Consider the following 72,089-nt stretch of genomic DNA (forward strand, 5'->3'; position numbering starts at 1 on the left):
ATGAAATCTCATGAAATTTCACACTCTTAAGTGCAGATAGATGTCCTCTTACAAAATTGGAGACATCTGTTCTGTGATCACATGAGAGACCCCAACATGAGTAGGCTAACTTCTGCTTATTAAAGTTAGTCACAGTTTCCTTTTCTCACTTATTTAGAGGATTATGATTGGGAAAATAAGTCCAGATTCTTCATTATAGATTTTCCCATTTTCTCAAAGGCTCCTCAGTTCAATGAAGTTTAAGGCACCTAAACAGTATATGAAAACATCCCATTGACGCTATGGACGGACTATTGGACTTGCATAAAGAAGTCCTGAATTTTAATTTGATATCAATTTCAAACATATATTAGCTTTGTGACCCTCAGCAAACTACTTTCTGCATCGTTTCTTCCTCTGTAAAACGAAGGAGTTGTAGTTAATGGCTTCTGAGGTCCCTTCTAGATCTAACTCCATGACCCTATAATTCCATTAATAAGAACCAGATTAGGAAAAAGTAAGAAATCAAAGATGACATGTAAAAGGAGTCCATTCTTAAAATTTATCATTTATATGGCAGATAGTTGTTGAAGTGGATAGAGTACTGGCCTTGGGATCAGGGTCTCCTATTCAAATCCAGTTGACAATTAATAGCTGCATAACTCTGGTCACTTAACTATGATTGCTTCTTAAAAAAAAATAAAAAAAAATATATATATATATATATATATATATATATAATATGTTAGGGGACATATTATAACAGGAAAGTCACCAATATAGTATTTGCAGATTGTGAAGAAAAGAAATGAAAAAAATGAGATAATATTTGTCATGTTTTATTTCAAATTAATGTTTTATTTATTTATTTAATATATTTTTAAAATCTCCTTTTGAAAGACCTCTTCATGAAAATTTATTAGAAGGCCCAATTAATTAAAGGGCCAAGTTGTTTCATTTTTTTTTTCTCTTCATCAATACAATAAACATTTATTGAGTACCTACTGTGTGCAGGGAATTTTATGTAGTAAAAAAAAAGAAAAAACAAAACAAAACAAAAAAACAAACAAATAAAAACAAAACAAAACAAAACAAAACAAAACAAAAAAAAACCTTGCCTTTAAAGAGACACATTTATGGAAGGGAAATAACAAAATAAATATATCCATGCTTGAGGACAAAGAGAACACTAAATAGTGAATGAGATAAGATTTCTCATTGGAGGTCACATATGATGTTGTTCTTAAGGGAAAGTGGCATTTTAAAAACAGAAGAAAAGGGAAATTATATTCTAGGACAAATGATCTTCTGTTGAAATTCAAAACCCTAGAGTTAAAATGCTGAATTTGAAGGAACATCAAATCATCCATCTTGAATAAAACATAGAATCTAATAAGGGAATAAATGAAAAATAAAACTGAGAAAACAGACTGGAGCCAATTTCAAGGCTTTTGAATATACCAAGTTTAGTATATGTTTGGTTCACAACAAATGGTTTTTTTTTAAATTAAATTTAATTGAATTTGACTTTTAAGAGAAAATAATAAAAGCTAACAAACAGAAACCAAGAACTTTTTGAAGAAAAAATGACTTTCCAGAGTTTTTCTGGTCACTAAATGCTTGTCCTAGTATTTACCTTTTAAATATGCACTTATTATTATTTTTAATATTGGATAGAATACTGGACTTTGGGATCAAAAATATAATGATTAAAGCATATCCTCAAAAACTAGCTAAAGAACTCTAAAAAATATGTAATTCTTTTGAATATCAATTTCTTTCCTGTAGTTTTCCTGAAAACTGGAATAATAATATCCATCTTCCCTATTCCATGATATTACCCTGAAGGTATATTGACAAAATATACCTAAAGTATTTTTCAAATTTTAAAGCATATTATAAATGTGAGCTTCTATTAATAGCAATTAAGAGTATTTAGAAAGATCTTTCAGTTATTAACATGAATCCCTTTCTTGTTCACTAAACTCTGCTTAGTAAAAGTATCAAATGGCTATTTGAAAAGTATTTACACCCACAAGATTAGAAACAAAATACTTTTCCCTTGTAAACCCCAAAATAGCCATAAAAATCACCTAACCCCAACCATTATATTTTCTGTGCTGTCCAGTTAATCAAGGCAATACTGTGTGTTATGAATGTTTATTGATATATATATGAAATGACACAATTTTTCAATTATTTTTCTGAACCCAAGCAGCTCACTAATTTGGTTGCTATCTAGTGACAAAATTATTATCCATGGTCTCTTTTTCTCCAGGCTTGGATTTCTCTAAAACATTTTGAAGATCTATACCACCTGCTTTCACAGCACCTTCCTTATTGTAGGTACTCTACAGGCTATTTTTGCAGAGTCCAGATCTTCTATATTTATTGGGAAAAGGCTTGGAAACTGTTCTGGAGCCATCTGGTGATTAGCTCTTTCAGGAAAATATCTAGTAAACTGCCAGAATAGAATCTCTTTCTGTGATTGCAGCTTTATTGCTTCAGGATGTGTTCTTACAGCCAGAGCCCCTTGGAGTAAATGCATTGAGTTCTCACATGAGACAACAAAGAATAACAAATTTTCAAAGTGAAGAGGCCCCTTAGGACTTTCTTATAATACTTATGGTAGAACAAAAATATGGCTCCAAAGTTTCTCCCATACAGCTATCCTAAGGCATTCTATTTACACTTTTGGATAGCTTTCATTGTCAGGAAGTTCTGTTCTGTTTGTAAAATCTGCCTATTTGCAACTTCTATACAATGTACCAAATTCTATTTTCTAGGTCCTAGAAGAGAAAAGGTAATTGCCCTTCCACAAAATTCTTCTTCAAATTCTTAAATACAGTTATTATGTATAAAGAAGAGAATTCTTCTCTTTAGCCCAAGCCAAAGATTTGGTCTCCTTTCACTAATAGTCATTACAGAATGATCACCAATCCTTTCACCATCCTTGATATCCTTCCACTTTTTCTTTGTATCTTATCAGTGTTCTTCCTAAGCAGAAGAGTCCTAGAATATAAACCAATTCTCTAGATGTGGCTAGTATACTATTCAATATAATTGGATTATTATATTGGATTATATATATCGTCTCAATAAATGATCCAAGACACTTCTATCTCTATATACCTCACTCTCTTTTGGAGTTATTTTTGGCCTGAACTAAAGGATAATCATTGTCAGTGACTTTGTACTCATCAGATTAGCAAAAGTTCATATATATTATTTATGTTTTTTTCTTAATTTGATTACAACGGAGCTAGATTTTTATTTATCTAGGAAAAAACACTATCTCCCTAGGAACTGGTAAAACTTACAACTCAGTTCAAATTCTATATTTTACAGGAGGACTTTCTTGGACTGCTTTCCTTAGTTAAGCTCCCCAGCTTATTATGTTGAGATTGGTGTAGGAGACTTGAAATAGTGATGCAAATTGATTTATGGTAGAAAGAATTGGGAGCTATTGAAGACATATCAGCAATATAGTATCATAGTCAGATAGGAGTAGTAAGACTTTTAATTTGGCAGCTGCATAGATAATAATTTGTAGAACAAGAGTTTGGAAACTAGAATGTCAACAAGTGTCTGGGGAGACATTATGAGAGTCTGACCAAGGGAAAGAATGTGTGAGAAAAACAAAGGGAAAGCTGTGAAATATATCAAGGAGTTAGAATCTACATAATTTAGAAAAACTATAGAGATTAATGATACAAGTTTTTCAATTAAAAACTTATGTATAGACAGTCTGACTATATTTGGAAGATATTTTTAAAGATTCTGTTTGCCATTTTAATATTTCAATCATTTTTATCCATTTGATCAATATGTATGTTTATATTATGTGAATATCCTGTGCTAAATACTATATGGGAAGACAGAAAAAGTGTAGACAAGCCTTCAAGGAGATTATGGCCTGCTAGAGGCATTTTAATGAATTCTACAGGGTCTTATGGCAAGATGGTAAAAATGTTCTTTTGCTTTTTTTGCATTTTATTCAGCTTGCTAAGGATTTAAAAATAAATATTCTAGGATCTCAGCCAATTGTTTTTTTCCATTTCTTCTTGCTTTGTCCCTCCTTAGAATGGATACAAACTTGGGTCAGCAAGCTGAAGTCCTGATACACACATACACATACACACACACACACACATGCATGTGTGTGCATATGTGCATATGTATATGTATAATATATATATATATATATATACATATATATATATATATATATATATATATAAAATATACTATAATATAGTAATTAAATTAATCTATTCTGCTTCTCCAGAGCAGAGTTTGTACTGCCCTTGAATTCACCCACTTGAGATAAATTTGATCCTTTGAGCCTAGCTAAAAGAAGTAATAAATATTCACTGCAAATTGCCGGGTTTGTTGTTCTTTTTTGGGGGAGAAATGGGAATTAAAAGATAATCAACCTGGAAATTATATATATATATATATATATATATATATATATATATATATATATATATATGGTGAATATCTTTAAATATATAATTATAAACATAAACATAATTTTTTATTTATTCAAATGCTATGGAGCAAGTGAAAAAATCTGGCTCCATTAATCATGATGGTATTAATTTCTATTTCTAGGACTACTAAGTCAACTATTCTCAACAGGCAAAATTATCCTCTCACAACCATGTTAATTTCCATTTAAACCAGGAAAATAAAAAGATGCCAGTCTAAAAGATGGCATCAAATTAGATGTTCACTTCATTTCAATTCACTTCACTAAATCGTTGTTGAATGCCTATTGTGTTGAAGATACTTTTCTGATCATCAGAAATACAAAAATAGAAACAAGACTATGCCTGCTCTCGGAAAGCTGTTGTGTCTACATCTAGAAAATTTGTTGGAACTTGGAATCCAGAGACCTAAATTTTAGGCCTTAATCATTTGCAAATCATTTAACTTCTTTGATGGTCACATGGACATTCTTATCTTGTACCTACTAACTCTATTACAGGATAGTGAGGAAAGTACTTTGAACTAAAGAAATGCATTTTGTTACTATGATATAGATGTGCTCTCCAAAGCCAATGACACAATGATATTAATATCTTCCCCCCTAACCAAGGTGATTGGTAATTGTACTACACATAAAATATAATAATAAAGAGGTCCCCCTGACATTGCTAGAGAGAGAGCTGTATTCAACACTAGAAGACTTGGGGGTTCAAGTCTGACTTACATCCATATATAGCTATGTGACCCTGAGATAAGTAACTGAAATTCTAACTGCTCTAGTTAACACTCTTAGATTATAAATTGCAAATAAGGTGCCAAACTAGATTGGCATAAGGAGTGGCCCCATACCATTGAAATCATACTCTTATTGAATACAATGGAGCAGAAAGCTCATTATTAGGAATTGGTAATACTGCATAATTTAAAGGGGAAAAAAGGAGGAAAGGGAGAAATGAAGAAAAAAATCCAGCTTGATATAAATTATAGTGAAAAGAGATAGAAAAACAATGCCCCAGTAACTTCTGACATTGTTAAACCTATTCATGTGATACTTTTAAGGAGTATTTCCTGATGGAAGATCAAATCTGGCTTCCCCTGTTCTGTGATTAAATATTAGCAAACTCTAAAATCAAATGCTAAAAATGGACAAACCAATATTTCCCACATCTCAAAGTCCTGAATTAGAGCTTTGCTAGACATGTACTTCTGTTTCCTTTCTAAGAGCAGATGGATTTTTTTTTTTAATATAGTCTTATAATTGGCTGTTTAAGGGTAATGAGGCCACACAGCCTGACATGCTGAGTTAGCAAAAGTTACAGCTGGTCTTTCACATTCAGACTTACTGGGGAGCTGGAAAAACTGTTTACCTCACATTTCATGTCTTTTATAACTAAGGATAAAAAGCAAATAATATTTTGACCATCCTTCAAATCTGTATCTAAAATGTACAACATTTTTAAAACAATGCAATAGGAAAAGGCATTAGCATTAAAATACTGCCAGTTCCTTACTGCTATTTGGTAATCCTTGGATATACCTCTCAACAAATTATTAAATTCCCATTTTTCTAAACTTTTTACACAGTCATCAAGCTTCGAATTTCAAATTTTCCCCTTCACTCTTAGATGACTTCTTCTAATCAGAGAAATTTCATATTATGCCATATGAGCTCTCTCAAATTTTCCACATCCTCATTCAGAAACTGGGCAATGATTTCTCCTTTCTCAGAGAAAAATGTGTTCTCCCTTTGCCCAAAACTCAATCCTAAATCTAAGCCTGGCTCCTTCAAAATTTTGTTTGAATATGCTTTAATAATCTGTCTCTTTGTTCTGAGTCTGTCTTTATCTCTCTTTTTCTCTTTCTTTTTTTACCTCTTCATTTTTTCCTTTTCTTTTTCCAAAACTCTCTCCCTTTCTCCTTCCCTCTCCTCTGAGTCCATTCTCCTTTATTCCCTCAAGGTACCCATCTCATCTCTATCAAAATCACATTGATAGCTTAAGATGCAGGAAGAGAAAATATATTCATAGAGCACAGGTGAAGTGTGCCAGCATATCCTACCCAACCCATTTCTAGTAATCCCAAATTATAAGTGGGATCACTCACACTTATGAGGAATTCCTAACTCAAAGGTCAGGTTTATGTCCCTAGAATGCAAACACAATAAACGTAAAATTTTAATAAGAGATAATTTGAACCTTTAAATTTTAATCATTTCACAATCAGGCATTTTTAGTGATGCCAAGGATACCTAGATACATATAAGAAATATGTAAACCATTTTATCAATTTACAATCTGTTACAATCAATTTACAATTAGTTTCACAAATCATAAAGAAAAATATAACATGTTAATTGAAAAAACAATATGCCTATGACAATTTCTTGGAGGAGAAATCACTCCTGGCTGGAGTAAATTAGACTTTATTAGTGAAAATATTTTAAACCATTTTTTTAAATGGATGGAAAAAAGGACACTATGAAGATAGATAAAGATAAGTGAAAGGACAATTAGCATAGGGAATGAGATAAGCAAAAGCAAAGTATAAGTAAAAAGTCTAGTTCTCAATATAACATTGAGTATTTGAAAAAAAGTAGTGTGGCAAAAGTTTAACGAATGTATGGAGAAAAACGATACCTCAGATAAAGAATTTTCTGTTTATTTCACTGACATTTGTGACATTGATGGATTTGGTTGATAGTTGATGAGATTAGAATGTACCTTAGAAAACTACTATATGGGGCAATATAGGGGTACCAGCCCAGAAGTGAGGAGAATCTGAGTTCAAATTTAGTCTCAGACATTTAACATTTCTTAGCTATATGACCATGGGCAAGTTACTTAACCCCAATTACCTCAAGGAAAAAAAAAAAAAAAAAAGGGAAGAAAATTACTATATACTTGGCACTGTGTGTGTGTGTGTGTGTGTGTGTGTGTGTTCTCAAGAAGAGAATATGGAAATAAAATTTATGTAGATAATATGTATAGATAGAAATTAAAGAAAGAATTAGCTACAGTGGTCCTGGAAAAATCTTTTGAAGATGGGCTTTGAGATGAGTTATGAAAAAAGCTAAAGAACCTAGAAGTTGGAAGTGAGAAGAGGAAATATTATATCCAGTGATAGCACACAAAAGCAGGAAATAGAGTACCATTTGAGAAGGACAGAAAGTAGGCAAGTGTATTATAGAGTATGTAGATGAAATGAAAGAACAGTAAGATTGAAGAGGCAGAAGGTGGTCAGTTTGTGAATTGCTCCATATGCCATACAAATAATTTTATATTAGAACTAAGATATTTTTTAGAAAGGGGCAAACAATATGTGGGATGGATTAAAAAATGAAGAGATAAATGAAAAAAATAGGAACTTCAGTTGGTAAGATATTGTAATAATTTAGGAAAGATGCAATGAATTAGGGTGATGGCAGTCTCAGAGGTAGAGAGCAGAGGGAGATACAGGAAATAATTAGGAACATACAAATTAATTAAATTGGGAGTGGAAAGAATAAAAACAAAATAATTCTAAGATTGCTATAATGGTTAAAAGGAAAAATAGTGGTACCATTAACAGGAATATTAAGATTATAATGATAAGCATATTTGGAGAAAGGATGTACTCAATTTTTGAGTTGATATTGTACTTGTGAGATACCCATATGAAACAGAAGGTAATGTAATTCTAGATCTCATAACTAAATGTAAATGGAGATTTGGGAACCATAAATAGTATAAATGAAAAGAGCCAAATATGTACTTACATGGGAAATCTCATGTTAATGGATTGATGAAAGAAATATAGGCAATTAAAAGAGTAAAATCGGGGTCAGAGAGGTAGAATTTAAGAGTGCTAAAGAACAAAAAAGGAGGAAAGAATATTCAGAAAACTTTGGTAAAGAGATGGTATGAAATAGGATTTGCCACAGTGAGAAAAGTCAATAAAGATAAGAATTGAGAAAAGAATTACAGATTTGACAATTAGAAACTCCTTTGGTGACCTTTATGAAAGTCATTTCAACAAAGACCTGTAAATAAAACTTCAACTGAAAATGAGAAGAGAGAATAAGATTTGGCCAAGTGGAGTCAAGGAGTATTCAGAATTCTTTCTCTAAATCTGTTATTAGAAAAGAAGAAAAAAATAGATAGGATTTTGAACTGAGGCAACAATCAAGAAAGATTACTTCTCTTTTCCAAACCCAGGAATAAGGGTTATATATAGTTGATATTCTCAAGCAGCTTAAAGGTTTTTTTTTTTTTTTTTTTTTTTTTCCTTAGTGAAATAAGAGATAAGCTTAAGCTCACTAAAGGATAATGTCTAGAACAAAGGTGTGCTTGAAAATAGTTGAGAATTTTGCGGATAGCTGCTCTGTAAATATATAGTGGAGTCAATTCCATGGTTGAAAATGGATTTTTTTTTTTGTTTGTTTTTCATCCAGCCAACAGTATTGCCTGTTTCTTTATTTTGGCAAGTCATTTTATTTTACATATGAGAAAACTGATGTCTAGGGAAGACATATGAATTGGCCATGAATATATGGGAATTAATGACATACTTTGGACAATAGCCAAGGGCTCCTGACATCTGGGTTTATGTTCCTCTTTCCATGAATATCTTTATATGTGTGGACCACAGAAATAAACTTGTTTTTCTGCTGCAGATCTATTTATAGTATTCTCTAGCTATTATCTCATTTTGCAAAATATTGTCAACACCAACAAGTGAAGAAAAAAAAGCGAAAATTCCCTCCCACTATCAAATCCCTTTCTCACATTCACCCACCATATCATGTGCTTGTAGAATGAAAGCTAGAGCTGAGCAGCAAACATGGCTTTTAATAAGGTATTTCTTCCTTAAATAGGGCAAAAGATTAATTCACTTGGCATCCCTTGGAATTAAAGTCAGAAATCCTCAGTCCAAGAAAGCAGAGAGGATATGGTAAAAATAACAGTAGCATTAGAAAGCAGTGTTCTTCCCCCTCTCCATGTCTCAAGAGGGCTTTATTCATCTTTTTTTTTTTTTTTTTTCCAGAGGTTAGAAATTGAACTTCTTTTTAACTCACTTTTTTAAAAAGTGACTCATCTCTGTTCCTGATACTGAAATTCGATTCTCTTTCTTCTCCAGCTCCCTGATTTATCTCACCAACAACTGCTTATCACATAGGTGCTTGTCCTTGGGGGAAGTAACTCTCACGATTATGATAAACTGCCCCAAATAAACCTAGAAATCTCTTCAAAAGCTTGGTAACTATAAGTCTCTATGCTCTGTGAGCATTCTTTTTCTTTCTTTCTTTCTTTTTAAAGTCACCTATGTATAGATCACTTCAGAACTTAGTTTCTGGTAGAAAATTTCTCTAAAATGATAGAATGTTCCATAGTTTAGCTTTTTAGAAAATTCAATTTTTACAAGAGATTTCATTCCTTAAAAAGTAATGGAAAGGGGATAAGAATAGACTCAACGGATGCCAGACAACATGAAAACATGCATGTCTGATTATAATGTTGCCTCATCCTTATTTTTTAAATAGATATAATTTTACAGTGTTTTTTAAAATCAGGATTAAAATTCTGAGATTTGAATCTTGAGTGATCATAAGAAAAAAAATCTTTGATTTTTAGTTTCTTCATTTGTAAAATGGGGATAACAATATTTGCACAACCTATGCCACAAGTTTCCCAAGGTTTGGGAAACTGTTTTGTAAAGCATAAATTACTTACTAAGTATTAGTTATGATTCATTCTAACCCTGTGACTTGGTGGGAGATGGCTTCTTTGGAAGTTCCCTCAAGTAAAAAAAAAAAAAAAAAACCTAGCAAGTCACTGACAACTTACAATTTTAGAAAATTCCCTATGGCATTTATAGGGAAAATAATTTGCCCACTTGTTGATGGTCTCAATGCAAAGTTGCATCAGAAGTTAGACTGAAAAAGTAAAGAAAATAGGTATCAAATCAAAATGATTACATCATATATAACGATACCAACTTTAGCTAATAGTGATGATAGTAGTAGAAGTAATTCTACATCTTGCAATATTATATTTTATTAGCTATGTTGACATTGTATCTCTTTATAAATTGGTAAGATGGTTACCAAATTGAAGGGACTATGTCATATCTAAACTTTGTCACTTATAAACTACCTAACAGAGAATTTTGCAAATAGGTGGCACTTAATGAATGATTGTTCATTTGTGTAATTATTATTAAAAATGTGTTTTACATATACAAAAGATCAATATAAAGAAAACACTCTGGTTTATAAATTTAAAAAAATCTGTTTTGTCTATATCATACTAAATAAACTGTTTTTCCTTATATTTTAAAATATATACACATACTAGAATGCTTTATAAATTCCAATACAAATAATAATTGTGAAAATATCAAATGTGAAAAAATAACACATATTATGATTTGTTCACATAAAACCAATTAGCCCCTATGTAATGGTTTTTAAGACAGAACACAAGAAAAAATCCCAGCAACAAAATGTGGCCTTATATTGTACATTAAAGAAAGTGAAAAAGAGGAATTAATGAGATTCTGCAGTTTCTAAATTTTGTAATATATTGCAAAGAATTTAGGGATGTTAAATGATTGGTGTGCATATTAACACCAATGTCACATTTATTTTTCCTTTACACGAAAAAAAAAAAAAAAAAATGGAAGTTTCCTGTAAGCTATTTCTCCAAGTAGCATTAGCAGCTTTTTTTTCTGATAATGGCAGAGATTCAGAACTTTTAATAATAATGATAATTAAGCAATAATATCATTGGCTCTCTCTTTCATGAGACAATAATCCAATTCCTGAATGGCTAAACTAGGAGGCCAAAGGCAGAGCAGTTTATCACAGTGAGAGAATTTGATTATCACAAAGGAAAACAGAGGGCCAATTATATTATTACTGTTATAATTCATGTTTCTGTGTTAATATCCCCTTCCTGCAATGTTTTTTTAAAATTCTTTCTTCTTCTAAGAAGGAAGGTAGCATATAATTTCTCTTTTGTGTATATTCTAAAGGCACTCTGAATAGGAGGTATAGTAAATTCCATAGTCTCTGTCAAGTGTAGGATCAAGATATGATCACTAGTTTTGCTTCTACGTTACTATATTAGCTTGGACAACCTGTCATCACTGTGATACTAACAGTCTTTACAGGTGTTATCATCATCATCATCTCAAAACTTCCCCTCTGTATTTAGAAAAAGAAATTGGACTTGCTATAAAACCAAGGAACCATGGCTATCATAAATAATGTTACTTAATATACTCTCGTTTTCATTTTCTTGATCTATAAAATGAAGCTTAGGTCAATGGTGTATAAGATCCTTTTCCCTCTCTCTATCATCCATGATTTATGATTGTATAGGTCAGGAAGGGGAGCCATAAAAAGATCCTTGGATTAACTGACCAGGAGATGAAAAGCTAATATATAGTATTTCATATATATATATATATATATATATATATATATATATATATATATATATATATATATATATATATATATATATATATGTATGATTTAGTAATATGTCCTCTGGAGACATGTTAGTGAAGGAAAAAAAAATATACATATATATATATATATATATATATATATATTTGTGACCCTAACAACCAGGCAGATAAAATCCATCACTATCTCTTCTTCGACACACACATCTCAAAGGGCTTTACTGTACAGATTTATGCTACCAAGCATTATCCAAAGCATGCTATTTTATATGCCCACATTTATTTAACTATTCACCAATAAATGAGTATCTACTTTCTTCCCAGTATTTTCTTATTGCAAAAACTGTTGCAATGAGTATATTGATATATGTGGAACCCCATTTTAGTTTCTGAAATTTAGAACTCATTGGGTAAAAGTGACTATCTCTATCTTTAAAAAAATAAGTTTATGTGGAATATTCTATATCAGCTAAATAAAATGATTTTTAATAATGTCAATTAACCAAAATTGTCATGCGATTTTTTTTAACCCCAAACTTTATGGTGACTTACTACTCCTTATTGAATAAAGTATGGGCTTCGTTGCCAAGTACTCATGATTTTCTACAAGCTGACAAGTCCTTCTCTTTTCATACTTAAGTGTTGCAATTACCTTCCATATAATCTATGTTTAGTCAAATCCTTTACCTAAATTTAGCATATCAACTCAAATGATATTTTTCCAGACCTAATCACACCAATTAAACATGTTTTTTCTCATCACTTCTTCTTTATTTTGTTTTGTTTTAATGGCTTGTTCCTGTGGGGTAGGGTAACTATATTAATGCCAAACTTAGTATGAATACCTAATTTTCTTATTTCACTGCAACTCAGAAATGGAGAGATTAATATATTCTTTAGCTTCAGCTTCCCCAGTAGTAAGGATGACAGGTATGTTGTGCCATGGCAATACTTACATTGCATTTTGATCATCAGTTCTCTCAAGCCCCAACAAATTATTATTTTACATTATATTTACCTTTTTGAGTGTACCCTATTACACCCTTTGAGTGTAACCTATTAAGTTTACCCATTACAATGGCAAAGAATATAAACTCAGAATTTTTCCTTGGTCTGGTACAGGAATTAACCCCTTGATAAATATTCTCTCAATTCATTTGGATTCAACTAAATTTGTGTCCACAAAAAGCCAAAGAGATGACTATTTTTCTTTGCCTGTATGAACCAAATCATTGAAACATTTTTTCCAGTTAAGTGAAACACCTGGTTTGATTTCTCTCTTACCATATTTCCTAAATTGACTGATTGTATTGAGTACTTATAGATACACTTGAAGAAAGTGATTATTTAACATCTTCATGTGTTAGGAGTTCCTGGAAAGTTGGACAGATAATTAGGATATACTTTTGGTCTAATAAACATGTGTATGTGTGTATGTATACATGTATGTGTGTGTATATGTATGTGTATGTATGTGTATTTACACATAGACACACATACACACACACACACACACACACACATATATATATATATATAATCCATTATGCCAAAGTATAATTTCAAATGGATATGTACTTGTTTGAAAGTACTAGTGGTATCAAAAGACCAAAGACACTTGGTGCCTGGAGGATGGCAAGAATATAATAATTTTAAATTGTAAAGAAAATTATGCCCAAATAATTATTAACATATATATAGCCTTTGACCCAGCTATATAACTATTAGGACTGTTTCTCAAGATGATTAAGAAAAATGGAAAAGAACCTGCATCTTCCAAAATATTTATAGTAGCTATTTTTTGTGGGGACAAAGAACTTGAAATTGTGTGGATATCCTTTAATTAGAAAATGATAATGGTTGTGACAATACTCACTGGAATAATGCCTTATTGTAACATTTTCTTGTCACAACAAAGAGGTTTGTATAGGTCAATGGAACTATGAGCTGTATGCGGACAATCTGATTGGTTAACCAAGATGGAGAGGTCATAATGGAGAATTCTAACAAAAGATGATCTACTGAAGAAGGAATGGAAACCCACTTTAATGTTTGCCAAAACAAACAAACAAACAAACAAACAAACAAACAAACAAAAAAAAAAAACACAAGAAAAATTCCCCAACAACAACAAAGATTACTGCAGATAGCAACTTTGACCATGAAATTAGATAAATGATTGGTTCTTGGAAAGAAAGATATGACAAATTGAACAGCATAGTAAAAAGCAGAGACATCATCTTGTCAACAAAGATATGTCAAAAAAGCTATGGTTTTTTCCAGTATCAGTTTATGGATATCATTTAGGTTATAATTTAGAAAGCTAAATGCTACAGAATTGACATTTGAATTGTAGTGCTGAAGAAGACTTTTGACATTCACCATTTTGTAGTCCTTTAAATGTTATAAATATTTTCTCATTTTTGCTCTTATTCCAATAATCTTGGGAGATATGTGCTGTTATTATCCTCATTTTAGAGATAAGAAAATTTAGACCGAGAAAAATTAAGTGATTTTGTCCATGGTTTTATATATATATATATATATATATATATATATATATATATATATATATATATACAGAGAGAGAGAGAGAGAGAGAGAGAGAGAGAGAGAGAGAGAGAGAGAGAGAGAGAGAGAGTTTTTCTGACGCTGGGTTTGCAAACTAACAACTTTTAATTCCAAACCAAAAGATCTATTCCTTTTAATATCTATCTTCCTGATGAGGAAACTCCATAACTTCTGAGTAAACAGAGTGTCCTAAATTAGAAATGGGTCAGTCTAATTGATCAATAAAATTACTCATCTACCTGCCATACTCAGAACTAAAGAACTTGGCAAAAGATGCTGACAAAGGAAAAATAGGACTACAAAGGACAGGAATTGGCTACCTATGTTTACTGCAGGGATTCTTCAGTATATTTGCTCTTCAAGTTTGAGCACCTCACCCCAAAGGAGAGTGAACCCTCTGAGTTGTAACATGATTTTTTTTACTAATTTCTTTGCTATATTTTCTCATTTTATCTCAGTTTATCATTTTCTTGACATTGAAATTATTTTAATTCATTAACAGATATAGGAAAATATACTAATGGGAACAATATTATTATCTCTAACTCTGATACTTCTAGAACCTTGAGCATGCAAGTAGTCAACAACTTCTGTTGAATCCAGTCTGCTAGTATGATGAAGTTTGAGAGGGAGGATTCCACCAAGGAAATTGTAGTGGTATTTTTCCTTGACCTAGGAAAGGCAATAACAGAATAGTAATTTTCTTTGTAAATACATCAATGAAAATTTGAAGAAGTATTCTAGTCAAGAAGTAATATTGGAAGAAAAAAGACTATAGAAAAGTGTACTTCTATTAATGGAGGTATGAGTGCATAGTCATGCAGAGGATAGGGATATGAGTCATGGGATCCATTTGGTGAGGTGTTAAAAATAAGGGTTAAGAGATTCCCTGACAGCAATGGGGTCTCCAGGACAGTGTTGCAGTCTTTGTGAAAAAATTTGCAATCCTTAAAGGCGAGGTTTGTGGCAAAAATGGGTTTATTACACTGAGAAAAAAATTCTTCAGTGAGCTAAATCCCAAAAGGAATTTTAGTAAAGGTAGGTTTTTCAGCAAAGATGAAATTACACTGAGAAGAAACAACTTCTCAGTGGGCCTGTTTAATTAGGAATTGGGGAAAGTTTAAGGTTAAGCCTTTTTCTGGCCTGGAACTAGGCAGCAATCTCCAGATTAGTTTGAGGTACTAATTTTCAAATCAATAAAGGGTAGTGATTTTGCCCCAGGCCAATGTTTCAAATTGAATTGTAGGAGGAGTTTACCATCTGCCAGTTTCCCCTATCAATAGGAGGGTAGGGCCCCTCCCAGTTGCCAAGAGGGGTTAAGATTTTAGGATTTCTCTAACTCAGTTCCATTTTCCCCCCTCCCCAGAGATTAAGGGGGATACAGTTTACATCACATAGAAAAGTGAGAATTAAAAAATGTTGCAGACTACTTTGGTATAGAGATAATGTACCAAAAGATTTTAAGTAATACTGCTTAGCTGTTTCTACCTTCTGATGACATAGAAGTAAGTTTTTGTGATTTGGAGCAAAGTTTTAAGTTAACCCTGAGATGCAGTTATAGATCTAATATTAATACTTTTAAGCTATATAACAAATTAGTTATATAACCAATTCTATGTCACTTTCCTTTTCTAATTTTCAATTTCTTCACCTTCAGAAAGGTCATACTAATGCTAAACAGTAATGTGTTTCAGGATTGTTATAAAGCAAGTGGATTATAATTCATAAAACACTATAGACATGTGAGTTATTGAAATGTTTTTAATGTCACTGCTTCAGCTAACTGGTTTTCCAAACTTGGTTGCAATTATTTTGGAATACTTTTTTAATATAAATCAGATTTTTTTTTTAAACACATGAAAACAACATTAACTATACTTATGGACAAAAGGCCATATCAAAGCAGAGTATGTATTTAAATAGAGAAAAAAACAAAAAACAAAAACTTTCCTGAAAGTCAGAAAAAACTCACATTCATTTTCTAATGTCAAAGTTGTTGTCACAACAGAACTTGAACATCCATTGTAAAATTTCAAGCCTGCCCCTGTGGGTATTTAGCTTTGTCTTTGAGATTCAACATAAACATTTCTTTGGTATCATGTGCTCTTTTCTGATAGCACCATTCTTCAGATCATCATTTATGATGGATCTAGTTTCTAAGAGATCATGATAAAGAGTTATATATGGGCCCTTGACTTTTAGAAACACATTTTTTTGAAAGCACCTGAAAACTGACTATTTTAGTAAAGCTATCTAAAGCACAGAAGCTATAGGACAGGTCTATTTATAGGGATATCTAAAAAAGTAGTCAGTAAGAATCAGAGAAGCAATATCTAAAGAAATAACTCAAAAACTCTTTGAGAAGATTTTGAAGGAAAAAAAAATCAGGTACTATAATGCACATTTATAGGGTTCAGGTCATTGAAAAGATAACTGAAGTTGAAGTCACAGGGGCCTTTACAAATCTTCTCTCTCACAATTAACTATGTGACACTAGACAAATTTTGTAACACTCAAGTTCCCAGTTTACTCATCAATAAAATGAAGAGGCTAGACTACTTGTTGCTAAATTTCCTTCTCATTTAGATCTATGACTGAGACTCTGAGAACAAAGGGAATAACACTCTCTCTCTCTCTCTCTCTCTCTCTCTCTCTCTCTCTCTCTCTCTCTCTCTCTCTCTTCTCTCTCTCTCTCTCTCTCTCTCTCTCTCTCTCTCTCTCTCTCTCTCTCTCATATATACACACATTCTCTCTGCATGAATGTATGTGTATGTATATGTATGTACAATTTCTATCTCTGTATCTTGTTCTCCCTTCTCTCCTTTATTTTCTTTCTCTTTCTTTCTTTCCTTACTTCTTTTTTACTTTCTGTATTCCTTCCTTCCTTCCTTCCTTCCTTCCTTCCTTCCTTCCTTCCTTCCTTCCTTCCTTCCTTCCTTCCTTCCTTCCTTCCTTCCTTCCTTCCTTCCTTCCTTCCTTCCTTCTTTCCTTCCTTCCTTCCTTCTTTCCTTTTTCTTTCTTTCTTTTTTCAAAGGAGGGACTGAGGTCAATAACAGAACTTTTCTGAGGAGTCATCTTTAATTTCAATAAATCCAGATATTTGTATTTTGTATGGCTTTTATTCTTGCACCACACAAGCTTGCTTATTAGCTGAGGTAAATATCTATTGTTTTGCTTTTTAAAAGGGGAAACTCTGTCAGTTAACTTCACTTTCATTTAAGCATTTTGATTACTGTTTAGTATGCAGCCAATGCTCTTTAGGATAAAAAGAGTTCATTTGATTGCAGATTTTTTCAACAAACCAAAAGAATAAAAATAAATATGTGAAAAAGAAAATGCAACAAAATTGAATTGCCAATTTGCAGCAGTGTCAAGTAAACTTTAATTTTTACATCTGCTAAATTCAGACATTGTGCTTCTTAATTTGGAGGGCTGCAATTTAAGAGGAAACATTATAGCACTTGTATTATCTAAGCTTTTTTCTTGTTAAAATCCAGCAGAACATTAGCAGTAAATGTTCCTATAATATGAATAGAATAACTTTTCCTGGAAAATGACAGTTCTTGTAGCAAAATATAAATATGTAATCTTTCTATCAGTAAAGAGAAAAGATAGCTCTTTGCTGTATTTTTTCCCTGTTGCCATTTCTAAATAGGATTCCTTCAAGCAGCACTATTGACTCTACTTGTGGGTGATTCAGGAAAGGTCTGATAAGATTTTTTTTTCACTTTCATGGAAAGCACAGCTTTCTTTTTTCCCCCTTTTTATTTAATATTCTTTTAAAAATATTTCAGTTTATTACATTCACTTTTGATTTTGATTTTCCTTATCCTCCCTCTCTCCCTCCTGAAGACAACATAAAATATAATAAAATTTATATTTGTACAATCATATTAAACTTATTAGCTGTGTTGTGAAATAAAAATCAGAACAAAAATTGAGAACCACAAGAAAAGAAAAAAATACAACTAAAGGGAAAATAATATGCTTCAATCTTCATTCAGATTCCAAACTTCTTTCTCTGGATGTGGGTAGCATTTTCCATCATGAGTCTTTTTGGAACTGTCTTAGATTATTATATTGTTGAGAAGACCTAAGTCTTTATTATCAAAGGTGATCATTGCGTAATGTTACTATGTACAGTGTTCTCCTGGTTCTGCTCACTTCTTTCAGCATCAGTTCATGTGAGTCTTTCCAGGTTTTTTAAAAGCAGAACTTTCTTAGATATGAATATGGTCCCTTATTCTAAAATGTTCTATTTCTGTTACCTTGGAAGAGTCACCTAATTATTTTCATCCCAACTTTCCTCATTGTAATATGAGATAGGTAAACTAGAAAACTAATGTCTAAAAATTCTCTGATTTAAAGGATATTTGACTCTTTTCTGCCCAAAACTGTTAAAGAATGAATCTTGAAACTCAAACTATTTGAAACTCATCAGACTTTGTCAGTATTCATTCATTCATGCATGCATCAATAAGCAAAAAACATAATCTATTCACTCTGGTTTATTAATTAAGAGTGGTGGAAAGAAAGGCGACTATAGAGTTAGGTAATCTGAATATGAAGCAGAGATGCTTGAAACTTTGGTTGAGTAATTTAACCTCTCAGAATATGGCCTTTATCATCTATTATGATAAGTTAGCACACTTACTTCCTAGACAGCCATGAAACTTTCCAAATATAAATCTCATGATCCTTCAAAATAAAATCATGTGTTAAAACTGGAAGGCCTATGAGAAGGCAAATTGCCCAGTCTCTTACTTTTACCTGTAACAAGCTTATTCTACATGCTAGATTACCTAAAATGTAGATGTCCATGTGGGAAATGACAGGAAACATTTATGGGAGAAGACAGCTTGTGTTCCCCTATAATGCAGGTGAAAATACTTTCTTTCCTTTGGCCATATATCTGGAAGAGTTGCACCATTAAAATTGTAAGAGTGGACCATTTTATCTGTCTAGCTGCATTCAATAGATCTTAACCTCCCATAGTAGGGGTTATAAACTAAGTTGGATGGAAAAAAAGGTTACTTCCCCTTCTATTTAAGGTCATGTGGTCTCAAGTAATAATTTGGGGACTTTAATCCTTTAATCTTGTCTGTTATTAAAGGTTTTTTTTTTTAATCATTTTTGCCCTTTTCTTTCCAGCTTCATGTTGTGAGGTCACCAGACCCTGAAAGTTCAAGCCATTGTAACCCTAAATCCTAAACCTGATATAACTGTCAGTCTAGCAACTTAGGAAAGAAGTTTAGAAAACCTATCAGGAATTTTAGAACTTGGGGTACCAGTCTGTATGAGAAATGAATTAAGCTATGTAAGACTAAGTGGTGAAAGAGATTTTTATGTCCCTGTGTTGGCATGTTTGGGATGGAAGAATTGTTCTTGCTATACCTTCAAAGTAAATATTTGGGACAGTTAATTTTACTCTTAATTAGTTAAATGACATTGGGGGGAAGCAAGAGGCCTTTAAAAGTGAGAGATCACAAATGTTGGGTGTTTAAACCATTGAGTGATTAAGATACCTCCAAGGTTATTTTGGGTACAACAGAACACTCTAGGGCCAGGATGAAGGGGCGGAAGGAATGAATTGTAACACTGGGCATTCAGGCCAGAGTGATAACTATTAAACACAAATATCTAAATTAAGGCCAAAGAAGTTAAGCAATGTCTCCAAAGTAATACAGATAACTTAAGTGGTAGATGTGAAACTTGAAGTCAGAAAAACTAATAATATTTTTCAATTTCAGGTGTTACCACCATGACTATTAATACCTATGTGAATAAGGGAAGTTACTGAAATGAGTGTATCTCAGCTTCTGTGTCAGTAAAATAAGAGAATTAAAATACACCTTCTGAAGTTACTTGGTCTACAAAGTACAAAGTAAAGATATATTATTGTCATATAATAATTGTATTAGCTGTTTTTTATGGTCTACCTTATGATATTTTTTTAACACTTAGTTTTTTGTTGTTGCTATTGTTGTCGTTCATCTTTGAAGGAGTAATGGAATTTTCTAGGTATCACTATAGATTTTCCCTTAATGATTAGTGCTTTTCTTTGCCAGATCTCTCCTCAAATCATCACATATCTTCTACATATGTGATAATATATTTTCTTTCCTCTTACTCTAACAGAATGTAAATTCCTTGAGGGCAGGATTTTTTTTTTTTTTTTCATTTAGTTTGCCTTTGTATCTTTATTGCATACTGAAGTGCCTTGAACATAGTGGTGGAACCTTAATAAGCATTTTTTTTTGTTGGATTGAATCATATTTCACTGAGAAGGTGTTATGATGTTTTCAAGCTCTTTGCGGTTAATACTATACTATTGGCAAATAAGAAATATTTGAAGACCCTCACAGCAAAAGATAATTCATTTTTTGTTCAGGTTTTATATAGGGTATGCTCCATGACACTAGTGAACAGATGCCTTCCTATTTGAGACCTTACTTAATGTCAATCTTAGGTGGATTATTGAAAAAAAAAAAAGTTATCTCCACAGTTACATCTGTTATTGAGTCATGAATGTTTTTTTAAAGAATCCATATGAGACACTTATCCTGAGGAGAGCTTTCAAAGCTTCATTTTACTTTATGAAACTTCAGTTGATTCAGGTGAAAGTTAAGTCCTCTCAATATAATAGGGAAGATGGACATTGAGAAAAGAAATCAAGAAAAATAAGCAATAAAACTGATTTTTGATGACTTAAACAATTAATTTATTTTAAATGTAGTAATTTAATCATAGTTTGATATAACTACTTTGTCCATGATACTGTGAAAATAGCCACAACATGAAAAAAAAAAAAAAAAAAAAAAGACTTGTCCTTAAAGTTCTTAACCTGAGATCTATAATATTTTGTTACAATTGGTGTTTTTACTTATATTTCTGTATAGTATGTTTTGTACACTTAAAGACATAGTTCTGAGAAGGTATCCATGGACAACACAAAATCACTAAATGGGTAATTTGGAGAAAAAAGGTTAAGAACTCAGGAATTAGCCTAAAATGCACATATTGGTGCAGATCTAGGATTCTATCAAAATAGGCACTTCCAGTATCTATGCAGATCTACAACTCTTATCTTAGTTCTAGTTCTAGATTATAGTGAAAACAAGTGAGAGCTTAAGATACTTATTGACAATAAGACTGAATTTTTATGCCTCAGAAATTGAAAAAAAGTTTTAAAGCAGAACTTTTTATTATTTTGCTGATTATCTAGATATAAAAATGATAGAGAAAATTTCAATAATACAGGTGAAATTTAAATGTCTGTTCTGCACTTTCAGTGAGTCATTTATTAAATATTTGCCAGCACACACTTTTTTACATAACAACAATCCATTCTGAATTACAAAATCCCAAAACATCTCTTAAACCTGCAAACTAGAATTTGGGAATTTTATTATCAGAAATTAAAAAGAAAATACTAGAATATATCTAGCAAAGTTAAAAAGTCAGTAGAATTATATAATGTTTGGTACTTGAAAGTCTTATGCAACTAATCAAAAAAGTATGATTAGTTATGAACAAAAAGTGAGGGCACTAGATAAGGATTATCTTTGATGGTTATTAATTTCACTTACATCTGTTATGTATGGGTAATTGGGTGGGTGTTTTGATGATAATAGAAAAATCAAGTAAGCAGGCTATAAATTAAATGTGTATTTTTAATGAGTAAAGGAAGATTGGATTTTAATGAAAAGTAAAAGTGAATAATAGTCAGGAAACAATTACATTTCTACTTATAATTCAACCCTGGCACTCTATTGGTAACATTCATAAAAATATGGAAAAACTTTGAATTATCTTGATGGAAATTTTAGTCACATTTAAAAGATGGAGGTTTCAATGCAATATATTGAAAAATAAGATAATACATGAAAATATCAAAATAAATTGTGTATTTTTCAATTAAAGTAAACATTTCATAAAATACTATTGATGCAATGTCTACCATAATATTTGTGTTGCACCTAGAGACATTTGTTAATCATACTGAACATATTAATCTACAAACTACCATGCTATAAAGTTTAGTGAAGCAAAGCAATCCTGAGACTATAACATTTTAGTCTTTCTTGTTTAGTGACCTAGCTAAGCAATGTTTATTCTTCTTCTGTAGGTCATTAGCCTTATTCCTAAATTTACAGAGATATAAAGATAGAGATAGAGATATAGAGATTTGTTATCTCTATCAGCAGCATTGAATACATGACAAAAAGAAAGTCACTAAACGCTAGTACTTGGAGAGTGACATTTTGCAGGTTGTTGGAAATGTGTTTCAGAAGAATGAATTCATGTTTTACTGTGTGTGTGATGTTTTATATCCTGAGAGAATATAAAACTTTGACTTAAGCAGTCATGCTTACATACATCCAAAAGCAAACCAATTTGCAAGGACGTCAGTAATGTGCTGTCATCTCAGTTGTTATCTGCTAAGTAGACTGGGGATAGAAAAATGAGGTTATTTTCTGAGAAATTCACACTTGTCCAGATACATAACACTGAATTATTTGCTGATAATAAGAAAAAAGCATGTCACCATGTTTAGAGGTGTCACTTCCTAGTACCATTTTACATAACTAATTGTCAGGGCTTTTCTTTTCTATAATCATTTTTAGACACGTTTTTGTCTCTGTGGTATAGACTTATGAATCAATTATGAATTTAGAGTTTGTATCTGTATTTTTCTAAAACAAAGTAATGGATATTATTTGTCTTCTTCCATTCTGGAAAGTCTCCTTGTGTGTACTTCTCTTATGCTCATATACTTTATTTTCAATTTTTTTCAAGGAATATATGTTTATTTTTACATTAATATCAAGTATGCAAATTTCCTGGGGACAGAAAACAAGGTATAGCAGCAATTTTTTTTAAAAAAAGAACTGAATTTGGAGTCTAGAACAATATGATATAATAAACACTTATTAAATGCCCACTATGTTTTAGTCATTGTGCTATACTAGGGATACCAAAAATAATTTAAAAAGCACTAATAGTGCAAAAAAGTAAAAAAAAAATATTCCCTGCTCTCAAGGAACTTATAATTCAAGGGGGAAAGATAATACACAAGAAAGTTGTAAGAGATTGGGGAACACCACACTATTTGATGATGATGGTAGATTTGAAAAAAAGAAGAGCAACAAGTAGCAAATGAAGAGATGGCTGGTATATTGAGACATCTATAAAGAGTAGCTAAGAGAGTTCTTTGCTCCATTCTACAGCCTTCTAGTCAGACTAAGGGAAGAAATTGAGTTTGCTGATAAGGTGAAAGAATCAAATCTAAAGCATTCTTCATGATGATAAATTTTCTGCCGTTGAGCTTGTCTTGGGAATAGGGGATATGATGATGGGAATAATAATGATGATGACTAAGATGATGATGGTGGTGGAGCCAAAACTGAATTGGTGGCAATAACAGATGTCATTATACTAGCTATTTTATAAATAACATAATAAAATCTACTCAACAATTTTGTGAGCTATCTGTTGTTATTATCCCAACTCTAAATGGGATGGGAAAGTTGAGGTAGACAGAGGTAATGTGATTTAGTCACATAATTGTTATGTGTCTAAAACTGGTCTTTCTAACTCTGACCCTAGAGCTATAATAATTGTAGAACATAGTATATAGCAATATATTTTCCTTAATGTTACCTCCACTGACAAAGCCATTTTATTTTTTGAGGTTAGACAATTTGATCATGGTAAGGAGTATGAAGGTGAGAATATTTTCCTCCCAAAGTTTCACTATATATCTGTTGAAAAGGCTAGGGCTCCAGTGGAAGCAGCTGTCAGGTTAAGTCTTCAAGAGGATTGTTTTATGGGTATAATATAGTTCCAATAGTTCTTGGAATCATAGTCTTCAGCCATCTAGGTCTGAGAGGTGGTGAAGATCATGGTAGTATCAATGCTTTTACTTTGTCTAACATATACTGCTTCTTTCTCCCTTACGTTGCTTTATAGGTTCAACTGGATTGGCTTGCCTCATCTATGGTTGGCAATTTAAGCATAGTTTGTATGGATAGCTAGTTAATTTTCTTCAGGATAATTTCAAAGTAAAACACATTGTCTTCTCCTAAAAGCTATCTACCATACTAACATTGTCACTTTTGTTGTGGGCTCCACTATCATAATGGTCATTCAGTTTCAAAACCTTGAATGATTCTTGACATTTTCTTCTCTATTTTATCCACTCCATATACAATTAGTTGTTGGGTATTCTTGATTATACTCCCATAATATCACTTAGATTATATGGACCTTAATTTGATCATTAGTAAAATGAAGTTAAATTACTAGATTTCCAATGAAATCTCCAGTTACTCCTTTTTTTTTTTTTTTTAATTCTAAGAAAATTCTAGGTTTACTGATAACAGATATTGTTAAACCAGCTTACTGTAGAGGTAATATCCATGATAGCCAGAAATATTTGAGCATCATCCTCAACTGTTATACTCAACTAGAAGGAAATGCTAGTTTATTGTTCACTTCAGTCACATTCAAATCTTCATGACCCCGTTTAGTGTTTTCTTGGCAGAGATACCGGAATAGTTTGTCATTTCCTTATTCAGCTCATTTTATAGATAAAGAAACTGAGGCAAATAGGGATGACTTGTCCAGAGAGACATAGGTGTTTTTTAAAAGCTAGATTTGAACTCAGGAGTCATCCTTCCAGACTCCAGCTCAGGTACTCTATACACTGTATCTCCTAGATCCATTTTGCTACCCAGATACTCTCCATGATAGGCAGAGATAATTGGGATTTATCCTTAAATGTCATATTCAGAAGGAAATGCCAGTAAGGATCTTAAAAGTAAAATATACAGGAATTTTGCTTAATAATGATAGAGAAACAGCTCTGAAGTCAGGAGAATCTGAGTTTAAATCTGGCTTCAGACACTTAACACTTCCTAGCTGTATGACCCTGAGCAAGTCACTTAACTCCAATTATTTCAGAAAAAAAAATGCAAAGGTAAAATCTTGGAGAGAAGCATGACCAGACAGTCATCTGCAATATCAGGAAGCAAGTTCTAAAGGACTTAATCTTGTTATTATGGCCTTAAATACACATAATGGGATCTTTCTGTCTAGATTCATGACTGGGTTGATAATTCATTACATGTAGGCCCAGGGTCCATGTTGCTTTATTTATGTCTTCATCTATTTCTTTAACAGAAAGCAATTCCCCTTTAATCATTTGAACTTTGTACCCTATGGTGCCATTAACCATGCCTATAACCTTTCACACCAAACCATCTCTTTCTGACCATGGCTTCCATAAATGTGTATTATCTTCTTCTCTTAAAGAGATTCTTTTAAAGACAAACACTGTCTTTGCTTTTATATTTGTATGCATAGTACTTAGATTAGCTCAATTCTTCACAAATAGTAAAGGTTAATAAATTATCATTCGTTAATTCATTAATTTAACATAAAGGATCAATAATAAATTTAATTCAGGAAAAAATTTACTTAAGACTTACTACATGCATCAGAGGTTGGCTTTATTTATTTATTTATTTATTTACTTACTTTTTTGTATTAGCTGAAATTTTGTATTTTAATGAAAGGAAAGCACTTATTCACAAAATAGAAAATCAACTAAATCACTACAGACAAAGCTATGCATTATATCTATTATCTGAGTATCAGTCTAAATAAGGCTCATCACTAGAGTATTGGTCATCAAGTAATTTTCTGGCTTTAGGGTACATGAGGGTAATCCACTAAGGCTGGTGGTCTGTTTCTGTGAATCAAGTACCCACCTATCCCACTGAAAGCTTAGATTGTTTGGCATTAAAGTGAAGTAAATGAGTACAAAACTGCCCTTGCCCATGAAGAGATCAATAGCAAAGCAGGGGAGATGGGGAGTTGAATACCAAGTGGAAGAATGTGGAGATGAGTTAAAAATCAGGTACTGCAGCAGATGGTGTGATGCCTTTCTTGTTAATTGTTTTTGGTTTTGTTTTTCATTCTTGGAGAAATAGCAACTTCTTGTTCTTAATAAGGGCAGCTGACTGAAACAGCACAGGCACTCAATAAATATTGGTTGAATTTGTTATTGAATTTGAATTGATGCTTTAGACTCCTTGAGTGGGTGCTGTGTATGACTGAAGTCTGCATTGGAAAATTAAATGTTGTTATGGAAAAACTTTCTACTTGGAAATCATATTGTGCAACTCAGGATGACTGCAAAAAAAAAACATTTTCAAAATCATATAAGATTCATAATTAGATATATAATCATGTTAATTTGTTAATTAAAATAAATGAGTCATCTTTAATGAGAAAATTGATGAATCCTTGTTTCAAAACTCATTAGGAAGAAGAGGATTTTGTCGTTGTTTTTGGTCATCTCTTTATTTCCTTAAATGGCAACCTACCTCCAGATTTTTCAGCATAAATCATGTAAAGAGATATTTGCAAAAGCCAGGAAAACAAGCACAGACTAAGATTATTCTTACTAACAATATTTGTAAAAAAATAACAAATTCAAATGTTTAAAAAATATTTAATTTTCCCTAGCTGAACTCTCATCTTTCCTTTGACCACTCAGTAATTTTGCAGACTCATACATTTGATAAATAAAGCATCAATTTATTCAACACTCTATCAATTCATGATTATGAGCATATTGAATGCTCTTTTCTCACATCTTGTCGCTCACTATCTACGTTTTTTTTTTTGGGGTTTTGCCATTTCCCAATTTCTGAGCTCAATGGATTATTCAAATTGGATAAGAAAATTCAAATTTAATATTAGCTTCTTTTCCCTCCTATGATGTTAAGGTGTATCTTTTAGGGGAAAAAAGGAGAAAATAAACATTTATTAAACACTAACTATGTGACAAGCACAGTGCTAAGTACTTTACAAATATTATTTCATTTGATCCTCACAACAACCTTGCAATATAGGTGTCACTATTATCCCCATGTTACACTTAAAGAAACCAAGGCAGACAGAGGTTAATTGACTTCCTAAAGTGACACTGTTAATGTGTGAGACTGAATTTGAATTCTGGTATTTCTTAGTCTAAACTCAGACCTCTGAGCCTTATACCACTAGCTACCTCTAAATAAAGGAAAAAGAAGAAAGAAGGAAAAGCTTTACATAAATATTTAATGTCATTCCATTACTATGATGAACTGACAATATGAGAACTTCCTCCACAGACACAGATCATAAACTCCTACAATTTAGTCTAAGAGAGTAGTTCAGTCTTATGACATTAAACAAGTTGCCCAATCTCACAGACATCTGTGAAAGACCTGACATGAACTTAAGTCTTCCTGCTTCAAATATTACTCACTTTCTACTACTCTACCCTTATAGCCAGTCTTCTTAAATTATACTTCTATCTTCTTTTCTATTACTTTATTACTGACTCAAAACAGGTCTATAGGCAATTTTTAATCTTTGCCTCATGGATTGCCATAAGCAAATGATTCATTATCTATACTGTCCACCCACTGAGGTATAAGCCTCTCTAACTTTGTTCAGTTTAGTTCTCAGATATTAGTATTATTATGTGAGATGGAATAATATTAAACATTTTCTGGCATAGTACAACCCTGCCCGACTATTCTCTCTTGTCATAAACTTCAGGGTTACTTCCACAGTATGTTGAGATATTATTATGAGACTTAATGGAGAATTTTTTTTACTGCATTTTTAAAAATAGGTACTCCATATGTGGTACACTTAGTGAGTAACTATTAAATAATGCTTTTTAAGTATTTATTTCTCTGGTAATGCCAGATGAAAGAGAGCTTACTATACACTTTCAAATAATCGTCTGATAGTTTTATGTGTACACGATTTCATTCTATTTCCCGTTCCTTAACTCAGGTTAATCTGATCAAGACATATAATTACAATGTCCTCCTATTTCTGGATTTTAAAAATATATCAGAATGTCAACTAAAAATTGACTGAACTTACTGCTTTTAGTAGATTAAGGATCAAGGATACTATGAATCACCTTAGATTTAAGAACATATATTCATTATAATTTAGTATATTTTTGACAAAACACAGTAAAGTGATATATTTGGATATGAAGGATTTTGTTGCAAATTCTTGATCTAAAATTTTCAGCTTTCATTTCTTCTTCTGTAAAACGGGGATGACAAAAGACTGATTTTTCAGGATGTGAAGATCAAATAGATGATATATGTAAAGTATTTTTATATATTTAAGTGTTATATAAATAATATTTAATATATGATATATACACTTAATAGTATATAAACATATTCTTATTAACATTATTATTTCAAAGTGGAATCCTAGGTAAAGCTCTGTTACTTATTATTTACATCAGAGATATCAAAAACAAGGTTTTCCAACAATATTTCCAAGTGCAATGAGATGCAAATTAAAATGTTTGGGGTAAAATATTCAACAAATAAATAAAAATACAATATAACATAGATGACACTGCATTTTAAAACTATGTCAGTACACAGTTCATGGGCAGATTAGTTGTCTCCAACTGTTTGATAAAACAAACTGTTGGAGTTTGACAGCACTCACAGACTACATGATGTTACAAATAAAACATTATGTATTCTAACCTCAGGTAATTTCATCTGTAAAATGAATGTGGTGGTCTCAAAGGTCTCTCCTATACTCTCCAACAACTTATGCCCTAGTTTTAGATTACTTTCACAATTTAAACTTATTCAAATCAAATTGTTTATCTTTTCCCAATTATGAAGCATTGAGACTGCTTTCCAAGATGAGCAAACTAAAGATTGGCATATTTAGAACCATTTTATAGGGCTTTCTGTGACTGATCTCAAATGTCTAGAATTTTGTTTTTTTGGTAAAGAAGAGGCCCTGCATTTGTTGAATTTGCATATGCAAAAAAGTTTATTATAGTAACAATATGTAGAAAGGGAAGAGTATAAATCAGATTTGATGATATCAATATCATTTAGAAGAAGCACTATTTGCTGTTTTGTCATTTTCATTTCAATGTTTGCTTTAAAGAGAATTATGAAATATGGTGATAGAGTAGGAGATGGGATTCCCTACAGCTTTTGTCTTGTTATTGCTATAACTTGATAGCCCTAGCTAGTACCAAATACAGCTGTTTATTTTCCAAAGGATCTTAGCCATTTGAAGAAGTTAACATGTGCAGCTTGACATCTGGTCGGGTTGATAATTTGTTCCAAATACAAATTGAGACATTGATTTAGATCTCTTAATAACTATTGTTCATGTCTTTACTTACTTGAATCACCTCTTTATAAGCAACTGCTAATGATACTAGAATTAAGAGACAAAACATTATTTTTAGTGAAGGTTTCCTTTTCTTCTTGACAAGAATATATGATTTTACTATGTCTTCCAAGATCCCAGGAGCTAATAAAATTCCTCCCTTAGGTCACTAGATGACAACAGTGGGCCTTCAGTCAGGAAAACCTGAGTTCAAATATGACCTCAAAAACTAGTTATATGACACCTATCAAACCACTTAACCTCTGCCTCAGTTTCCTCAACTATAGAATGAGGATACTAAAAGGACCTATCTCACTTGTTTTTTTGTAGGAATCAATGAGATAATATTTACAAAGCCCTTAGTACAGGGCCTGAAACATAGAGGATGATTAATAAGTGATTTGTTCCTTTCCATTTTCCTTCTTAAAAACTCTTGGAGAATTTTGTCTGGGCCTTTCTTTTGCCCTTTTGACATTCTACCTTGTTCTGAAATGTGAATTTTACTGAAAATATGGTCCCATTTTATTTTCGCTCTACAAAAACTGCTCAGATTCTAATGCTAATAAATGTTATTACTACAAAGAAATAAAATTAATTTTTCAACAGTTTTTTTGCCAGTAACTAGATAAATACCTCATAGAATAGTTTACAATTTAAAGGTAGGCACATATCCTGAATATATATAGTTACCTATATATTATATCCTCTCTAATAAACTCTAGAGTATATATTATTTCCTCTTTTTTTCTTCCTCTCATCCACTTGCAAGACAGGTTCTTCTTACATTTAATAGTCACTTAACTGGAATTGAATTCAGTAGAAAAACACATTTCTCAGGAATAAAAGCAAAGATTATGAATTTCTAAAATGGGGTAGTATTGCAATGGAATTTACCACATATATGAATACTAGTAGCAATTAATATTTTTATATTTTTATAAAGCTCTGTAAATTTCAAAAATTAAAATTTATTATACAATTTATGAGGTCAAAGCTAAAATGTTATTATCATATTTTGAAGAAAAATGGAAGTAAGAACAAGAGATATTAAGTGATTTTTTTTTTCAATTATACAACTAAAAAAGTATTTGAAATGAGATTTGAATGAGTTCTTCTAGGGAGAAAGTTCATTATAATACCAAGATAAGGCTAAAATTGGTTCATGATTTAGACATAAAGAGTGATATTATAAGCAAATTGGGACATCAAAGGTTACTGTATTCTCAGATCTGTGGAGAAGAAGGAAATTTATGGCCAAAAAAAATTATAATACATTATGAAATGCAAAATTGATATTTTGACAATATTAAATTAAAAAGGTTTTGTACATACAAAACCCACACAAACAAGATCACAAGGGAAGGAGAGCACTGAGAAAAAAAAAATTACATTCAAGGGTTCTAATAAAGTCCTCATTTCTAAAATATGTAGAGAATTGACTCAAATTCATAAGAATACAAGCCATTTTTCCTTTTTTTAATTGAAGTTTTTTATTTTTCAAATGGACATTTCTTCATTGTCCATTGCATGAACAATTCTTCAACATTAGCCCTTACAAAATCCTATGTTCCAATTTTCTCTTCTTCCCCCATGCCTTTCCCTAGATGGCAAGTAGTCATAATATGTTTAACTTAGTAGATATATATGTTAAATTCAATATATGCATACATATTTATACAATTATCGTGCTGCACAAAAAAAGAAATAAAATAAAATGCAAGCAAGCAACACCAACAAGAGTGAAAATGTTATGTTGTGAACCACGCTAAGTTCCCACAGTCCTCTGTCTGGCTGTAGATGGCTCTCTCCATCACTGAACAATTGTAATTGGTGTGAATCATCTCATTGTTGAAGAGAGCCATGCCCATTAGAATTGAGCATATTAATAGTCTTCTTAGGTGTATAATGATCTCCTAATTCTGATCATTTCACTTACCATCAGTTCATGTAAGTCTCTCCAGGCCTTTCTGAAATCATCTTGCTGGTCTTTCTTACAGAAAAATAATATTCTATAACATTCATATAGATAATTTATTCAGCCATTCTCCAATTGATGGGCATCCATTCAATTTCCAGTTCTTAGCCACTACACAAAGGGATGCAACAAATATTTTTACACATGTGGGTCCCTTTCATTCCTTTAAGATTGCTTTGGGATATAAACCCAGTAAAAACACTGCTTGGCCAAAGGGTTTGCACAGTTTTACAACTTTTTGAGCAGAGTTCCAAATTGCTCTCCAGAATGGCTGGATTCGTTCATAATTCCACCAACAATATATCAGTGTCCCAGTTTTCCCACATCCCCTCCAAAATTTGTCATTATTTTTTTTCCTGTCACCTTAGCCAATCTGGCAGGTGTGTAACAATATTTCAGAGTTGTCTTAATTTGCATTTTTCTGATCAATAGTGATTTGGAACACTCTTTCATATGATTGGAAATAGTTTCAATTTCTTCATCTGAAAATTGTCTGTTCATATCCTTTGACCATGTCATTTGGAGAATGCCTTGAATTCTTACAAATTTGAGTCAATTATCTGAACATTTTAGAAATGAGGCCTTTATTAGAACCTTTGTATGTAAAAATGTGGGAAAACTGAGGCAGTGTTAGAGGAGTTACAAACTAATTCAACCATTCTGGGGAACATTTTGGAACTATGTCCATAAGACTATGAAACTGTGCATATTCTTTGATCCAGCTATACCTCTGGTAAATCCATATCTTATATACAGAAAAAGGAAAAAGGGCCTATGGATACAAATATGCATAACTTCTCTTTTTGTGGCTCCTATGTTAAAAGGGATCCTCATCAATTGGGGAATGGTTAAACCAACTATGGTATATGATTGTAATAAAATATTATTGTGCTATAAGAAATGACAAGCAGGACAATTTCAGAAAATCCTGGAAAGACTTAAATGAACTAATACATAATAAAATGAATACAAAAGAATATTATACACAAAAACAGCAATATTAATTCATGAAGGATAGTGAATAATCTTTTCTTAACAATACAATGATTCAAGACAATCCAAAAGGATTAATGATGAAGCATACTATTCTCCTCCAGAGGGGGGGAAAAAAAAAAAAAAAAAAAAAAAAAAACAGATTTTGATTAAATACAGGTTGAAGCATGCTATTTTTCACTTTCTTTTATTTCCTTTTATTTTAGTCATCCAAATTGATTAATATATAAATATTTTACATCATTTTATAGTATATCTAGTATCTGATTGTTTACCATCACAGGGAGTGGGGCAGAGGGGCAAAGAAGGCAGAAGGATAGAATGTGATATTCAAAACTTTAAATTAAAAAAAATGTTTAATAAGAGACATCATAGTTTAATGGAGTTTTACAACTGCATTTAGAATACAAAATGATAATTAAGGAGGTTGCATAGCTGAGAAAGAAATTATGTGGGTGTGTTATATAGAATATTTTGGGAACAAGTAACATATTGGCAGGAAAATTAAGTATAGCATATTATACAGATGCTAACACTTTTTCTTTCCAGAAGCAGTGGTTTCCTATGGTAAAAAAAAAATGATTACTGATTTATCAGTGTAACAATGTCTACCTTTCTTAGCTAACTGATTCCTTCTAAGTTTTCTCTGCTAGATTTTCATTTAGGTTATTCTTGTTAACAACGGGTGTCCTACATGACCATCTTCAGCTCTCTTCTCTTCTTCTAGTCAGTTATGATGTCTATGCTGATGATTCCCACATTTGCTTATTTAATCTCTAATCATGGTGACCTAAATTTTCTGAAGACAAGACACCTTAAACCCTGCATTTCCACACTTGAACCTGTTTGCCAAATCCTCTCCTTTCCCTAGGCTCCCTATTGTTTTAGAGGATATCATAATCCAGTCATCCTGACTAGAATTTTAAGCATTTTTGTTAATTTTTCATTTTCTCTCTTGCTCCACACCCACTATCCCACCTATTTCTATAATTGTAAATTTTATATTGACAACAACAATCACATATTCTTTCCATATTTCCTCTGATATTGCTACCACTGTTATGTAACCCTCCATCACGTCACTCTTGAACTATTGCAATAATCTGTTGATTTGTCTACCTGCTACAAGGTAGAAACTCCTGTTCAATTCCCACTTAGCTATTAATGTGATCTTTCTGAAACAAAAGTTTGACTATGTCACCTTCACTCCCTCCCACCCCCCACACACAAACAAACACAGATTCAGTAAAATCCAGTGTCTCTCTATGACATCCAGGATCAAATATAAAATAATCTGGTATTTAAAGTCCTTCACAAGCTGCCCCACCTACCTCTACAGTCTTCTTACTTCTTACATGCTGTTTGTTCTGAAATTCAATGATAATATCTTCTTTGCTGTTCTTTGAATAAGGCAATCATTTGTCCTGTAGAAGGCATTTTGACTGGTTTGGCTCTTCTCCAAACTTATAATACTCTTCTTCCACATATTCGTCTACTAGTTTCCTTTATGTCACAATTAAAGTATGACCATTTTAAAGAGGTTTTTCTCCCTTAATTCTAGTTCTTTCTGTTGATTTTTTTCAATTAATCCTTAATATAACACGTGTCATATGTAATATTTTACATAAAATATAATAAGTCAACATAATCTCATCGTTTGCTTCTTTTGTTTAGCAGTAGAGTGAAAAAGTCTACTACACTACTTGGATTAGAAAATGAAAATCTTTAGAGGAGGATTTTTCTCTATTATCATATATAAATGTCTAGTGATAAGAACAATAGAAGGGTATAGAATCAGACTGATCATAAAGAATGGGTAATTACCTCATATCAGAAATTTCAAGTGATCAAGACAGTGAACAGGAAAATCACACTCCAGGCAAAGGAACACATTTGTTTAAGTATATAGAGACAGAACACCATGCACAATTTACATGAAATATAGAGAGCCAGAAGTAAAGTAACATGCAGTAAGCCAGGAAAGGAAGACTGGAGTCACATTATGAAAAGTTTTCATTTTAAGTCACTGAAACTAATTTTATTGAAAAATGAAAAGGAGAAAAGTGTATGCTGAAATTCACTGGGTAGCATTGTACAGAATAGGTAGAAGAGGTGAAAAGTGTGAGTAGGAAACAAATCAGGAACCTCTTTGATATGATAATATGCTGATAACTTCAACCTTGTGAATACTATAAAGTCTCTTAATAGAGATTTAAACTTGAGTCACCCTAATTCTTTACAAAGGGAGAAATAAATTAAGAATTCCTAATATTAAGAATATTATATGCAATCATATGGGTAATCCATAGATTCTATCTATGTATCTATCTACCTACCCATCTATCTATCTAAGAAATCAGAAAATTGTGTGTGTGTGTGTAACTTTATAGATGACTGAATACACAATGAACTGGGCTCAGAAGTTAATCTGAGGGACCTGGAGCCAAGATGTTGGAGTAAAGGCAGGAACTCACTCAACCTCTCCCCCAGAATTGTTCCAAATTCACTTAAATAATAACGAAACAAATTTTGGGACATCTGAACACCTAATTTTCTAAGCAAAGTCTACTTAAAAGGTCAGCAGGACAGGTCTTTGGCATGAAAGTTGGAGTCCAGCTTGCAGTCCCAGTGTAGGCCATACCAGCCTGTCCCCAGCCTAGACCTCAGCCCCTACCCATACCAACAAAGCAGAAACAGATATAGGGACCTCTGAATCAGTGGCAATACTGGTGGCTTCCAGAACTCTCAGCTCAGAGACAGCAAAGATGATCAGGATGGTCAGCAGAAAAGGTCTGAGGAGCAACTGTGTGCAGTGTGCAGTCCCAGCATAGGCAGCAACAGTACTGCCCAGGCCCAATGGTAGCAAAGCAGGACTGGGCCCCCAAGCCTCTGAATCCGCAGCAACACTGGAGATATCTGGACCTCTTAGCTCAGCGACTCCAAATGTGAATTATCAAAGACAGGGCAGCTGTATTGGCTCTCACAGTGAACATGGAAGCAAGAAAAGAGAGACACACTGGTATTAAAGGTCAAGATTTTTATTGTAGCTAAGCACTCTTTATTTAAGCTCTGAAACTGCAATACACTCAGGAAACAAAAAAACAGATAAATTAGTCAGTACATGAAGGGGCATTGTATGTTTGGTTCCAAGGAGAAATTTGGCATCCTCTAGCAATATTACTTCACCCACTAGCCCTCCTGTATCCAGGCTGCAGCCAATGCATCTGCTACTGGTCCTCCCTAGTCTTTGCTTTTCTGCTGGCTGGCATTTAGAGGTGGTCAAAGCCAGGTCAAGATGACTCTGAGTCCTGTAGTTAAGCAGGTATATGGGTCTGGAGAGGCACATCAAAAACAGCTTGGAAGGTTGGAAGAAAAGGTTTTGCAATAAAGTGACAGAAAGGGAAAACCAGCCAACTAGGAGTGGGCAGTAATATTGGTGACAGCTTCCAGAGTCCTTAGCTCACAGTAATTCTCTTTATTGGCAATGTGGAAGAAGTTGTTGTATTAGCACACTAGATCTTAAAACTACAGAGAGTCAGTGACACTCCTAAGTGTTCCAGAGCAGAAAAGAGAGTTTATGTCAGGTTCCCAGAAGAATCTCTAAAATTAGCTGCACAAAACTCTTTGAGCCTGAGACAATGTGCTTTCCACCCAGAAAACAGAGCCTTACTTTAATAAAGACTTAAAAGCTGAGTGATACACTAGGAAAATGAGCATACAACAGAAAAAGATTCTGATCATAGAAAGTGATCATGATGACAAGATAGATCAAAACACACTCAGAAAAAGAAAGCAAAGTCAAAGTTCCTACATGTAAAACCTCCAAGAATAAGAATTTGTCTCAGACCATAGAAGAGCTCCAAAGGAATTTTGAAAAGCAAGTAAGAGAGAAAAAATTAGGGAAATAATTGAGAGTGGTGAAAAGAAAATACACACACACACACACACACACACACACACACACAATTATAAGGAGAAAAATGCCTTGAAAAGCAAAATTGATTAAATGGGAAAGATGGTAGAAAAGCTCACTGAAGAAAATAATTCCTTAAAAATTATAATTGAACAAATGGAAGATAATGAATGTATGAGAAATTGAGATAAAGTAAAGCAAAAAAAAAAAAAAAAAAAAAAAGGTGAGATATATCATTGGAAAAACACTTGACTTGGAAAATAGATCCAGGAGAGATAATTTTAAAATTATTGGCCTACCTAAAAGTCATGATCAAAAACAGAGCTTGGACATCTTTTTTCAAAAAAAAAAAAAAAATATATATATATATATATATATATATCAAGGAAAATTATCTTGATATTCTACAACCAGAGAGTAAAATAGAAATGGAAAGAATCCACTTCCTGAAAGAGATCCCAAAATAAAACACCCAGGAATATTACAGCAAAATTGTGGAACTCCCACATTAAAAAAAAATATTCAAAGCATCCATAAAGAAATAATTCAAGTAAAGTGGAGCCACAATCAGGATAATGCAGGATTTAACAGCTTCTACATTAAAGGACCAGAAGGCTTGGAATATGATATTCCAGAGAGCAGTGGTTCTAGAATTAAAACCAAGCATCGCTTGACCTGCAAAACTGAAAATATTATTCTTCAGGGAGAAAGATGAACATTCAATGAAATAGAGAGCTTTCAAACATTTGTGATGAAAAAACTATTGTGATGAATGGAACATTTTATTTTCAAATACAGGACTAAGGAGAAACATAAGGAGGTAATCAGGAAACTGACATAATATGGAACTTAATAAGGTTTATTTGTTTATCTTTCTACAAAGGAGGATGATACTTGTAACTCATTAGGATGTTCTCATTGTTATGACAATTAATAGGAGCATATAAGAGAGCACAGGTTTGAATTGAGTATAAAAAGATTTTTTTTTTTTTTAATGAATTTAAGAACTGAGAGAAGAATGTACTGGGAGAAAGGAAAGGGAAAAATGGAATGGTATAAATTATCTGCCTTAAAAAGAGACAAAGAAATATCTCTTACAATGGAGGGGAATAAGGAGAAGAGAGAGTGAGTGAATGAACTTTATTTTCATTAAAAATGTATCCAAGAAAAAAATTATATGCACATTTAATATGGGTATAGAAATATCTGTTACGCTAAAGTTATGTAGGAGGAGAATGGGAGGAGGGAATGATCGGTAACATAACACTTTTTGATGAGGGACAGGGTGAAAGGAGAAAGAAAGAATAAAATAAATGGGGGAAGAATAAAATTAGCAATAATATTTGTAAAAAGTGATTTGAGGGGCAGCTAGGTGGTGGATAGAGCACCAGCCCTGAACTCAGAAGGACCTGAATTCAAATCTGATCTCAGACACTTAACACTTCCTAGCTGAGCAAGTCATTTAATTCCAATTGTCTCCAATGGGTGGGGGAGGAGTTTTGAAACTAATTTCTCTGATAAGAGAATGTTCTCATAATGCAAGTTACACATCACATAAAGAAACAATTTGGAATATTTTCCAAAAGTCTAAAAATCTGTGCATACCCTTTGATTTACCAGTGTCACGACAGGGTCTGCATCCCAAGGAGATCAAAAAAGAGAAAAAAAGAACCTACACATGAAAAAATATTTGTAGGAGCTCTTTTTGGGTAGTAAGCATTTGGAAATTGAAGAGATATTGATCAATTCAGGAATGGCAAAATAATTTGTGGCATTTCAATGTAATTGAAATAGTATTGTATAAGAAATGATGAGCAGACTGATTTTAGAAAAGCATGAACTTAATATCTCCTGATACTGAGAAAAGTGAACAGAATCAAAACACTGTACACAATAACAGCAAGATTGTGTGACAATAACCTATGATACTTAGCTCTTCTCAACAATGCAACAATCTAAGACAATTCTAAAAGACACAAGAAGGAAAATACTATCCACATCCATACCCAGAATTATGGAGTCTGAATGCAGATACTATTTTTGCTTTTCTTTTATCACACTTTTCCCCTTTTGTTTTAATTCTTTATTTACAACATGACTAATGTGGAAATATATTCAACATGATTGTACATGTATAACCTATATCAGCTTGTTTGCTCTCTTGGACAGAGGGAAGGGAGGAAAAAAGGCAGAAATTTATTTGAATCAAAAATCTTATAAAAATGAATGTTGATAACAATTTCTGTAAGTAATTGGAAAAATAAAATAAAATTAAGTGGGGAAAATCCATTGTTAAAAATAAAATCATGAGAAAATTATAAGAGCATGGAAGAATCCATTACTAAATAAGAAATAGAGAGGACCCCAAAAAGCAAAATAAATAATTTTGATTGCATGGAATTAAAGAAAACAAAGATTTTGCACAAACTAATAAAATTATAAAGACAGTAGAAAACTGGTTAAAATGTTACAGCAAGAGTCTCCCATAAAAGCTTCATTTCTCAAATTAAAAAAAAATAGTTAAATTTATAAAAATTAAGAGCAATGCTCTAGTTGACAATTAAATGATTTGGCAGTTTTCAGAAGGAATCAAAGGTACAAGTACACATTTAAATACTCTAAATCAATGATGATTAGAGAAATGTAAATTAAAATAATTTTGATATATTATCTTATATCTATCAATATGGTTGACATGACAAAAGATGAAAAGTATAAATTCTAGAAAGGATATAGGGAAAAATAAGAACTCTAATGCACAAGTTGGTGGTAAACTTGTCCAACCATTCTGGAAAATAATTTGTAACTATTTTTTAATCCCCAAAGTTTTATATTTCAAAGAGGTTAAAGAAAAAAGGAAAAGGACTTATATGTACAAAAATAGTTATTATGGCTGCTCTTTTTGTAGTGGCAAAGAATTAGTATTTAAGGAAGTGTTCATCAAATGGGGAATAATTGAAAAAAATTATTGGATATGATTGTTATGGAATAATATTGAACTATAAAGAAATTATGAGCAAAATGGTTTCAGGAGAAAAAAAATCAAGGAGAACATAAACTAATTCAAAATTAAGTGAGCAAAACTTAGAGAATATACATAGTAATAGCCTATTATAATGATGTTCAAACTAAGACTTAGATAATCTGACCAAGACAATGAATGAGCCAAGACACTTCCAAAAGACTCATGATAAGAAAATAAAATTGTTTTAAAATTAAAAAAAAAAAAAAAAAACAACTCATCATATTTTAAAAATGGAAGTAAATACTAGACTTTATGCTTTTAAGGTACTAAATCCACTTGCCTTGTCTAAAGCCAAACAAACAGTTATTTAGTCACACTATGAATACAGATTTTCTGGCTATAAAACACCTATCCCTGACATTGTTTTTGAATGTCTCTTGAAGAATCAGAAAATGATTGGGGATAACATAGATAGCACACTTATTTCTTCACCAGTATTAGAGAACTTAGTGAGATATATAAATTAATTTTTTAACTGTGTATGTTGCCTCTTTTTGCAACAACCACAAAGGATTATAATTTTTGCCAAATATTTGCATATTCTGATGCAATTTAGAAATTTTGATAATCTATTGTCAAATAAAGTCAAAATCATTTTGATTACAAAATAAACTTTCTCAGTGTAAACTTGGTATAGTCCAACTACTTTTCTCATTTTTTCTTTTACAATTATTTCATCAAGCATCCTATCAGAGCCTGTGATATTAGAGCCAAATAAAATGGACCTAATTTCCTTGACAGAGTGAGTAGCCCCTTAAAGGTAAGGTTAACCAGCTTAATGGATTTTTTGTCAAGTTCTCTTTAACTGTTTTTGTCATGATTTCCTGATAATTTTCTAGATTCTTTTTAAGAAAAAAAAATATTTCTGAGTTTACAGTCCAGACTATGGCTACTCTTTGTTCCCTTTGTTTTGTAAGATTGTTTACTGGATGAAGAAATTTCTATGCTATTAAACAAAAACTATCCATTTAATTTATGTTGAATAAACATCCTCTGGAAATGGGAAGTATCTGTTTTGATTTTTAAAAAATTGTCAGCAACTTGTTTAAATACCTCAAATTGTTGTTTCAGCTTAAGTTCTTATGTTCCTTGCATCTTTATTTTCTCTACTAAATTTAGTGTTGATCTTGTTCTTTGTTCTAAGAATTTGGTAGTTTTGCTGGTTTCTTAATAACTTCTATATGTAGTATCAATTAGTTGTTTCTTCACATGATACTGAATTTTAATAATTGAATATAGTCTAGATTATTCACAAAGATAATTTTTTCACTTGGATGTGATTGTCTGACATGATTTTATTATTCCAAGGATACCATTTTGTGTTGTACATTAATCTAGAATTAACATAATGTTAAGCTGGAAAAAAACAATAACTGTCAACCACTGAAAATAATTTAATAAAAATAATGATACCTTTTATATTGAACTTTAAGATTTATAATGTATTCTACTTGTTATCTCATTTAGTCCTCACAACAATCCTTAGAGGTCATAATTTTCATTTTATATTTGAAGAAACTAAGGCTAAGAGAAGTGATATAATTTGCCCAGCCTAACAGAAATAGTAAATATTTAAAGTAACATTTGAACCAAGGATTTCTGACTTCACATAGAATCATGATATAGAATCATTCAAAGGAAATTTTGATATGACTTTAAAAGATTTGTGATATATTTATATGTTGTATATTATATATTTAAATCTATTATAAACCCCAAATTTGCTTTTATATTTCTTTCCCACCATTATATTAAGGACTAGGTTTCCGATTCTTTGCACATGACAAATTTTCGTGTAATAATTTTTCAATCTATGTTTCTATAAGTGATCCCTTATTTCTCTTCAAAATTTTCAATGAGTAGTATATCATTAACACCAAAACCTGCTTAGATTCTTTAATTATGTATGTCAAATATATGAATGAATTATTATTTAATTTTCTAAAGCTATAAAGCTATATATATATAGAGAGAGAGAGAGAAACATGAATGTGTAATTTTCATAAATTATTTTATAAATTTTATAAATTATTACAAATAAATATTAAAAGTGAACTAGAATATTTCTGTCTATGCAGTCACTATCAGTTGACTCACCCATGCTCAATAGAATACTGTCATAAGGGAATCTTACAGAACAAACGTGTTCTTTGAAGGTATCAAACCAAGTTCTAAAGGGCAAAATATTTTCCTGGAAAGAGATAAATGATAAAACCTGTTCAATAATATCTTTACAGTGTCTCAATATATAAAATTCCATAGAAGATTGCATTTTAGGTTTTCTTCTGATTTTTTTTTGTTTGTTTCTATCTATTTTATTAGAAACTGGATACAAGTTCAGGTCTTCTAATTTTAAACTCATAATTCAAACTAATGTGCCATGGTACCTCCCCAGATTAACACAAATATTATCTATCTATCTATCTGTGTGTGTGTGTGTGTGTGTGTGTGTGTGTGTGTGTGTGTGTGTGTGTGTGTGTGTGTGTGTGATGTGTATTTGATAGAATTGAAACTAGCTCAAAATTGGGGAGGGGAACAATTTATTTTATGTAATTTCTACAATTTTTAAATTTTTATTTTAGTTTTTCTAGCTTTATATTTTTTCCAAAGACATGCAAAGACAATTTGCATTCCAAATTTTTCTACCATCCTCTTCCCAGCCCCTCCCATAGAAAGCAAGCAATACAATATATATGAAACATTCAATTCTTCTAAACATATTTTCATATTTGTCATACTGCATAAGAAAAATCATATCAAAAGGTAAAAAAAGAAAAAAAAATCTTGAAAAAAGCAACAAACACCACCAAAAGTGAAAATGTAGGCTTTGACTGACATTCAGTCTTTGTAGTTTTCTCACAAGGTATGAATGGCTCATTCCATCACAAGTCTCTTGGAATTGCCTTGAATCACCTCTCAATACAATTTTTTCAAGGAAAAATTTTTTTTTTCTGATGATCACTAATAAGGTTTCATGTTATTTAATATGAAGTAACATTTAAATAAATTTATCAAAGTGCTAAGTATTGTAAAGGATCATTGTTGTTGCTATTTAGTAATTTTTCAGTTACTTCTGACTCACATTTGTTTTTTCTTTGTTTGCTTGGCAAAGATATTAAAGTGACTTATGCTTTCTTTCTCTAGATCCTTTTTCAGATAAAAAAAAATTGAGGCAAACAAGATCAAGTGACTTACCCAGGTTCACATAGCTAGTAAGTGTCTGAGGCTGGGTTTGAACTTATAAGTATGTCTTCCTGTACTCTATACACGATTCCACCCAGACATCCTCTTGGAATTGAGGTGATACAGCCCAAAACATAGTGAGAAAGGAATACTCATTAAATGATGAAGTTTTCTTATTAAGATAGTTAGAAACATTTGACTTCCACAAATTTAATCTTTAAATAGAATTTGGGAAAAAAAAAAACAAATCTTATTGATGAAGCCCTCAAAAACTTACTATCTTTCTCACTAATACTATTTAAATTATTTTTATATGATGCTGAATGTGATGCATCAAGCTCCAAAATCTTGCAGAGCCCAAGAGATACCTATAATCATGCTTCAAGGATGAATTAATTTTTGTCACAGGAAAAAAATACCAACAAATAAATGAGGGAACCAAATTATGAATTGACCAAATATAGAGCTTATCTGTTGGCAGATATATTTTATATAGAATTGCAAATGAAATATAAGTTGGGTCCATAACTGAAAAGGAGGAGAGTGAAAAGGATACCCTTTGTAAAATTAGAAAGTTTTTTAAGTGATTCCAAACTTCTCCCTTTTTTCCCATTCCTTTTAAATACAATAATGAAACCCTACCAATGATGCAATAGATCAGGGAAGCATGGAATACATCAGACTGAAAAAAAATTAGAGATGCATATTGCATAAGAATAGTGTGGTGCATGCTTACAACACAACTAAGCTTCCATGCACAAACAAAAAATTATGAAAGAGAAGCAATGTGAAGGATATTTTGAAAGAAATGTATTTGAAAAAAAATGACAGATTTTTCATATAGTAAGAACAAAGACTCAAATAAAATCTACTTAGTCTGTTACATTCTCATAATTTTGGAAGAAGCAAGGGAATTCCCAGAATATGTTTGCAACTTGATATGGTGTAGAAAAAGTAAAAACTCATTCAGAATGGCTAGACAAGAATAGGTTCCAATATGCATCATTGAAAAATATCATAATAGGAGGTCAGAGCAAAGATGGTGGAAAGTAAACATGTCTCTAAATGAGCTATTCCAAGCTTCCCTCAAATTAACAATAGATTAAGCCTCTGAAATGGTTTCAAAGTGATAGAACCTACAAAAACTGGAATACAACAAATTTCCAGAATAAGACACTTTGGAAGAACTTCATAAAAGGTCTATTTCAATCAGGCAAAGATAAAGGCTGCTGAGCCCAGACCACAGAGCAGGGAGCTTAGGCCAGGGAGCCAGGGCATTGTAGCCTTTGAGCAGGAAATCTACTATGAGGCTCTTGGACTACTCTGTACAGCTTGCAAATTGGTGGTTCAGCATATTTGCTGAAATACACCCAAAAGCAAATTTAAAAAATCAAATTGTGAGCCACTGAGTCTGGGAAGAACTTTGGAGCTTGTCATGCCTACTTGGCACCAGAACTCACTCAGTAGCCCCAGTCCCAGGGAAAACAAAACAAAACAAAGCAAAACAAAACAAAAACAAAAACAAAACAAACAAACAAACAAAAAACTCTCACCTCTTTGCCTGAAAAGCAGACTTCATCCTTTAATAAAAAGGATAAAAAAAGCCAAAAAGAATTATAATTGTAGACAGCTTTTATGGAAAAAAGACAAGACCAAACCTCAAATCCTGAGGATCATTAAAGGCAAATCAACTCCAGATGAAGCCAGAAAGGATGACATGAGTTGGTGTCCAATTCACAAGGCTTTCTTGGAAGAATTCTAAAAGGTTCTTAAAAGAGATTTAAAAACAATGGGGAACATAAATGAGATCTTTGCAAAAGGGTACAGAAAAGGAAAATCAGAAATTATCTGAAGAAAGCTGCAAAAAAAAATAAATTCGATGAAATGTAAAAAGCATATAACTCCTTACAAAATAGATGTGAAAAAGAAACTAATTAATTGAAAAAGCAAAACCTGTGAAATGTAAAAAAGCAATAAAGAAAGCAATTCATCTAAAAGTTCAATTGGCCAAATGGGAAAAACAATTTTTAAAAGGTAACTGAAGAAAATAATTTTAAAAAATAGAATTGAAGAAATGGAAGTGAATGATTCAGTGAGACTTCAAGAATAAGTCAAACAAAACCAAAAAAAGAATGAAAAAATAGAAGAAAATTTACAATAGTTCATTGCAAAAACAACTGGAAAACAGATATTGGAGAGACAATCTAAGAACTATTGGACCATTGGCAAATCATGTTAAAAAAAAAAAAAAGCCTAGAAGACATCTTTCAAGTTATCATCAAAGAAAACTGCCCAAATGTGCTAGAATCACAGGATAAAGTAGCCATTGAAAGAATCACTGATTACATACTAAAAGACACACCAAAATAAAAAAATCCAAGGAACATCACAGTTAAATTTTAGCATTATCAAATCAAGGAGACAATTTTGCAAGCAGTCAGAAGGAAACAATTCAAATATCAAGGAGCCACAAGCAGGATTATCCAGGACCTAGTAACTCCCACTTTAAAGGATTGAAGGACATGTAATCTGATATTCTGGAAAGTAAAGGAACTTGGTTTGTAGCCAAATGAATTATCCAGTAAAACTGAGCATCATCTTTCCGGGGAAAAAATTGATATACAATGAAGCAAGTGATTTTCATTTATTTCTGATGAAAAGACCAGAACTGAATAGCCTGATCTTCAAATACAGAACTCAAAAGAAGTATAAAAAGATAAAAATGAAAAAAGATAAAAAAGAAAAAAAAGAAAAAATAACTTTCTTTTAAAAGTTAAAGAGCTCATATCCTTATATGGGAAGATAATATGTTTAATTCTTGAGATCTGTATCTCAGTTATGGGTATACTTAGAGAGAGCAGATATAATTTGATTTGATTGTGGTTATATAGAAAAAGAATCTAAAGAAGGAATCTAAAATCTGGAAGAGTTAAAATGTGGTAAATTACATCTCATGAAGAGGCAAAAAAAGACCTATGACAACTGAGAGAAAGAGAGAGGGGGATGAGCATTGGATGAATCTTACTCTCATCAGATGTGGCTCAAAGAGAGAATATCAGACACATTTAGCTTCACAGACAAGTTTGTCGCAGCCTACAGGGAAGTTAGAGGGGAAGGGGGAAAGGAAGGTGGGGAACTAATAGAAGGAAGAACAGAAGTAGAAGAGGAAAGGTACAAGAAAGGGGTAGGAACTGCAAAAGTGGAGGGCTTTTTGAGGGAGAGAGTGGTCAGTAACAGAATTCTGGAGAGGAGGGAAAGGGGAAAAAGGAAGAGAAAAGTATAACTGGGGGTAAATAAAATTGAGGGAAATACAGAGTTAGTAATTTTATCTGTGAATGTGAATGGGATGAACTCTCCCATAAAACTGAAGTGAATAGCAGACTGAATTAAAAGCCAGAATCCTACAATTTGTTGTTTACAAGAAGCACACTTAAAGCAGATGATGCATTTAGATAAATGTTAAAGGCTGGAGCAGAATCTAATCTGCTTCAACTGAGGTGAAAAAGAAAAATAAACAGCAGGGTTAGCAATCCTGATCTCAGGTCAAGTGAAAGAAAAATAGATCTAATTAAAAGAGATAAGGAAGGAAACCATAGCTTATTTAAAAGTACAATAGATAATGAATCAATATCAATACTAAATAACCATGCACCAAGTGGTAAAGCTTCAGGAGTCCTAGAGGAGAAGTTAAAAGAGCTATAAGAAGAATGAGACAGCAAAAACTATACTTATGGGGGAAGCTTAACCTTGCTCTCTCAGAACTAGATAAATCAAATCACACAATAAATAAGAAAGAAGTTAAGGAGGAAAATAGAATTTTAGAAAAACTATGGATCATAGACTTTTGGAGAAAATTGAATGGAGACAGAAAGAAAAATATATTTTCTTGAAAGAACATGGAACCTATATAAAAATTGACCATGTATTAGGGCATAAAAAACCTCAATATCAAATGCAGAAAGAAATAAATATTAAATGCGGTTTTTTTGGATCATGATACAATAAAATTACATAATCAAAGGCCAAAATTAATTGAAAATTAAATCATCTACTGCTAAGTAATGAGTGGGTAAAACAACAAATCATAGATACAATCAATAATTTCATCCAAGAGAATGACAATAATACCCAAATTTGTGAGATGTAGTAAAAGTGGTTATTAGGGAAATTTTATAACTTTACATACTTATTTGCATAAAATAGAGAATGGGAAGATCAGTGAATTTAGCTTGCAACTAAAAAAAAAGTTTAATTATATCTATAATCATGAGGAAAATCTGGATGATTGCAATTTATCACTAGAATATAGGTAATGTACTGATGTATAGTGACAAAGATAGAGTAAAATATTGAATGATTTGAATAATCAATTCATTTCAACAAGTCATTAATAGAGATAAAAAAACCACGTTTCAGGCATTATGGAGAGATAATAAAGAGACACTATTATCAAAATTTTTGAAATCTAATCATTGGAGGAACATATAGAAAATAAACACTAAAAAACAAGATGGTAAGCATAAAGGAAGGTTCAAAGTAATATGAAAAAAAATGAGAGAAGATAAATCACATTTTTTTTTAATTGGGAAAGAGATGGGAATAGGAAAGATTTCATTTAGGAGATGGGGCCTTGGTTTACCAGATTAATCACCATAAGAATAGCCAGGTGTTAAAGTTCAAATCCTTTATTATCACCTTCAAAATCCAATTTCCTTGTCTGGGGCCCTGGGCTAGCTTTCTTAAAGGCCTTCTGGAGTCTTGGTTTCAGTGAAGAAGCTAAGGAAGAGAACCTGCCACCAAGGTGGTGTGAGATGGGAACGAATGGATCTCTCTGAGTCCGAGGACTTGTGTTTCAGCCTCCAGCCACCACAAAGGTGGATAATGGAATGTTCTGTCTCTCAGTCCTCTTGTCTTCTCTGGCTTTGTCTCCAAGCCTCTCGGTCCCCCAGGAGAGCCACCAAGAGCCTGACCAAAGATGGAATGAATCTTGTACAATCCTTTCTGGCTGTTACATATTTACTGTATTATAATTACATTATCATAGGTGTGAATCTTGTGGAACTATATTAAGTACTAAGTACATATACTGAATTAGAGAACTATTAATCACCATGCTAAACTAGATAACCATTGTCTTTATCAATTCCCCTGAGTTAGCATCTTGTAAGAATCCATCTTTTAAGTACAGAGTTCTGGGCCCATAATATATATGTGTGTGTGTGTGTGTGTGTGTGTGTGTGTATGTATGTCTATGTGTGCGAATGTATATATATATATATATATATATATATATATATATATATATATATATATATATATATATATATGTATGTATGTATGTATATGAATTGGGATGTACAAATAGTATTAGTAGTCAACCAAAACATGTTATCTGACTTTTTCCTCACTCATCATATTTAAAAGCACAGAATATAAAGAGAAATGAATTTTAGAGCAGAAGGCCTGCATTTGTATTCCAACTCTATTTTTTATTTGTGTCACATTGAGCACATAACTTAAAAAATTGTTTTTCAATTTCTTTCTTTCTTAAAGGAAGGAATTGAATGAGATCTCTAAAATTGAATGAGATCTCTAAAACTGTTCTCCTTTCTAGAAACTACAAAGCATCCTATCATTTACCAAATATTTTTTTCACCAAAAAACAATGAAGTTTAAGTATGATATAAAATATCATTAATCCCATCAGAAGATAGAAAAACTAATCTTCTAGTAGTACAAGTGATTTGTTCAAGCATAAACAGTAAATATGAGCAAGGAAAAGCATTGATGTCTCTCCTGATTTCAAGTCCATCTCTCTTTGAATTACAACACATCATATTACCTCTAAGTGCCTGAGTATACCATCAACATTACACTTCTGTTTTATCTGATCTAATATGAAGCAGTATTCTGAGTAATGCTTCAGAAATAGAACAAGATAATAGTTTTCACAAACAAAGGTATGAAAATTTTGACATCTCTCAGCAATATGAGCAACTGCCAATTTGAACACAGACTATAGTCTATTATAATACTCTGCTATTCTTCCCATAATTGTTCTCAACTTTTCCTTTTAGGAAATGTATCCAGAAATTTAGAATAGTTTGCTTTTAGTTAAGAGTGGTATGTTTACTGCTTCAGGTTGAAATAAAAAGTGACCACATATCACTCAGCACCACAGGAAGACATAGAATGGTCCAAATGATGCAGCAGTCTCTTATTACTATTTTTATTTATTTATTAATTTTATAATTATAACTTTTTTGACAGTACACATGCATGGGTAATTTTTTACAGCATCATCCCTTGCGCTCACTTCTGTTCTGAGTTTTTCCCTCCCCTCTACCCCCTCGCCTAGATAGCAGGCAGTGCCATACATGTTAAATATATTATAGTATATCCTAGATACATTATATGTGTGCAGAATCGAATTTCTTGTTACAGGAAGAATTGGATTCAGAAGATAAAAATAACCTAGGAAGAAAAGCAAAATTGCAAACAATTCACATTCATTTCCCAGTGTTCCTTCTCTGGGTGTAGCTGATTCTGTCCATCATCGATCAATTGGAACTGAATTAGATCTTCTCTTTGTTGAAGATATCCACTTCCATCAGAATACATTCTCATACAGTATTGTTGTTGAAGTGTATAATGATGTCCTGGTTTTTTCTCATTTCACTCAGCATCAGTTCATGTAAGTCTCTCTAAGCCTCTCTGTATTCATCCTACTGACCATTTCTCACAGAACAATAATATTCCATAACATTCATATACCATTCCAATAGATGGGCATCCATTAATTTTCCAGTTTCTAGCCACTACAAAAAGGGCTGCCTCAAACATTTTGTCACATACAGGTCCCTTTCCCTTCTTTAGTATTTCTTTGGGAAATAAGTCCAATAGTAGCAATGCTGAATCAAAGGGCATGCAGAATTTGATGACTTTTGGGGCATAATTCCAGATTGTTCTCAAGAATGGTTGGATTTGTTCACAGCTCCACCAACAATACATCAGTGTCCCAGTTTTCCCACCTCCCCCTCCAACATTCATCATTATTTTTTTCCTGTCATCTTAGTCAGTCTGACAGGTGTGTAGTGGTATCTCGCCTATTATTACTATTAAAGGGAGGAAAAGTGAAATGCATAAACTTAGAGTGCCTAATTAAAGGAAAGAGAGGGGACTTCCACATATAAAAGTTCATCTTGTAATATACTCTGCCTTAAAAGAGAAGAGGGAAGAAGAAAAACAAAAGAAGAAACAAAAATAGAAAGAAAGGAAGGGAGAAAAGGAAGAAAAAAGAAGAAAATTTAGAGAAAAGTATAAAAAGGAACTGAAAAACATAAGCAAGTAAAAATAGAAGAGGTAATTATTTTTGTATTTCTGGGTTATAAGATATGATATAAAAATACATAGTCTTTCAGATGGAAGGGACATAGAAAATCATCAAATTCAACTCCTCAGATGATTAAAGAATCCCATCAACAATATCTATTACATAACCAGAATCAGATTTAAAACTTCCAGTGACAATAACAATAAATCTCTATATTCCACATGTCAATATTTTAAATATTTGTAGAATTCTATTCTCCAAGCTAAACTTTCCTTCAGTCATTCTGTTTTTAAATAGAATGTCACCTCCCCATCCTCTGGTTTACTCCTATTTATTAATACTTTCGAAAGCATCATAACTAGAAACAAATATCATGTTTTATATGTGTTTTAACTTGGGCAAAGTATTGTGAGGTGACATAATTACCATTCTTGAAATGGGAGAGTTTATTTATATCTAGGCAACTTCACCTCTGAATCATACAGATTAGGATGGTTGGAGGCCAGAGGTAGCTAGCTCATAATAGGAAGGAACAACATCCTTTAAAGATCTCACCCATAAGATTCCTGTGATTATAAAAGGCAGCATCATTTTTGGTCACTCAATGACTAGTAATAAAGGTCAGATTATATCCTTGGCAGTAGTAAAGACATGATGGTCACATCACAAGAGAAATGACAAAATATTGTAATGCCTGTTCTTTTTTCTCAGTGGTGGAGTGGGATGAAATGTTAAAATTTTGTTAATGTAGCATATGATGACATTGTCTTTTAATGATATATTTGAGAAATCCTGAAAGTCTCCTTTAAAAGAAAATTTCTTCCTCACTGTTCCATTAAAATAGTTTAAATCCCACTCCTACCTAACTTATTTCATATATAAGCATCTGCAAATACCTTTTTTGGGTATATGTAGTATCTGGAAAAGAAAAAATATGGTATTTCATATTTTTAAACTTTAATATAAATTCAGTTTATTATATTAGTGACCAAGGAACAAGGAAATAGGCAAACTTTGTTGGGGGAAAGAAGTGATAATATTTCTTGGAGACGAATTTCATGTACTTTTGACATCATAGAAATAGTCAGAGAAGTCAAAAGGCAGCCTTTTGAGGAAGAGAAAAGATGAAGCCACAAATAAAGTTTCTTTAATGAATAACTTTGTTATATTTGGGGCAAAAATTATATCTACAGTTATGGGGAAAATCTGGATGATTGCAATATAGGTAATATATATACCTATATTGTACAGTGACAAAGATAAAGTAAAATATTGAATGATTTAAAAATCTATCAGTTCAATTCAACAAGTGGTTATTAGAGATTAAAAAGAACATGTTTTAGCCACTATCAAGAGAAAAATAAACATTAAAGAGACACTGTTCTCAAAATTTTTGAAAACTAATCATTAGAGGAAAATATAGAAAATAAACACTAAAAAACAAGGTGGTAAGCATAAAGGAAGGTTCAAAGAACTATGAAAAAAAAATTGAGAGAAGATAAATCACATTTTCCTTAATTGGAAAAGGGATGGGAATAGGGAAAATTTCATGGAGGATATGGGACCTTGGTTGGACCATAAGTCAAATTTGAGATTTCCACAAAGAAAGGGAAAAAAATTCTGTTTCAGACACGAAGGAAAATGGCACAAAATTAGAGGGTAGGACGAAAACAGGGAGATCAAAAATCTAATAGGCTAACTGAAGCATACAGTAGGTAAAGAAATAAATTTTGATATAATGTTGTTAAATTAAGTTGGAATCAAAATTTTAGAGCGTTCAACATGAAACTTAAGAGTGGACAATGGGGAGTCATTAGAGCTTTTAGAGCAGAGGAATGCCATAATCAGAGTTATGTATTAGAAAATATTTTATTATTTATATTTGGATTTATGTGATCTGGATAATATAAAGGAACAAGGTTATCTGTAAAAAATATGATTTATTTAATATAGATACTTATTCCCCTATTTCTTTGCATATGCCAGGGTGATGAATATATAAGAATGGGACAAGCAGATTTTTGGCAGAGGTTTTTTTAATGTGAAATATATTTCCAAAGACGTGCAATTATTTGAGAGGTATAAAGAGTATGGCATCCCCTTGTTTAGTTATATAATGTAATAGATAAAAAAAACCCTCATTTTTAAGACATCTTCTCAAATCCTAGTTATTGTGATAATCCAGATTCAGTTGCCAATCAGAAAAGGGGAATGATCTGAAAAAAAAAAACAAAAAAACATGAGTAAAGTAGAAAGAATCCTGAATGTGAAATCAGTACTCCAAGAGTCAAACCAAGGCATTTCTCTGTTAGCCTCAGTTTATTCTTTAAAAAATATAAGTTGCTCTCTGTGATTTAGTGTAAAATGAAAGATATAATAATTCTTGGCCATCAAGTAGAAGATTTTACATAAAACCTTCCAAAGTCAAGGTTTTTGTTTTCTTTATTTTCTTTCTCCCCCTCAAAAAACAAAGAATTACATCTTATCCTCAAAACTCTGCCATCTGGCTCACATCAAACAACAGAGCTAAATTCATTATTCAGTCTTATCACATCTGGTCATTATAATCCTTATTTTGATGTGTTTATTTTGGGGAGATAAGATTCTAACAAATTCACAAAACAAGAAAACAATATGAAGGCCACATTTGGTGTTATAACATTTTGAAAAAAAAAAATATTGCCATTTTGAGTTTCTCTCCTCCTTTTTTTTTTTTAATTTCAGTGCTTTTTATAAGCCTTAGATAATAGAGCAGACATTAGTCTATAAGGGTGAAATAGGCAAAGTCATTGAATTTTTGTTTTTTTAAAGACTTTTAACAATTTAGAAACTAAACAAAAATAATTTGTGCAACACAGATTTGTGCAATCCCAGGCAAAATTGTGAATGTTGGGAATTCTTCCTCCTCTTATTCAAAACTATTTTACTTACTGAGTTTTGTTTGTTTGTTTTTAGGTCTCTGACCATCACTTCTTTTTTAATTTAATTTTATTTATAGCTTTTTTATATACAAAACATATGAATGGATTATTTTCCAACACTGACCCTTGCAAAAACTAATTTTTCAACATTTTCCCTTCTTCCTTCTACCTCTCCCCTAGATGGCACAGTCCCATATGAGTTAAATATGTTAAAGTATATGTTAAATACAATATATGTATACATATTTATACAGTTATCTCCTTGCACAAGGAAGATTGGATTTAGAAAGAAGATAAAAATAAACTGAAAAAAATGTAAGCAAACAGTAACAGAAAGAATAGAAATGTTATGTTGTGTTGTTCCACACTCATTTCCCAGTGTTCTTTCTATGGGTGTAGCTGGTTCTGTTCATTACAGATCAATTGGAACTGATTTGGATCCTCTCATTGTGGAAGAGAGCCATGTCCATCAGAATTAATCATCATGTAGTGTTGCTCACTTCACTCAGCATCAGTTCATGCATGTCTCTCCAAGCCTCTCTGTATTCATCCTGGCCATTTCTTACAAAACAATAATATTCCACAACATTCATATACCATAATTTACTCAGCCATTCTCCAATAGGTGGGCATTCCTTCAATTTCCAGTTTCTAGCCTCTACAAAAAGGGCTGCCACAAACATTTTTGCATATGTGGGTCCCTTTTCCTTCTTTAAGATGTCTTTGGGATATAAGCCCCATAGTGACACTGCTGGATCAAAGGGTATGCACAGTTTGATAACTTTTTTGAGTACAGTTCCGAATTGCTCTCCAGAATTGTTGGATCTATTCATAACTTGACCAACAATACATCAGTGTTCTAATTTTCCCACATCCCCTCCAACATTTATCATTATCTTTCCTGTCATCTTAGCCAATCTGACAGGTGTGTAGTGGTATCTCAGAGTTGGTCATCACTTCTAATCCTCAATCTTCTGTACTCTAAAATTATAAATTAATTGGTAAAATTACTAATTCTATATTTCCTGCCATCTTGTTAACCCCAGATTATGCTTTTCTCTTTCCTTTCCCCCTTACCTCCCTCCCCAGTATTGTTTTAATTAAACAGTCGGATTCCCCTGGTAATTAGTAATTAGTAATTTTAACAATAAATGTGAATGGGATAAACTCCCCCATAAAGCAGAGGCTGATTGCAGCCTGGATTAAAAGTCAGAATCCTACAATATGTTGTTTATATAAAACACTTGAAGCAGGGTGATACATACAGAGCAAAGGTACAAGGCTGGAACATAATCTACTATGCGTCAGGTAAAGCCATAAAAACAGGGGTAGCCATTCTGATCTCAGATCAATCAAAAGCAAAAATTGATATAGTTAAAAAAGACAAGGAAGGGCACTATATCTTGCATAGATAATGAAGCAATATCAATATTAAACATATATATATGTATATATATATATATATATATATATATATATATATATATATATATATATATATATATATATATATATATATATATATATATATAAGGATTGCAGACAGGGAAAGAAATTGGAACCAACCAGAATAATTAGAAGATAAGATTATTGCTATACATCAGATGAAAAGTGATTAGGACCTGACCTAAAGTTTTATTGTGATGGTAGAGAGAAGAAGTTGGATTTGAAAAAAAAAATACCTTATAAGTGCAATTTATATGAATTTGGAACAAATTGGTTATGAACAAGAAGAGATAATTGAAGATATTATTCAATAACTACTACTTTACTAACCTCTCTAAAATTTGGAAAGTATTCCATATACATTGTCTAATTTTAATCACAATTTTCTCCAATAGGTTTACTGTAGAATTTTATGAATTAAAAACTGATGCTCTAGGAAGTCAAATTGAGGTGCCCATAATACAGCTAGAACATGAGGGGAGCAAAATTCCACCAGGAGCCACAGGTTCCTTGACTTCGCTGCTCTTGTCATTTTGATGTATGCTTGAAACAATAATTCCTGCACTAACTTGAGAATTCTTTAGAACTACATCTGCTTATCCAAGATTTCTCTCAATCCTTCCTCACCCCTAATTCGGTCAATTTCATAGTATCGTTTTGTTTGGATTCCCATTAAGGTGTTTAGTAACTTTCTTCTGGCTCCTCTGACTTCTCCTACTATGTTACAAGTAAATAGAATTAATCCTCAAGAAATGTCCATTCATTACTAAGGTAATAAATTAATCCATACTGAAGCTATAACATGGCTGCTCCCCACTTTGACTCCTGCTGAGTCAAGAATTCTTTCACTGACTTCTGGTAGCCTGACTTAAGAAATTCTTAGAATTGTATCACCTGCTGTTTCTGGGGTCACTCTCTTTCTTTACAAAGAGGATAAAGTTTCCCCATTATACACATTTCCCCAGAGAAAAGTTTAACTTTCTCTATTGCAAATATTTCTCTAGAGAAAATTTTCCCATGTGGATACTCAAGTTTTCTGCAGGAAACAGAATCTATTCTTGTTTCTTCCCAAAATCTTGTTCTTCACTGTGTATGTGCTCCACATCCTTGTTTATTTTAAAAACCAGGCCATATATAAATGCATACATATATGTATTTATGTAAGTGTATATGTGTATATATGTATTATGTATGTATAATGTATATATGTGTGTATGTGTAAAGATATAGATATCCTTATATCTATATATCTCTATCTCTATCTCTATCTATCTATCTAGATATCTATCTATCTCTCTCTCTATTTGGATCTATATCTATATCTATATAGATATCTATAGATAGAGATAGAGAGAGAGAGAGAGAGAGAGAGAGATAGAGAGAGAGAGAGAGAGATAGAGAGATATTTATATCATGTATTTGTACCCAAATTCCCTAACTGGTTCATATGGAAGATAGTTAATGCTTCCCAATTATTAGCAAAAGCTTATTCAAGATGGTAAAATTCTAGGGATAAATTCAGGTGGAGGTTTGACAACACTTTATCTTAAAAAAATAAATAAATGAGAAATGTTATCATCCTAAAGAGGAATTAAGGATTTTAGGGTAATTTCCAAAAATTGATGAGCATATAAAATAATTTGTGCAAGCTCACCTTTTGAAAAATTGTATCACTCAGCAGATACATTCTAATTCCTTCATTTCTAAAGAATTTATGTAAGAACTTTTGGAATAAAGATAAGGAAGTACACCACCTTTTATCTCTATTTCTCTAAGTTGTAATTTAAAAGATATTGAATGAGGAGAACTGGATTCAAATCATGGCAAATACCTTGGTGAATGTGTGACAATGGGGAAGTGATTAAATTATATTTTATTTAGTTTACAAATCTGTACAACAAGGAGCTGGACCCTCTCCTTATGAATATGAAAATAGAAAGTCACTGAACATCTCTTCTGTATTCAGTGATCCAACAAATTATTCTTAAGCAGGCTGGCTATTGTGCTAAATGCTAGGTATAAAAGACAAAATAAAAATATTCTAAATTCCCAAAGAGCTTTCAATATTTTGGATTCTGCAGTTTCAATGGACATTTCTTAAATAATTTAATATTAAACAAAAAAAGTTAAATCTCTTCAGTCTCTGGCTCTATTTCAAAAACAGGGAAGAATAAGCAGGTTTAAGAACTTCAGAATAGTGAATTGTCATGAGGTTTTTGAAATTGTTTATGCTTTGGAATGTTTCCACATAAATATTGAATGTTTTTTCATAGACAATATTGACAAGACACAAAAAATATTGCCATCAATTCTTTTTTTTTTTTTTTAAAGAAAAACATGCTTTATGAGAAGGCGACAGTTAATTTTCCTTGTCAAGGATCACAGAAAGACCCAAATTGTCACCCACTGCATAAAAATGCCGTGAATTTTTTTTTTATTTTTTATTCATTTTTCCAAATTATCCCCTCCCTCCCTCCACTCCCTACCCCCCGATGACAGGTAATCCTATACATTTTACATGTGTTACAATATAACCTAGATAAAATATATGTGTGTAAATACCATTTTCTTGTTGCACATTAATTATTAGCTTCCGAAGGTATAAGTAACCTGGGTAGATAGACAGTAGTGCTAACAATTTACATTCACTTCCCAGTGTTCCCTCTCTGGGTATAGTTATTTCTGTCCATTATTGATCAACTGGAAGTGAGTTGGATCTTCTTTATGTTGAAGATTTCCACTTCCATCAGAATACATCCTCATACAGTATTGTTGTTGCAGTGTACAGTGATCCTCTGGTTCTGCTCATTTCACTCAGCATCAGTTCATGCAAGTCTCTCCAAGCCTCTCTGTATTCCTCCTGCTGGTCATTTCCTACAGAGCAATACTATTCCATAACCTTCATATACCACAATTTACCCAACCATTCTCCAATTGATGGACATCCATTCAACTTCCAATTTCTAGCTACAACAAAAAGAGCTGCCACAAACATTTTGGCACATACAGGTCCCTTTCCGCTCTTTAGTATTTCTTTGGGATATAATCCCAATAACAGCAATGCTGGGTCAAAGGGTATGCACAGTTTGATAACTTTTTGGGCATAGTTCCAAATTGTTCTACAGAATGCCTGGATTCTTTCACAACTCCACCAACAATGTATCAGTGTCCCAATTTTCCCACATCCCCTCCAACATTCATCATTATTTGTTCTTGTCATCCTAGCCAATCTGACAGGTGTGTCATGGTATCTCAGAGTTGTCTTAATTTGCATTTCTCTGATCAGTGGTGATTTGGAACACTCTTTCATAGGAGTGGAAATAGTTTCATTTTCATCATCTGAGAATTGTCTGTTCATATCCCTTGACCATTTATCAATTGGAGAATGGTTTGGTTTCCTATAAATTAAGGTGATTTCTCTATATATTTTGGATATGAGGCCTTTGTCAGAACCTTTGCTTTTAAAAATATTTTCCCAATTTGTTACTTCCCTTCTAATCTTGTTTACATTAGTATTGTTTCTACAGAAACTTTTTAGGTTGATGTAATCAAAATCTTCTATTTTGTGATCAATAATGATCTCTAGTTCTCCTCTGGTCATAAATTCCTTCCTCCTCCACAGGTCTGAGAGGTAGACTATTCTCTGTTCCTCTAATCTATTTATTATCTCATTCTTTATGCCTAAATCATGGACCCATTTTGATCTTATCTTGGTATATGGTGTTAAGTGTGGATCCATATCTAACTTCTGCTATACTAATTTCCAGTTTTCCCAACAGTTTCTTCTGAATAATGAATTTTTTTCCCTAATGTTGGTATTTTTGGGTTTGTCAAAGAGTAGATTGCTATAGATATACCCTTTTTTGTCCTTTGTATCTAATCTGTTCCACTGATCTACCGGTCTATTTCTTAGCCAGTACCAAATGGTTTTGGTGACTGCTACTATATAATATAGCTTTAGATCAGGTACACTTAGACCACCTTCCTCTGAGTTTTTTTTTTTTTTTTTTCATTAGTTCCCTTGCAATTCTCGACCTTTTATTCTTCCATATGAATTTTGTTGTTATTTTTTTCTAGGTCATTAAAATAGTTTCTTGGGAGTCTGATTTGTATAGCACTAAATAAATAGATTAGTTTGGGGAGTATTGTCATCTTTATTATATTCGCTCGGCCTATCCAAGAGCACTGAATGTCTTTCCAATTATTTAAATCTGAGTTTATTTTTTTGGCAAGTATTTTGTAATTTTTCTCATATAATTCCTGACTATTCTTTGGTAGATGGATTCCCAAATACGTTATACTCTCAACATTTGTTTGGAATGGAATTTATCTTTGTATCTCTTGCTGTTGCGTTTTGTTGGTGATATATAAGAATGCTGAGGATTTATGTGGATTTATTTTGTATCCTGCCACTTTGCTAAAATTCTGAATTATTCCTAATAGCTTGTTAGCAGAGTCTTTGGGGTTTTCTAAGTATACCATCATGTCATCTTCAAAGAATGATAGTTTGATTTCCTCATTTCCTACTCTAATTCCTTGAATCTCTTTCTCGGCTCTTATTGCCGAGGCTAGCGTTTCTAGTACTATATTGAATAGTAATGGTGATAGTGGGCAACCTTGATTCACTCCTGATCTTACTGGGAAAGGTTGCAGTTTATTTCTATTGCATATTATGCTTACTGAAGGTCTTAAATATATGCTCCTGATTATTTTAAGGAATAGTCCATTTATTCCTAAACTCTCAAGAGTTTTTAGTAGGAATGATGTTGGATTTTGTCAAATGCTTTTTCTGCATCTATTGAGATGATCATATGGTTCTTATTAATTTGATTATTAATATGGTCAATTATATTAATAGTTTTCCTAATATTAAACCAGCCCTTCATTAGTGGAATAAATCCTACTTGATCATAGTGTATTATCCTGGAGATGATTTTCTGAAGTCTTTTTGCTAATATCTTATTTAAGATTTTAGCATCAATATTCATTAAGGAAATTGGTCTATTATTTTCTTTCTCAGTTTTCGATCGACCTGCTTTAGGTATCAGTACCATGTTTGTGTCATAAAAGGAGTTTGGTAGGACTCTTTCATCCCCTATTTTTTCAAATAATTTATATAACATTGGGGCTAATTGTTCTTTAAATGTTTGGTAGAATTCATATGTGAATCCATCTGGTCCTGGGGATTTTTTCCTGGGGAGTTGATTAATAGCTTGTTCTATTTCTTTTTCTGAAATGGGACTATTTAAGCAATTTATCTCCTCCTCTGTTAATCTAGGGAGCCTATATTTTGGAGGAAGTCATCCATTTCACTTAAGTTAGCAAATTTATTGGCATAAAGTTGGACAAAGTAACTCCTTATTATTTCTCTAATTTCCTCTTCATTGGTGGAAAGATCCCCCTTTTCATTTGTAAGACTAACAATTTAATTTTCCTCTTTCTTTTTTTCTGATCAGATTTACCAAAGGTTTATCTATTTTATTGGCTTTTTCATAAAACCAACTCTTGGTTTAATTTATTAATTCAATAGTTTTTTTTTACTTTCAATATTATTGATTTCTCCCTTTAATTTTTTTAATTTTAATTTCAAGTTTAAGTTTTGGTTGGGGGTTGTTAATTTGGTCTTTTTCTAGCCTTTTAAGTTGCAAGCCCAATTAGTTAATCTTCTCTTTCTCTATTTTCTTCAAATAAGCCTCTAAAGATATAAAATTTCCCCTTATTACTGCTTTAGCTGCATCCCACAAATTTTGGTATGATGTCTCATTATTGTCATTATCTTGGGTGAAATTATTAATTGTTTCTATAATTTGCTGTTTCACCCAGTCATTCTTTAAGATGAGAATATTCAGTTTCCAATTACTTTTTGGTCTATTTACCCCTAACTTTTTTCTGAATGTAGCTTTTATTGCATTGTGCTCTGAGAAAAAGGCATTTATTATTTCTGCCTTCCTACATTTAATTTTGAGATCTTTATGTCCTAATATATGGTCAATTTTTGTATAGGATCCATGAACTGCTGAGAAGAAAGTATATTCCTTTCTATTGCCATTCAGTTTTCTCCAAAGGTCTATCATACCTAGTTTTTCTAATGTTCTATTTACTTTTTTAAATTTCTTTCTTATTTGTTTTGTGGTTTGATTTGTCTAAATCTGAGAGTGCAAGGTTGAGATCTCCCACTATTATAGTTTTACTGTCTATTTCTTCTTGCAATTCTCTTAACTTTTCCTTTAGAAAGTTAGATGCTATACCACTTGGTGCATATGTGTTTAGTATCGATATGGCTTCATTATTTATGCTAGCTTTCAGCAGGATATAGTTTCCTTCCTTATCTCTTCTAACTAGATCAACTTCTGCTTTTGCTTAATCTGAGATAAGGATAGCTACCTCTGCTTTTTTGGCTTTATCTGATGCATAATAGGTTCTGCTCCAACCTTTTACCTTTTCTCTACATGTATCTCCCTGCTTTAAGTGTGTTTCCTGTAAACAACATATTGTAGGGTTCTGATTTTAGATCCAGTCTGCTATCCGTCTCCGTTTGATGGGAGCGTTCATCCCATTCACATTTACAGTTCAAATTACTAATTCTGTATTTCCTGCCATCATATTATCCCCAGATTATGCTTTTTTCCTTGACCCCCCTGAACCCTTTCCCCAATATTTAAATTATAGACCCCTCTTGTGATGCACAGCCCTCCCCTTTTTTTTTTTTTTTTTAGTATCCCTCCCCCCTCGCTCCACGTCCCTTCCCTTATTCTCCTTTTCCTTTTCCCTTTTCCTTAATGAGGTGATAGAGAATTCGCTGAAAAACAAGTATGACAATTATTTACTCTTTGAGCCTCTTCGGATGAGAGAAAGATTTACACAATGATTCTCCCCCCCTCTAAATTCCCTCAGATATGGTGTATTTTCTATGCTTCTTCCTGGGAAGTTGTTTCCCTCTTTTTATCACTCCCTCCCCTTTTTCTGATACTACCCCCTTCCCTTTACTACACCCCCTCCTTTTTTTTCTTTTATATCAGTAAAATCAAATTATCCATGTGTACTTTCTATATACCCACAACAGAGATATAGTTCTCAAGGGTTCTGTGTACCTTTTTCTGTTTCTCTTCAGTCTTGTGGATGTAGATCAAATTTTTGTTTAAGTCTGTTTTTTTTTCTTAGAAACATATGGAATTCCTCTATTTTATTGAATGACCATCTTCTTCCATGGAAAAAGATACTAAACTGCCCTTTTCATAGTGGATAGAAACTGGAAGATGAATGGATGTCCATCAATTGGAGAATGGTTGGGTAAATTATGGTATATGAATGTTATGGAATATTATTGTTTTGTAAGAAATGACCAACAGGAGGAATACAGAGAGACTTGGAGAGACTTACATCAACTGATGCTAAGTGAAACGAGCAGAACCAGAAGATCATTATAAACTTCAACAATGATACTGTATGAGGATGTATGCTGATGGAAGTGGTTATCTTCAACATCAAGAAGAGCTAATCTAATTCCAATTGATTAATGATGGACAGAATCAGCTCAATCCAGAAAAGGAACACTGAGAAATGAGTATAAACTGTTATTTTTACCTTCTGAATCCAATTCTTCCTGTGCAACAAGAAATTTGGTTCTACACACATATATTGTATCTAGAATATACTGCAATATAATTAACATGTATAAGACTGCCTGACATCTGGGGGAGGGGGTTGGGTCAGGAAGGGAAAAAAAGCTGAATAGAAGTAAGTGCAAGGGATAATGTTGTAAAAAATTACCCATGCATATGTACTGTCAAAAAAAAAAGTTATAATTATAAAATTAAATAAAAATTAAATTAAAGAAAAAGATGCTAAACTTAGCTGGGTAGTTTATTCTTGGTTGCAATCCTTGATCTTTTGCCTTTTGGAATAACAGCTTCCAGACCCTTCTATCTTTTAATGTGGAGGCAGCCATATCTTGTGTGACGCTTATTGTAGCACCTTGTTATTTAAATTGTTTTTTTCTAGCTGCTTGCAGGATTTTCTCCTTTGTGTGGTAATTCTGCAGCTTAGCCACAATATTCCGTAGTGTTCTTTTTTTAGGGTCTATTTCAGAAGGAGGTCGATGAATTCTTTCAACATTTACTTTCCCCTCTGTTTCTATTATCTCTGGACAATTCTCTTTGATAATTTCCTGTAAAATAGAATCTAGGCTCTTTTTTTGGTCATAGTTTTCGGGAATTCCAATGATCTGCAGATTATCTCTCCTAGATCTATTTTCCAGGTCTATAGATTTTCCCACTAAGTATTTGACGTTATTCTCCAGCTTTTCATTTTTTTTTGTTGTTTTGTTTGACTGATTCTTGGGTTCTCAATGAATCATTCATTTCTATTTGTTCCATCCTGAATTTTAAGGAGTTATTTTCTTCATTCACAGTTTTTAGTTCCTTTTGTAAATGCCCAATTTCATTTTTAAATGAGTTATTTTGCTCTATTGAATTTTTTTCCATTTCCCTAATTTTTTTTTTTGAGAATTATTTTCTTTTTCCAATTCAGAAATCCTATTTTCTTGGGACTTTTTTATCTTCTCCAATTCAGAAATCCTACTTTCCTGTGATTTTTTACCTTTTCTAATTCACTAATTTTGTTTCCCTGCATCTCCTGTGAATTCTTTATTTTTTCCAACTCCAATTTCATAGCTTCCCTTTCCTTTCCCCATTTTTCTTCAAACTCTCTTAACTTTTTAACAGTCTCTTCAAGGAGAGAGTTATGTGGTGGGGGGCAGGAATCGTTCCCCTTTATTTTGTTATGTGCTCACTCTCTGCTGTTAACTTCCTCGGGGTTGGATACCCACTCTTTCTCTGTGTAGAAGGAATCTATGTTTTTTCTGGGCTTTTTGCTCATACTTAAAAAATCTTTTGGGGTCTGTCCCTGGGGTAGGAAAATATTTATTTATTTCTTTACCAGATTCCTCCCAGACTGGATGGATGCAGCAGCCCCTGCTCCTGAGCTAAGAGAGAGCTCTGCAAGAGAGTTCCCCACCCCCTCCCTGGAAGTGCCTCAGAGGTGATCAGCACCGCTGTGCTTTGAGGGCGCTGTGTTTTAGTGGCTTCCCTGAGGTTTGAGACTGAACAGTAAAGGCGACTCAAAGTCTAGCCTATGCATCCCGGTGGGGTGTGGATGTCTGGAGCAGGTGACGTGAAAAGCCCCTGTGCTCAAACTGGAAGTGTCTGCCCTGAAACCGTGGTCCTAGTTCAAAGGTTTCCTCTTCTCTGAGACTTCCTGGGCTGAGTTCCACAGCCTCCAGCCTAGCCAGATACTATGAGTTACCGCCCCGCCCACTTTTCAATCTCTTAACTACCCCCAGGTGAAAGCCTGGATTGCCTATGTCGGCCACGCCCACAGTGCTGAGATCTGCTGAGTCACCCACGGGATCCGGGAAGATCCAATCTGGTTTCAAATTAAGTTGGCTTGATTTCTCTTCTGAACTGCTGTATTATAAGCAGAGAACAGGGAACAGCTTGTGCCAGATTCTTCTATCTCAGTGGCTTCTCTGATCCCAGAGCCCTCCCCAGCGTGACTGGTGCAGTGTGCCACTACCCCACCATCTGCGCTGGCCTCTCTTCTTCCTCCCCTGGGAGCTGACCTTTCCTGTTGAAACTCCAGATTCTCTTCAGCGTGCTTCCAGTCCTTGTGGATTCTATCAGTCCAGCGCTATTTCTGAAGCTGATTAAATCTAGTTAGTTGTGTGGGAAGAAAGGAGCTTACACAATTGCGTGTATCTTCTCCGCCATCTTGGCTCTGTTCCCGCCATCTTGGCTCCGCCCTGCCATTAATTCTTTAGGCTAATTGTTGAACTATATTATTGAATTCTTAAAATTAATTAGTTAAATGACTGAAATAAAATAAATAAAAAATTAAAATACATTCTTAAAAATAATAAAAAAAAAATTAAAAATTTGCATATAATGGTTCTAAAAGGTATTGTGAAGCATATATAGACGAAGGAAGGAAAGGAATATAAGATGAGCATGGTGACATGCAATCACTCCATTAAAAATTACTTCACTTGAAGACTCATGCTTTGCTCAGGTCACTTAAAATCCCTGGGATTCTATTCTAGAGCCAGGATAAAATGTTCAATGTTTAAAGTTCTAAGGAAAGCCTGTTTTAAAGTCCAGTCCAAAATCCAGAGGCAAAAGCTTTGGTATACTTTTGAAAATGTATATTTTGCTCCCTTGTCACAGAAATAAAATCACATGTTTCTCTATCTGCAAGTAAAATTCAACAAAGGTGTGAACCCGGTGCTGTCACAGTTTGGAAATATACTAAATGAAGCAAATATAATTTTCCTTTGCAGTAGTAGTCACTGGAAAATCAGCAAAATGGGAATAGAAGGTCACTCACTGGGCAGCAGTAGAAGCATTGCCTGATATAGCATTTATCTAGAGTAACAGTATATAGGGATTTGTTCCAAGATCCATTAATTTATTGTTGTCTCTATGAAGTTATTAGATGAACATTTACACATTTTCAAAACATTTTCCCTATAAAACCTGGCAATGAGTCACATTTTCCTTTGTGATTCAGTCATTTCCATATAGTAAACTAGCCACTGGGTAAAGTCTATGAACTCTTTTTGGCTTTTGGATCATTTGACACTGAAAAAGAGTCACTTAATTTATAAAAGCAGCAAATATTCTTAAATAAGTGTAGTAGTAGTAGTTGTAGTAGTAGTAGTAGTAGTAGTAGTAGTAGTAGTAGTAGTAGTAGTAGTAGCAGTAGTAACATCAGTAGTAGTGTGTGTACACATTTTCCTTAAAAGCTCAGAACCTTGAATAGAAGCATTTATTTTATTTCTTTTTCATTTAAGTGTTTCATCTGTGTTAAACACAATTAAAATTAGGTTCATATAATGAATTTTAAGGTACTTTTAAAAAATTTATTTTTTATTTAATAGTTTTTATTTACCAGATATGTGCATGGGTAATTTTACAACAATGAAATTGCAAAATCTTTTATTCTAATTTTTCTCCTCCCCCCCACCCAGAGAGCAGGTTGACCAATACATGTTAAATATGTTAAAGTATAAATTAAATACAATATATGTATACATGTCCAAACAAAAAGAATCAGACTTTGAAATAGTATACAATTAGCCTTTGAAGGAAATACAAAATGCCAGTGGACAAAAACAGGGACTGGGAATTCCGCGTAGTGGTTCATAGTCATCTCCCAGAGTTCTTTTGCAGGGTGTAGCTGGTTCAGTTCATTACTGCTCAATTGGAACTGATTTGGTTCATTTCATTGTTGAAAATGGCCACATCCATCAGAATTGATCATCATATAATATTGTTGTTGAAATATACAATGATCTCCTGGTCCTGCTCATTTCACTCAGCATCAGATCATGTAAGTCTTTCCAGGCCTTTCTGAAATCATCCTGTTGGTCATTTCTTACAGAGCAATAATATTCCATAATATTCATATACCACAATTTATTCTCCAATTGATGGGCATCCACGTAGTTTCCAGTTTCTGTCCACTACAAAGAAGGCTGCCACAAACATTTTGCACATACAGGTCCCTTTTCCTTCTTAAAGATCTCTTTGGGATATAAGCCCAGTAGTAACACTGCTGGGAAAGAGTATGAACAGTTGGATAACTTTCTGAGCATAGTTCCAAATTGCTCTCCAGAATGGCTGGATGCATTTACATGAATTTTAAGGTACTTATATCTATTCAAAGTTTATTAACTTCCTCATATGTAAAATGATAATATTAAAATCTACAATATCTACTTCAAAGAATTTTTATAAGGAAAATAGTTCATAAATTCAAACTTCTATAGAAATGGGAGATGCTGGTGTTGGTGCTGTTATTTTTAAAAATCGTCATCAAGGTAGACATTATAATTATTATTTTTTGTTTGAATTAACAACCTTTTTTTCCTAATAAATTAAAACGCCTTGCTGGCAGACATTGACATTGACAGTCTTATTTTAAAATCCTTTTGTGTGTGTGTGTGTGTGTGTGTGTGTGTGTGTGTGTGTGTGTGTGTGTACTGATTTTGCCACAGTAGACATTTTAATAAAACTTTGTTAAATTGAATTATTCAAATTACACATACATCCTCACATATGTTTTCTTGTCCATCCAAAAATATTTAGATTATTTCTCTTCCATTCTTCTACCTATAATTCATGAAATAGATATGCTTTCTTCCTCTTTTCTCCTTCCAGAACTCCTTACTTCTTTTTTTTGTTCAATTTCTTTAATTAATTAAAAATTTTTTATGCATAAGTAATTTTCCAGCATTGACAATTGCAAAACCTTTTGTTTCAACTTTTCCCCACCTTCCCCCATCCTTTCCCCCAGATGGCAGGTTCACCAATACATATTAAATATGTTAAAGTATAAATTAAATACAATATATGTATATATGTCCAAACAGTTATTTTGCTGACAAAAAGAATCGGACTTTGAAATAGTGTACAATTAGCCTGTGAAGGAAATCCAAAATGTAGGCAGACAAAAATGTAGGGATTGGGAATTCTATGTAGTGATCGAACTCCTTACTTCTAATCCCTTCATTTAGAAGTAGTATAGTGTTGTGGGTAAAATACTCAACAAAATTTTTGAATCCTGGCTCTTAATGCTATTGTTTTGTTTCCCTACCTGTGTGACTTTGGATGGGTTACTTAACATCTCCGGACCAATTAGTTGAAATGATAGGTTGAAATAGAAGCACTTCAGATATTTTCTAGTTTTAAAAGCAATGAAATTTATTTTTAGAGAAATATTTGGCTATAGAAATATTGTTCCTTAAATATCAAATTATCAGATAAATTTACTGGAAAAGAAAAAGCAAATATGTATAGTTTATGGATCAAAGACAATTCTCAACATTTTTCAAAATATCCATCAAATCTGTCTCCAAAAATAATTCATTGATATATATTTTATAAAAACAAATTTTATACTATATTACTAAAAATGGCCACATTAATAATGTTTGTCCTAGAAATGCTATGACATCATTGAGGTATTTTTGTACCGTTGTGATTATAGAACATAGAAACTAAGTTCTATGAATATTTATATTCTTGGCAATTTCCAACTAATAGAAAATTACATTCTAAGGAACATTAAAATGAAATTACAATGATGTTATTACTTAGTGACCTAACATGTTAGAAATATTATTTTTAAGAAAGAGTAGCATAATATCAATTATCACTTTAATAAAAAGGAATAATTTTGAAATTTTTGTTAAAAACAATAAAATACATTTATAATGAGCTCTATGGTTACATAATGTTCTTTATTCAATACTCTTATATATTCTTCTAATTTATGTTTGGAGGAAATTAATGCTCAGGAATATTAATTTATTTACCAAAAGCCATATATCAACTGAGTGCCTAAACAACTATGCCAAGACAAGTGCATTTCCTTTTTGTTACAGGACTATAAAATTTTAGATAAGAAGAATGAAATAGATTTTGTCTATATATTAGCAAAGCATTTCATAAAACATCTTACACTATTCTTTTAAGGAAGGTGGAGGTAATGCAATTAAATTAATTCAATATTTTTTGGATAATAGAGTGGCTATTAATAGTGCAATGGTAACAAAGCAAAATGTCTCCAGAAGAATAGCCCAAGGAACTGTACTCAGGACTGAGCTACTAAATGGCATTGTCAGTGATTTTGATAAAATAATAATAAATGTTTCTGCAAATTTGCAGAGAACACAAAGCTAGCAGCAACAGCTAACAGGGTAGATTATTGAGTTAGAATAAAAACAATCTTAGGAAGGCTAGAACATAGAGTTAAATCAATATAATATGAATATAAAATCCTGTACCCATCTTAAAAATGCAAAACCTTGAACAGTGTGAAAGGGCAGAAACACATAGAAACTTTAACCATTCTAGAAACAGATTGAGAAGTTTTATGTATATCTAACACTAGGTGAATGAAAAGTGTGATGTGGATGGTCAAAAAAAAAAAAGAAAAAAGACTAATAAGCTCTTGGTCTCATTAAGAGTGTCATAGCTTCCTGGAAAGAGAGATCATAGTCCCATTGTAATCATCCTTTATCCTTACTCATCTGGAGTACTTTATTTCAGTGCTCCTCAAGATTGTTTAAGCAGAACATTTATAATGTGGAGAAAGAGAACAATCAGTATAGTCACTGCTTGAGTCAATGATTTTATAATGTCTATGACTCTTTGAGTTATTTATGTGCATATAAATTATATCTTTGCATAATAAACATAGAATTTTATAAGATACTTAGATGTGGTTTGTGTATATATGCATATAGGAGTTATGAAGTACCTCACACATCATTGTATGTATTTGCATGATAATATAATCATTATGAAGCTAAAGGTCCCACAGTCATTCAAATAATTTTTATACAATGCTTTACCAATGTAATCATCTACAATTTTCACAGACCTATGAGGTGATATAAGGTAAATTTGCCTCATGACGGAACAAAATCACAGTGTAATACCATAGGTGGTCTTGAGTGACACATTGTGGCATTCTAAATTTCATGTTTCTCACTTCTAGTACCCTTTTGTACTAACCCATAGGTGCCATTTATGCCAGGAAGAAGAACAATTAGAAATATGTGAATCTAAGTTCTATTTACGATTCTACTGGAAAAGTGCATCATCATTTAAAATTTGTACACCTACTTCCAGCTTGTGTTATAAGGAAATATTAGCAAAGCTGAATCCTGCTATAATAATGATAATGACATTAAAACATAATAATATAATATAATAATTTTTGCTATAAGTAAAAAAATCTCAGTTTAAATATATTATTTAAATGAGTAATAAGTACATAACCAGGTCTTAAATTCATTAATTTGCTTTTTTTTCAATCTCCATTTAATCCTTAGTTATATATTAGTTATTTATAAATATATTCTCTTCTGTGTCCCCTCACCTCATTATTGTCAATTTACTCTAGTCTTACAAAGCTTCAATTAGCTTTTATTTCTATCAATATGCTTATGCTTCCTAAAGTATTATCAATAGCCAGTAGATATACAGTATAAATATTTTGGATCACAATTTTAATTTAATTTCATTCTCTCATTTCATTCAAATGTCTAATTTCCTTTTGCTTATAGACCCATGAGCCTGCACTAATAGCAAATAGACAGACAATGGAGCATAATATCCTATTACATGGAAGTGCTTTATTTTTTTTTTTCTATATCCTGGGGAAAAACTAAAGTAAAATCATTTTTGTTGTGTTAAAATCACAGTGTAATAAATGATCCTATAATCATTGTTTTCTCAACCATGATAACAGTCAGATCAATGTAAAAAACACTTGACAATTCTATTGTTGTAGGGAGTCCTTTCCTGTCACTATATATGATGATTGCCCTTCACTAATATGAATCTTAAACAGCTTTGTTAAGCAAAATAAATAAACTTGCCTTGATGCCTTCTCTCCTTTCTTTTCTCCGCCACCTCCAAAAAAACTTTTTCTCTCATTGTGTCTTTTCAGAATATTTATCTTCAGCCAAGACTATGTTCAAGTGTTCTCACTAGATCCCTAATTTACTAATAATTACACGTGGGAATTACCATGTATTTACTAATGCTTATATACATTTTATCCCTTCATGCTCTATCCACAGCCTAGTATATATTTCTTGAAATAAGGGATTATATTCTATTGTCCTTCTGTGTTCCAACAAAATAGTATATAACAAAATATAGAAATGTAATAGTTTAAATAAATTAGATTGAATTTCTGTTCTTCTCACCCTCCCTTGAATAACTATATTTCTGTTTGCCTAAACTTTTGAACTATCCAGATACCCAATATAACTTACTATGTGGTTTTTTACTCTTCTAATTCTGTAATCACCTTTCTTCTCTTGAGCCAGAGAGTCATTTAACTAGGTAAAAGGGAAAGTTTTTTATTTGATGATATATTAACATTAATGTATTATTGGATAATGATTTGATAAATTGTCCCTTCTGAGAATATTTGTATTTAAATATTAATTTCTACAGATATTACCTTTTAAAACAGGATATTCTATTAAAATATTGTTACTTCCCTTATACTCATAAGGGAACAAGAATGGACAACATATAACAAGAAGGGAAAGATGGGTTGAATAACATACTAAGATGTGCATAGATGTAGGAGCAAAATAAGGGGACTAAACAATCAATCATCAAGACATTAGCAAGATCATTGAACTGAATGAGAGAAGTAAGCCAAGGCAGCAAGAGCATCAGATATTTAGTGACTTGAGTTGCTTTTAGAGATGAGCAAAATTCCAATTAGAGATGAAAAATATATATATATATATATATATATATATATATATATATATATATATATATATATATATATATATATATATATATATATATATATATATATATATATCAGGCCAGGCTAGCTCCCCCAGCCAATATAGGATTTACAACTTGGAACATTCTGCAACAAACTAATTTGTCCTTTTTAAAGAATACATTCCTCCAATCCCAAAAGAATAATTCATTCATTTTTAGACTTCCTGGAACAGATCCCAAAGCAATAATGTTGGAATGAATGCAAACTAGCTTGCTTACCCGGTTCTTATCTTGAAGCTAACCCTTTAGGTTGATTTCTCCTCCATTATCAATAGAAACCACCTCATCATTTGCTTATCACTCAGGTCATTTATCTTCCCCAATTCTCTAGAGCAAAGTCTCATTGGTTTAGTATTGCCCTATTATATATTGTGTTCCTCCATTAAAGCATAAAATCTTATGTTTTGTTTTTGTGGTGGTAGGAGTTGCCTTTTGTTATGGATTTGTATTTCAAGTACTTAGAATGGTACCATCCATAGTAAGAGGTTAATATTTTAATGAGAATAAAATTAATTCATTTAATTATATATTATTTTATGCAACACAGCCAATCATGCAATATGGTATTCGATTCCTTTTCAAAAATTGAAGAAAAGGAATGTATTGTTGGAATAGCCCTAATTAAAAAGAAGCAGAATCTTTGGACCAAAACTCCAAGTCACACTCCAAACTTCTCAAGAGACACTCCATTTTCTGAGTTTATCACATATAATTGCATATGGAGTAGCATATTACAATGAAATAAAACTGGATAATTCATAAAAAATAGATACTCATGATTAGGCTACGCTAATATAATAAAAATTACAATTCTACCTAAATTAATATATTTATTCAGTGTCATACCAATTAAACCCATAAGAAATTATTTTATAGGGGTGGAAAAAATGTTCATCTGTAAGAAAAAAAGGCCAAACATTTCAAGAGAATTAATGAAAAAAAAGCAGCAAATGAAGGAGGTGGCCTAACTACATCATATCTATAGCTATATCATAAAGCAGAGGTCATCATTTGGTATCCTATTTCTAGCTAAGAAATAGAGTAATCAATCAGTGGAATAGGTTAGATCGACAAGACACAATAGACAATGACTATTGTAATCAAGTATTTGATGAACCCAAAGACCCCAGCTTCTGGGATAAGAATTCACTATTTGAAAAAATTGCTGGGAAAATTGGAAAATAGAATGGC

This window comes from Sminthopsis crassicaudata, chromosome 1, assembly GCF_048593235.1.
Source record: "Sminthopsis crassicaudata isolate SCR6 chromosome 1, ASM4859323v1, whole genome shotgun sequence".
Lineage (NCBI taxonomy): Eukaryota > Metazoa > Chordata > Mammalia > Dasyuromorphia > Dasyuridae > Sminthopsis > Sminthopsis crassicaudata.